Source organism: Malus domestica, chromosome 09, assembly GCF_042453785.1.
Source record: "Malus domestica chromosome 09, GDT2T_hap1".
Classification (NCBI taxonomy): domain Eukaryota; kingdom Viridiplantae; phylum Streptophyta; class Magnoliopsida; order Rosales; family Rosaceae; genus Malus; species Malus domestica.
In genome coordinates, this window is record NC_091669.1 from 10,881,029 (window position 1) to 10,946,526 (window position 65,498).

A 65,498-nucleotide genomic window follows, 5' to 3' on the forward strand; every position below is an offset into this window, starting at 1 on the left:
ATTTTATTTTATTTTTTACAGTTTTATTATTATTTTTTATTTACAAAAGTTTTCATATAACTTCTATTTTTTCCTATAACGTTTATTTTACAAATTTGTTTCATATTTTTTTTAAATTCCATTTTTTCCTAAAACTTCTATTTCACAAAATTTGTTTCATTTTATTTTAAGTTGTAGTTTTTAAATAATAACTTATGTTTGGCCTTATGGCCCTCTAGCTCACGGTTGGAGACGATTTTTTGTGACAGGGCTAAAACGAGCCCTCTGGTCCTCGGTTGAAGACGGAGGCAAATATGGCAATGTACTGTTCATTAAAATATTAAGGTCATCTCCAACCGATGGCTCGCCAGAGGGCTCATTTTAGCCCTCTGGCCCTCGAAGATTTTCCAAGATATTAATATTTTAATGAACAGTACATAGCCATATTTACCTCCGTCTCCAACCAAGGGCCAGAGGGCTCGTTTTAGCCCTGTCACAAAAAACCGTCTCCAACCGAGGGCCATAGGGCCAAACATAATGATGTCTTGCATCATATTACACGATATGATAGTGGAGGATGAGCGAGATGGGTATATTGATGGAGAGTCCGATGACGATCAGGAAGATCCAAATAGGTTAAGAAGGGCTCGTGCAAAAATATATGATAAGCCTAATTTGCCTTTCAATCCAAGAACTGGTAGTATCTTTATAAATGAGTACATGAGGCGTTATAGAATGATATGTTCTCGTGCCACAAACAAGTACCTAGAACAAGATCTTGTTGCACATCTTTGGGCCCAAAGAAGCATGGAGTAGGCATTTACATTTTATGCTTTTAAATGTTTTTTAAAATGTTGTTTAAGTTTCTATTTGTATAATTTTTATGTTGGTTAATGTTATTTAATGTTGTTTCATATTGTTTAATGTTGTTTCATGTTACTTAATTTAATTTAATGTTGTATAATGACTTAGAAAGTTATAGGAAAAAAATATGAAACAAATTTTGTGAAATAGAAGTTATAGGAAAAAAAAAATGGAATTTAAAAAAAAATATGAAACAAATTTTGTGAAATAGAAGTTATAGGAAAAAAATGGAATATAAAATAAATATAAAATAAATTTTGTGAAATATAAGTTATAGGAAAAACATGGAATTTAAAAAATATGAAATAAATTTTGTGAAATAGAAGTTATAGGAGAAAAAATGGAATATAAAACAAATATTGTGAAATAGAAGTTATAGGAAAAAAATGGAATTTAAAAAAAAATATATGAAACAAATTTTGTGAAATAGAAGTTATAGGAAAAAAATGGAATTTTAAAAAAATATGAACCAAATTTTGTAAAATATAAGTTATAGAAAAAAAGTTATAGGAAGTTATAGAAAGAAAAAAAAGGTTTAAATTCATAAAAAAAAAAAAAAAATTTGAATACAACGGCTAGTGACTGGCTAGCCGTTTGAATTCAAATTAGAATTCAAATTAGTGTCGGTTTTAATCGACACTGTTAAAACTGATATTATATTAACATTGCTATTAGTGTCGGTTATAACCGACACTAATAATATAGTATATATTATTTCTGTCGGCTATAACCGACAGAAATAACAAAGCATTAAAAAAAAATAGCCAGCCCTCCAGCCCTTTAGCCCTCTCTGATCCCGTGTGGCCCTCCTTGATTCCAAAGCCCTTTGGCCTAACCCTCGATTGGAGACGATTTTCGGGCTATTTTCGGCCCTCTGGCCCTCTGGACCCTTCGGATGGTTGGCCAGTGGCTCGTTTTAGCCCTCTGGCCCTCCAAGATTCTCCAAGATATTAATATTTTAATGAACAGTACAGGGCCATATTTGCCTCTGTCTCCAACCAAGGGCCAGAGGGTTCGTTTTAGCATTTTCACAAAAAACCATCTCCAACCGAGGGCCAAAGGGTCATAGGGCCAAACATAATTTATTATTTAAAAACTACAACTTAAATTCAAATCCAACGGCTAAGTGACGTCAGCTAGCCGTTGGTAGCTGACATCATGCTGATGTCAGCTAGCCATTGGATTTGAATTTTTTTTTGCTATAAATAGGGTGGAGATTGGGATATAATTCACACAACTTTGAATTCAATCTATTTAAATTCAATCTTTTTCAATTCAAGTTTGCAATGAATTCCAACTTTGGATCCTCTTCATATTCCAATTGGGGGTCCTCATCCAATTCCAAAATAGAAGCAAAATGGGCGCAAATGAGATGAGAAGATGAGGAATCTGATGAAGAAGTTCAAGTAAGGAGCAACAAACAAAACATAGCAGCAGCCATGGCTGTGGCCATGATGTGTCAGCTAACTGAGGAACAACCTCAATGGGGTGGCTCTATTGCTGGTCACTCTTACGAACCATGAAACAAAGCAATGACGCATGCCAATCTGATGAATAACTACTTTGACCCCAACTCGGTGTACACAGAAGATGATTTCAGACGTCGCTTCCGGATGAGGCGTCATGTCTTCGAGCGTTTAGTTTGTGATGTCCAGCAAGTCAATCCGCACTTTCGATAGAAGCGGGACCGAACAGGCCGCCCTAGTTTCTCACCTCATCAGAAGGTTACTGTTGCACTCCGAATGATGGCCTTGACTCCCCAGCTGATTTGATTGATGAAACCCATGTTATGTATGAGTTTACATGCCTTGATACTCTTCAAGAATTTTGTGACACAATTGTTCAGCTTTACAAAGACGAGTACCTCCGCGAGCCAAATCAAGAAGATCTGAATCGGCTCCTTCGCAAAGCTGAAGACCGTGGGTTTCCGGGCATGATAGGGTTATTAGACTGCATGCATTGGGATTGGAAGAACTGTCCCACCGGATGGCAATGAGGCTTTAGCGGAAGGTCGAGAAAGCCAACTGTTGTGTTAGAGGCGGTTGCCTCATATGACACATGGATCTAACATGCTTTCTTTGGAGTCCCTGGATCCCAAAATGACATTACAGTTCTTGGGCGTTCACCCCTCTTCAATAACTTGACGGAAGGTAAAGCACCTCAACTTGACTACTACATCAACGGTCGTCAATACAATATGGGGTATTACTTGGCAGATGACATCTACCCAAAGTGGGCGACACTTGTCCAAGCAATTCCAAACCCTAGGAATGACGCGGAAAAGTTGTTTACCTTACACCAAGAGACATATTGGAAAGATGTTGAGAGAGCTTTTGGTATTCTACAAGCATGGTGGAAGATTATCAGCGAACCGGCAAGAGGGTGGAGTCGAGAAAATTTGGACTCCATCATAATGTCTTGCATCAAATTACATAATATGATAATGGAGGATAAGCGAGATGGGTATATTGATGGAGAGTCCGATGACGACCAAGAAGATCCAAATAGGTCAAGAAGGGCTCGTGCAAAAATATATGATGAGCCTAATTTGCCTTTCAATCCAAGAACTGGTAGTATCTCTATAGATGAGTACATGAGGCGCTATAGAATGATACGTTCTCGTGCCACAAACAAGTACCTACAACAAGATCTTGTTGCACCTCTTTGGGCCCAAAGAAGCATGGAGTAGGCATTTACGTTTTATGTTTTTAAATGTTTTTTAAAATGTTGTTTAAGTTTCATGTTGTATAATTTTTATGTTGGTTAATGTTATTTAATGTTGTTTCATATTGTTTAATGTTGTTTCATGTTACTTAATTTAATTTAATGTTGTATAATGGCTTAGGAAGTTATAGGAAAAAAAATAGAATTTAAAAAAAAATATGAAACAAATTTTGTGAAATAGAAGTTATAGAAAAAAATGGAATTTAGAAAAAATATGAAACAAATTTTGTGAAATAGAAGTTTGTGAAATAGAAGTTATAGGAAAAAAATGGAATTTAAAAAAAATATGAAACAAATTTTGTGAAATATAAGTTATAGGAAAAAAATGAAGGAAATTATTGAAAAAATATTGAAGGAAATTATTGAAAAATTGAAACAAATATTATAGATGAAGGATATATTGGAAAATATATTGAAGGAAATATTGAAGGAAATATTGAGAAATATATTGAAGGAAATATTGAAAAATATTGAAGAATGAAATATTGCAAATGAAGTGAAGAATTAAAAGAACTTCACCATATTTATAGAAGAAAGGAAATGTTTAAATTAAAAAAAAAAAACCCCAACGACTAGCTGACTCAGCTAGCCGTTATATTAAAAAAAAATTCAAACTATTAGTGTCGTTTATCACCGACACTAATAGTAAATAAATAAAAAAATTTGCCTATAAATACCTATTATAGTCGGTTATAACCAACAATATTAAAAAAATCCTTCTTTAATGTTATCGGTTATAACCGACAACAATAGGAAAACTATAAAAAAAAATAAAAATAGCCAGCCCGGGGCTGGCTGGCTGGCCGAAAGCAGCTAGCCCTTTGGCCCTTTGAAATTCCGTGGGGCCCTCCCAGATTCCCAAGCCCTCTGGCCTAGCCCTCGGTTGGAGACGGTTTTAGGGCTATTTTCAGCCCTCTGGCCCTTTGGACCCTTCGGTTGGAGATGGCCTAATATCTTGAAGGATTTTGGAGGGTCAGAGGGCTAAAACGAGCTCTCTGGCCAACTATCGGTTGGAGATGACCTAAGGCTTCAAGCTTTGAGAGGGTTGGAAAAGAAATATATATCGTACGCAACCTTATTTTTGTTTTGCAAATAAGCTATTTTCACAACTCAAACACATAAATCAAATAATATTTCCATGTCTCGCCAGCTCGCCAGGCCATGAGATATATCTCTGCTGGGGAAAAACCAGCTTTTAACGAACTTAGCGTTGAAGCCAAGGAAAATGATGTCCCTCTCTCTGTCTGTCATGAAAATTATAAAACAACCATGGCAAGTGAAAAGCCTCAATCAACATCAGCAGACGAAAGCAAAGCCAAGTAAATGTACGATGATGTTCAGAAAATGTTGGGTCCATTTTACCCAAATAATTTATTTTAAAAATAAAATTTGGCAAGTAACTGTTTTCAAATTTTCATGGAAAAAGCCAGGAAAGCAGTGAAAATCACGGTACAACAACCAAACTAGGACTTACACATAATAGGTTCACTCCTATTGTAACATCCTAATTCAATATTGTAATGTCATGTGAAAATTTGTATCCGTACATCATTACATTATTGAATTGGGACACTACGTGACAATGAAGCTGTTTCATGTATGTTCTCTCCAAGAACAGGGTTACTTGACATGTCAGTCTTAGAGATACCAATTGACACCATTAATGTCACCCATGTTGTCACCGGTATAAATCTCCTTGTGTATTTCACACAACTCTTCAGCCAAAATAGTTCCTGAGAATCTGAGATTAGCATAACTCCTCACTTTGGTCATTGAGATTTAAAATCAATAGAAATTGTCCCTAAGTTTGTCTATATTCAATCATTTTGGTCATTCTGTGAAAAATGTTCATTAAATACAGACCAAAATGAAAAAACCACCCCCAAAATTTATCAAATCATTTGGCCCGTTATTTATTAAATTAAGAGTATTTTTGTCATTCTGATACTTATTTAACAGAGATGTCACAGAATAACCAAAACGGTTGACGATGGACAAACTCATGGATTACTTATATCGATTTCAAATTTCAATGACCAAAGTGAGAAGTTATGCTAGTCTTAGAAATTATTTTGGCTAAATTGCCTTCACATAATCATGACCTATTCACATGGAGAGAAATATACAGCGGTGATAAAGACGGAATCTCTCCTCAAGCAAACATTGAAGAAGTAAATACAATAAGCAAGAGAAACTCGAAAGCTATTGGTGAAGAAATCATGGGGAAAAAATGTACTTTCAAATTACTTTGGAAACGAAATCATGAAAATAATTGCCGGACAATCACAGCCAAAGAAAATTTGTAGTAAAGTTTGGGCCAGTCTAGCAACTGGTACAACAAAGAACCACCATACGTTACAAGAATGTAAAAGAAGATATCCACCACCTCTGCCAATAATTTAAAGAGACTGAGAAGCTCTAATGTGTTTTCAATGACTGAGTTCTGTCAATGTCGCCATATCCTTGCAACAGGACTCTGATCTGTTGCATTTGGAAGCAGGTTCCTTGAGTAAGTTTAAGCAAGTTGAGTTGGAACACACGGTCGAATAGCACTTACGCCAGAGCAAGGAAGGGCAGCAACTTATTGCACTCAAGCGTTCACATTTTATTTCGTGTGTCGTATTTCTTGTATATCTTGACTAGACGTCATCTTTCTCGCATGCGATAATCTTTATAATCTCAAATCAGCTTACTTCAGAACCATAGATTTTCATTTTTCTCCTAGCTCAGTTGGACAATTCATCCCTGTTGCGAATCTATATATGTTAGAGAGAAGGAAAACGTTAGTAATTATCACCGTGAAATTTTTGACAAACGGACCTTGAAACCAAGCACATGGCATGGGAAGCACCAACTGCAACAGACAGCACATTGTGGGCTCCCAGTCCATCATCCTCCATTAAAAACTTGACTTCAACAGGAGATGGTTGGATCTCCGGCAGCCCAGGTACTCCTAACTGAGAGTCTTTGGTGTATCCCCACATATACAACTTTCCTTTATCTGTTACGAAACAAAAGATGGACACTCAGCAGGAATGTATGAAAGTTTCACCCTTACTGGTTTGAACCAAAAGCCAAAACATCTGCCTATCCATGTTCTGATTTATGCAACTAAAATTTGTAATGCTCTCTAAGACCATCTTTAAGTCTGGAATTGTTTCCTAAATACAAATATCTATGGATGACTAAACCTTCAACGAAAAACCAACCTGTTTTGCTACAATAGCACGTTTATGACTCATGATAAATGCTCTGGTAGAATGTAAAATTAGAGGATGCAAGGAATTTACGCATTTGAGTGCCAGAATAAAGTATTTCTAAGGCCTAATTGATTACAGTACCAATAAGGCACGAGTCATTACCTGTTATAGCTGCTGAAGATGAACCCCCGCAAGCAATATAGATAACACGCTCATCAGGTAAAGCCTCAACAACTGTAGGTGTTTTCTGACTTTGTAAAGAAGAGTTGCCCAACTGACCATGACCACCATGGCCCCAAGAAAGTACTTTACCTTCATCTGAAAATTAAACACCAAGAAAGAAGGACCATTAATAAGACTTAACCTTTCCAGAACTAAAGACAATAATAGTTGCTGCTGCAGTCAATTTACCATTTAACGCAAGAGAATGATATCCACCACTTTCTATCTGAATAATACGAATGCCTGCAAGACTAGGAACTGGTTTTGGTGTCCAACCACCAACCTTATCACCCCTTCCAAGCTCATAGTTAGAGTTTGCTGAGAAAATAACAAGAAAACGCAATAAGTTAGTTTCATTAAAGTGGAGCATTTAAAGTCAGTCATAAGTCTCAAAGATGGCAACAATATCAAGAGCCAATTAGCTAAGCTCCTTAATTTAACAGTCACAACAACGCTTCCCTCACAGATGTTCCAATGGCCTCGGGATTGCTAAAATAAACTAAATCTAGCCTTTTATTATCCCCTTATGGCTATCTCCATTTGTCAAATTTACAGGTTGATATGAACTTCCATTGACTCATTGACTAATGAATCAAATATTTTGGAGAACATTTGAAAACAATAACACCATTTCCTACAACAATTATACAAAACTTACTCAGCATTGGCAGTATGTGGTTAAGTTACAGTAAATAAATTTAATTCACTTGTATAAGAAAGAAGCAAACACTTTCCACATAAGAGGCTGCAACCTTACCTCCCCAATTCCAAAGTTCCCCATCTTCTGTCAGTGCCATTGTGAAAAAACCTCCGCAAGAAACAGCAGTCACAGGCATAGGTAATGCTTTTACTTTGGAGGGTATGCTGAGTCCACCACCCTCGTTTGGGCCTCGATTAGGACCAAGTCCCAATCTACCATCCCCTTCATCTCGACCCCAAGTATAAAGTTCTCCTACAAGCTACATCCAATTAGTAATACTAATAGCCTATTATATGTAACGACAAATCAAACATATAAACATAATCTTCATACTGGAATACGAATGCAGAAAGCCAGAAAGGAGTGAGAAACGGAAAAGCATGCCATCTGCAACATACTAGTTTAAATTCTTCCTATCCTAGCGGTTGGAGTCCATTAATTTGTTGCATCCACACGGTACCACATTTACTCCAGTAAAATATAACAGCAACAAACCTGATTCCGTGATGGCACCAGTATGCGTCCCACTAGTCGAAATATGACGTATTTTCCCACTCCACGATCCTTCTACCAATCTAGGGAACAACTCTCTAGTATAAACAGAATGCCCAAGTGCACCAAAACCACCATAACCCCTGCAAGCTTCATGTTTAAGGACAACCATGAGTCGATAGAGCAATATGGTCAATGAACATAAAGATTTGTAGCACACACGAAAACAATATAATTATATCAAACTTATGGAGCAAGTGTTAGAATTTGATAAAATTCATGCGGGCTGGATAAGTAAATAGTAAATTGGTCTTTCAACTTGTAACAAGCAAATGTTTTGGGCAATTTTACTCATAAAAAAAAAAAAAAATTTAACTGCATATAGTTGAGATTAGAAACGATTACTCTTGCGAAGAAACGAACTTTACAAGTTATGGGCTTACAATGCCACAATATGTTCTATACAGGTAAACCGTGAATTCAATACAATACTTCCTCTTTCAATAAGATCAAAGCAGTAAATATTTGTGCAAATTGAAAACAACAAAGAAAACCGAAGCAATCAACAAAATGCAGGGCAACACATCCTGTGATAAACTGCTAGAAATGTGTAATCTTTACTATTGTACTGACCAAGTATAGACCTCCCCGGTGGCGGTGAGCGCCACCGAATGCAACCCGCCAAGCGCCACAAAGCGAACCGAATCCAAATTCGGGTTCAAAGTGGGGAGAAACAGAGAATTCTCATGCCCAAAACCAAGTCGACCGCCGTCGCCTTTACCCCAAATCCAAACCTTACCGTCTACCAACAGCGATGAGTGGAACAAGCCACAAGAAATACCCACCTCCACAACACCGCTGTCGGCATTGTTCTTTTGATTTGAGCAATTGGGTGCTTGAATTCGGCCCTGGGTTGGTGAAAGAGTGAAGGATGAGGTGGGAACGACGAGGTTGGCGACTGGAGTTGGGTAGAGCCGGATTTCTTCGATGCCGCCGCCGAGCTGGCCGGAGGCGCCTCTGCCCCATGAGAGGAGTTGGAGGGTTGTGGTGGGGACGGCGTCGTTTTGGGTGGTGGTGGTGGGGGCGGCGGTGGGTTCGTAAAGGGTGGGGATTTTGGAGGTGGTGGTCGTGGAGAAGGGCGAGGAGGAAAGGCAGCGATTGAGGTATGCGAAAGAGCGGTGGCGGAGAGACAGACGGACACTCATGTTTACTGCTTTGTTCTCCTAAATGAAAATGGAGGGTTTTAGAAAAGGGTTTAACAACCATGGATTTGACACAAGTTCTTTTTTAGGGTAAAAGTATTTACTACCCTTCCTCATGTTTCGTGGTTTTTAAGATTTAGTACATCAAGTTTTTTTCGTCCCAGAGTCATACTTAAAGTGTAAATTTTGGGACAGTCTCATACATCCGTTAGTCAAACTGTTAAGTTTTTCGTTAACTGATATATTTCGTTAATTGATAATGTGGCACCCACGTGGACAATGATTAGGTGCCACGTGGATTAAAATTTTTAAAATAAATAATAAAATAATATTAATTTTTTTTAAAGGGTCTTCTTCTACCTCCCCTACCTCATCCCCGACACCCCATCCATTCTCCCTCCTTCATCCATCCCTCCCTTCTCTTCTCTGCACCCACCCAACCCTCATCTCCTATCTGACAGCCTCGTGAGCTCGAACCTTCGAGCCCCACCTTGGCAAAAGACACTGGCTTTTCCTAATTTTTCAACCCATCTTCATCTGTACCGTCTTCTTCTCCGGCACCTGCCTCGCTGTTCTCAATTGGGTTCATCCTCCTGGCGAACAACTCGTCAGTTTCCAAGTCCGCCATGAACTTGATCGCAGCCACTTCGCAGAGAACCAGCGACGGGATGACCGAGGCGGAGGAGAAATCGACGTCGCCGCCGGAGGCATGCCACAGCTTCGATCTCGCCGCAAATCTGAAGGCGCACGGCTGAAGATGGAGGGGGAATGGTGGATTCGCAGGGACCAGGATCCTCGCGCGGATCTTTCTCTGCGGATCCAGTGGGGATCAATCCATCTGAACCGTTCAGCTCATATCCTACGGCCCAAGATTATTTTGAATTTTTTTTTCAGCTTCTCCGTTTCTTTCTATCCCTTCATCCCTAAACCCCTCGACATTCGTTTTTCTTTTCCCATTCCAAAAGGCAAAAAGGAAGGATTAATCAAAGAATTAACCTATCAAACAACCCAAAAAAGCAAAAGACTTCTCATATACCCAAGAATTAATCCATCCATTTCCCAGAAAACACAAATAAAATCTTTAGCGTCTGCAGTGGTTTCAAGCAAGAATAGGGAAAAATTAACGGAAATGGATTTGGGAAAAATTTCAAAGGCAAACTCTATAGATGAAGAATTCGAATTCTACAAATCGGTATGATAGGCATATCATTTGGCCCGCTTCATTTTCCCCTTCGATCCCTCTGCCGGTGACCGATCTGGTCTTCGTACACCATCATCGCCGGTGGCAGCGAGAGGAAGATGGGTCTACTGGTAGTGACGGTGAAGGTAACAAGGTCTGCGCTGAGCTTTTCCCTCCGTCCCCTAAACCTCTGTTGAGGATTACTTGGTCGTGAGGGCAACCTTGCAAGGGTTGTTGGGTAGTTTTGGGGTGAGAGAGCAGGAGAAAAACCAGCAGGAAAGGAAAAAGAAGGAAGAGGCATCGCCAGCGCCTTCCTTCCTTATGACATAAATTGAAATTTTTATTTTTAAATTTTTGTAATTTTTTAATTTTTAATTTTTAATTTTTAATATCCACGTGGGACCCTTATTGACACGTGGCATCCAATCATTGTCCACGTGGGTGCCATGTCATCAGTTAACGGAAGACTTAACAGTTTGTCTAACGGATGTATGAGACTGTCCCAAAATTTACACTTTAGGTATGACTTTGGGACGAAAAAACTTTATGTACTAAATCTTGAAAACCACGAAACATGAGGGTAGTAAACAGTCTTTTGCCCTTCTTTTTATTATTTGAGTTATTTTTCAAAGCTAAATAGCTAAAATGGTCATTAAGATTTGCATAATCAATAGAAATGATTCTTTAGATTGAAAATCAATAGAAATGATCCCTAAGATTTGATAACCATTTCGTTTTCGAAATTTTCAGTTTAAGAAAAAAAATGAAATGGTTATCATATAGCCCGTAAATGCTGATCAATACAATGCACTACACGAAGTAAAAGGCGGATAAAAGTACTGATTCTAAATGTAGAGACTCGGGATCCAATAAATTGATCATGACTCAACTCAGTTTAGAAATACCTTCCCAAGTATATAGCTTCTCCTAAAATAAACAATCCCATAATAGCCGCAACAATCGTAGCCAGGGGTCTAAATGCTGTCATGAAAACTGGACCTCTTGTTTTTGCTACCAAAGTTTGCAGATAAATCACAAGTCCCAAAATCACTACTCCCTGTAAAAAAGGTTTCACCTCCTCAGATTTCCATGATCCGAGCAGTAAAAATATTAGACATTTAAAAGACCAGTCTTCGGAGTTTGGATTCTTACACTATACATAGGAGCAAGAAGTGTAATGTTCCATGATAACTTCCAAGAGGATGCTTTGTGATCGAGAATCGTTGCCATGATCCCCGTGAGTAAAGTCCCCGATAAGTAAATGAGTAAGGTAAGCGTGATTGGTGCTGGAAACATTTCAATTGTTACCGTCTGCATCAATAATATTACGTGGCTATGAGAATTGTGACAAAACTTGTATAAGATGTAGGTTTTTTTAGCACCTGTAAGATGTAGAATGCAGATAATGCAAAATACGAAACAAGAAGGACAAGAGAGCCCTTTATCCAGTCTCTGTCTATGGATGGTTTTGAGGTAGCTGCAGTTCGATGGGAGCCTTCAATGTGCATTGAAATCACAGCAATGCCCTTGTATAGGGTCATCAGTGTCGCGCCAGCAAACCTAACAAGAGTTCCCCCAGTCTTTGTTTACGTGCCAAGCTTCCCAATATCGAATTTCTTCATCCTGAGTACATCATGATGTAAATCCTTAAAATCCTAATGCAATAATCATATGACTTCTACGTGTGACCAAATGGATTGCATTACCTGCACAAAACTGCTATGATAAAGGTAATACATGGAATAAGGTTGCTCATGGCTGTTCCAAAAGTCGCTGAAGTGTACTCAAGTCCCATGTAATTCAATGTTCTTCCTAACACTCCTCTAAGATAGACACGAAAATTTAGAGGATTAATCAGAATTAGATTACTTGTTCTGAGTTTAGCAAGCTTCTCACCCAAGGAAGCCCAAGAAGAAGACATTTCGCAAGACTGGAACACTGATTTTGCTCTTGTTTTGTCTGCCATGAGATAGGTTACGCTTAATGAGAGGAGAAATTCATATCGGATACAACATAAACAAAAATACAAGAAGAATGAAAACTATATTGACCTTTCGAAAATTAGGGCAAGAAGAGCAGTTGCTAGAGTTCCGAAAACATGTGCATAAACCACAAGCACATAACAGCTCATGCCTTTGTCTAAAGAGACCTTGGAGACAACATTGAACCCTGCAAAGCATATGTTTTGATTGGAAACGCCCATATTCGCAATCTTCCTGAAGACATGCATCCTTTTGATGCAGAGGAAAGAGGAAGCCAATCATCGAATATCGTCAATGATTGGTTTAAGTCTCCAGGGGATGCTACATAATTAAATCCTAAACGGCATCGATAACAAGTTTGGTGTAATAATTTGCCTACGGAAGCTTTGTATGCCTGACAATTTGATTCATTTACTAGAAGTTGCTATTGTGAATTTTCGTTGAATTGTTTTTCTATAAAAAAAAAAAGAGACTGACCTGCCTCCCCCCCCTTTTTCATTGAATTGCTTTTCAATTGTGCACTTTTCAAACAAAAGTGCTACCGAATCTTTTTTAGTAAATGATTTTATTGATGCGATTGAACTTTCTAACTTTTGATATGTGGTGATCGAGTGACAAGCCATATCTACGAGTAACATTGACTGTGTGATATAACTCACATATGAGATGAACAGAGATTCTGCTTAACGGTTGTCCTTCACTTATCAAATTGATGAAGAAATTACCAATACAAACTTTATGGCTATTCTTATGTACTGTGGTTTGAATTAATTGTTCGGACTGTTTCCTGAAAACTGGTTTAGGAATAGGTCTCGAATCATATTTCAAAATTATCAGAATCCAGTTTGTACGTTTAGAGGCAAATGCCGGTTGCACCTAGAATAAGTTGTAACTTTCATGTTGTCTAGATCTGATTGTTGAAACCAATGGCTATATAAGCCCTTCCTTTTATTGGTTTTGCCTCTGAATTACATGTTTTCATGCAGTCATGTTCAATTTGCCGACTCTGACTTCTCGGATTGGTGACTCGGGTGGTCCTGAGACCACCTTGGTCCTATTTTCATCTGCCCCTGCTTGTATGAGCACTTGAGAGTGATGAATGCTAAGCTACCATAGTCATAGATAGATGTTCGAGGTGATGGATTGGAAACATAGTGGACAAGGAAGCGAATGAAGCAGCATCGTCTACTATAATTGAGAATGTTGTTGCAAATTCGTCTCAATGGATATGTTGATGCACAAAACTGGAGGGGTTTTGGAATAATGTAAATCCGACTGTGAATTTGCAAGAAAATAAATAACACAAAATGTATCGTGGTTCACCCCAATGTTTGGGCTACGTCCACACTGATATTGTATTTCTCTGTTTGTGAGAGGATTGTGAGAGCTTGGAATATGAGAGTGAGGCTTTGCTCTGAATCTCAGAGCTTGAGGATTATGAGGGTGAGGAGGCCATTTTATAGACTAAGGGCTCATCCCCTTTTTACATATTTGCCCCTTCATTTATTATATAATTATATTTGAGTCCCCCGAGTATTTATACGAGATCTAAATACAGAGGCCCTAAGTATGGTACAAATAGTAGTCCCCCAATTCTTCAGTCAGAGAGTATTTTGGCTGGAGACTTGCAATTCAGTCCATGTGTGGGCCGAAGTAACTAGATGTCGTTTAGAACTGATACTCGATATGAGGCGGTGCCCAATCTAAAATGATGCTCAACTAGAAGTAGCACATGTTGCGAGGCTGTTCTGCTTGTGGCTTATGTTGCCTTGGTTGGCTCGGCTTATGGCGTTGAAGGTGAGGGAGCCCTTTTTATAGAATAAGGACTCGCTCCTCAATACATAAGTGATGGGCTAAGAGTTGATGCTCGTGGCGAGGCGGTTGCTCAGCAGGCGGCGATGCTCTCTAATGATGGTGAGGGAGGCCCTTTTATAAAATAAGGGTTCGTTCCTCAATACATAAATAATGGGCTAAGTCCTCCAAATATTTTTTATGAAGCCCAGTTATGGAAGACCAATATATGGTACATAGTGTAGTTGAGGCCCAATTAAGGCCCAATATATGGTACAACGTAAATGGTAGGGAATCGACTAAAACTAGGAGCACCGCGTATTAAGCATGCTCGTCCAATGTGGAGATAACGGCTATAGCAACGAAGGTGGATATCGTGGTTCACGTGTTGTCTAAGAATGTGGAACCATAATTTGCTTAAGAATACCTAACTTAAAATATCCAATTCGACTCAAAATAGCCACCCATTTCGAAATAACACAACAAACGCAGAATCATTTTCGCTTGCAATCTTCCCTTCCCTGTTCCTCCCTGCACAACGCACAAACCTCTTGTCTCTTCATCTTCTTCCCTTCACCTGTCCCAATGATAATCACAGGTATGGATTTTTTTTCTTAACACATAGTTTGCTAATTTGATTCTTTTTTTTTCTACTTCTTTCAAGATTGTTTCGTCAACTTTACACCCATATATTTTAGGGTTTTATATTGGGATGATTCTGATTTTTTTTTTTTTTTGGCGTCGCTAGAACTCTATCATTCAGATGATTATTTGTCTGATTATGCTTTCCTCGTCCCAATATCATAGCAAAATTCTTAGGAATTTTTTAAATGGTAGTATATGAATTCCTAGCTCTTGCGGCATGTTGAACTTGGCCAGCAGACTGACCAGTACCTCCTTTCGTTTTATAAACCCTGTTGGAAATTATATATTATAGTATAAAATATTGTAATATATAATTTTAATAATTGAATGAAAAATAGTGTTAACCAATTTCTTAGAAAGGTTATGTTGTTTAGGTGTATTCTCTTGATAAGTGATGTATACTTATAGATGAAAAGTTACATCTCCTTAACCAGAAGTACTTGGGTTCTATATAAACTCATGAAACCATTATCATTAATATATAGAGAAATTAGAGTTAATTTTTACTCTTGAGAAATAGGGTTTCCCCACTTTGTTTCTCTCGTTCTTAGTCAAATTCTGAGTCTTGTCTTGAGAGTACGGAATATATAAAGTTTGCCAGAGTCCGAAGATTGAAGTGTTTTGACTTCGGATTATAGATTGTTGAATCCTAAGAGATGGACGCCTATTGAACTACAAGCACAAGAGTAGTGGCAAAATTCTGTCTTTAGGACATTGCATTTATACAAGCCTCAATCTCCAAGTTTGTCAGTTTTTCTAATTTTATCTCTAGTTGTTTATATTAATCTCATATATAATTGATGTTTGGAATTTCTTTATGATTATTATCATTGGAATTATATTGTTATTTTCATATTTTCTAAAATTGCTCCAACAATCTAAAGACATAAATTTTTTCTCTTGCAATATTAGAGAGTATGAGTCTGAGTACGTAATAGAAGAAGTTAAAATCAATAACATTGAACATAGCCCTAAACGCTAAGTAGAAGAAACTCTGATGTTGCTTTGGAAAATTTGTGGGGCTGGATTTTATTAGCATATTGATGTATATTAGTTTATTTGATGTGCTTGAATTCTTGATATATACAATAATATTTGTAAGTTGCCACACTAGTGGTAATTGCATTGTGTATATACTGATGTTTTTCGGTTTTCATCTGGCAATTATATGTGTGCTTTCATTGTTTGCATATGTATGTTACAACATATATGCCTTCTTGGCCTGGTTATTCTCACTAAAATGAATCTGCCATTCATATGAGACTAAAAGAAAATTAATAAATAGATATTTCTACATTTGACAGTGAGAGGGTATTGATGTCTCTGGCCATTTACCGCCATTTACCACCATGTTAAAATTTGAATTGTCATATGGGCTGATGCCCAGAGTGTTTCTTTCAAAGAACAAAATTAAATTATTTCATGAGTTACTGATAAGTGACCTGGATATCTCCATGAAAAGGTATTCGGTACTTTAACCAATCAGTTTAGTGTGGTTCGTGGTTGGGGGCTGAAATCAGATATGGCTATTCTAAATTTTTTTTTATTATCATGATTGGTTTTGAGATATTTTCAGAGAAAACATGGATATATTGATAATATATGTTACACTGCAATCATGAATCTTTTGTTTCACATATGCGATTCTTATGATTCAATTGCATCATTCATGAATATTTGGCAAGTATGTTTGGCATTGACTTTTCTATTAGAAAGGAGGTGACAGTTAAGGCTAAATGAAATGGCTTGATTCAAAAATTTGCATTATTTGCAAATCTAAAAGGGCAATAATGTGTACCAATTCGTGGACTGATGCAATGTTTCTTTCTTGGGACAAAGGAAATCAATATTTGATTGGGCACGAGGATGATTAATCAGGTTTTGTTGAGAAAACCCTTATATTCATAAAGATGTCAGCGAAAGCTCTCGATGAAGAATGACTACCCAAATAAAATGGGGTTGTTCTAAATCTGTATTGAAACAGTTTGGAAAACTCCAGTAGAAGATATGAACCCAACTTCCATGGTATCATAGAATATAAGTGAGTGCAGATTATTTATATTTATTCATGGATAGAATGGAATACATATGAAGGAAATTAAACAATTACTTAGGCATATGTGTGCATATGCAAAATTGGGTTTAGTCTTTAGTCATGGTCAGTCATGATAAGAACCCAGAAAGTGGATAAATTTGGCTTTGAGAAGCAACGAAAATAAAATGATAAACTGAACTCATTTTAGATGAGTTATCTGTCAACGTTGAAAGACGCTTATTTAATTATGGGGTCAAGGTCCAAGACTTATGTTGAATCAAATTAAAAGACACTAAAACTGTGGGGAATATTTTGCAATTTTAAGGGTTGCATGTACGATTCACAAATTACATTGTATAGGTTGAGGCCCATAATCAAAAGAAGATAATATTTCTCTAGGGGTTCTAGATCCTTGACAATTTTGAAATAAAAGCTAAGAAGTGCTTCTCATGGAAAGGCACGATCGTTTCCATCGTAGGGTCATGGATTTGGTTCATTCAAACTGTAACAATTCGGTTACTGGTTATGGAGATGATAGTTCTTTCTTAGACGGTAACCTTTGATAGTTGTGACGGTGCCCTTTGAATAGCATCATTTTGGCTTCGTTATTTGAGTAGCTGCACGTATCTTTGAGATATGAGATTTGCATAAGAAGAATGGAAAATGTAATTTGCTAATTGAGTGAGATAATCAAAATGTCATCTCTTGTCATGAGTTATTGTTTATGGTATGACAAGGTTAGAGACCTTCTTACAAATACCTTAAATGTGGGGGAAATCTATTTCCTAGTGTTAGCAAATTGTTGAAAAGTCTTAACCTATGTTTTGAGGACTTGACATTGTAAAACAATTATTCTCGTATGAAATATAATTTCATAAGATGGATTGTGCACACCATTAAAAATAGTCAACCTAGTAGTGGAAAGGTTAGACTAGAGAGTAAGTTGATCATCGAGGGGAATGAGGCTAAAGCCAACATAACTAATGAACCAGCCGAGCGGAATCCTAACTTAGTTGATTGGAGATCCCATAGTCTAAGTTCAATAGGCAAACTGGTTGGGTATGATTCAAAGAAGTTAACACACTATATATATGATTCAAAGAAGTTAACACACTATATACCTCATTCCTATGATGGAAGAAATGTGTTGTCTGCAGACGTTTTAGGTTGTATATTTATACTTAATGACAGTGATATCTTATAAATAAGAGGAATAAAGCAGACTATTCTTAATCAATGGTTACCTATGTGAGAGTAGAAGTGGGTCGCTTCTATGAGAATGAGATGGCTAAATTCTCTAAAGCTCTCATAAATCCGGGATTTGTTCAGGACCAAAATAAACACAACCATATGAACCGGAATATATTAGGATTAGTGATGTGTGTTGCTTATTGTCTCAGTTTAATATTGCGGTGAACAGTTCAAGATTTTATACTCACCGCGTCACCAAGTAAATCCGATAAGTATTCACTAGGGTAGGTTCAAGTCCAAAAAACACATCTCCCGATGCATCTCTTGTCCGCCTGTACTCTCAAATTCTTCCTGGTTTGTCATTCATGAGGGGGATTGTTGGAAATTATATATTATAGTATAAAATATTGTAATATATAATTTTAATAATTGAATGAAAAATAGTGTTAACAAATTTCTTAGAAAGGTTATGTTGTTTAGGTGTATTCTCTTGATAAGTGATGTATACTTATAGATGAAAAGTTACATCTCTTTAACAAGAAGTACTTGGGTTCTATAAAACTCATGAAACCATTATCATTAATATATAGAGAAATTAGAGTTAATTTTTACTCTTGAGAAATAGGGTTTCCCCACTTTGTTTCTCTCATTCTTAGTCAAATTCCGAGTCGTGTCTTGAGAGTACGAAATATATAAAGTTCGCCAGAATCCAAAGATTGAAGTGTTTTGACTTCGGATTATAGATTGTTGAAACCTAGGAGATGGACGCCTATTGAACTACAAGCACAAGAGTAGGGGCGAAATTCTGTCTTTAGGACATTGCATTTATGCAAGCCTCAATCTCTAAATTTGTCAGTTTTTCTAACTTTATCTTTAGTTGTTTATATTAATCTCATATATAATTGATGTTAGAAATTTCTTTATGATTATTATCATTGGAATTATATTGTTATTTTCATATTTTCTAATATTGCTCCAACAAACCCTACATACGTAAAAGCTTTAGGGTTTTTTTTTTTTCTACTTTTCTTCCCATTTTTATGGATCTTTTTGCAGTCAGATGAGATAGATTTGATAATCTTACTAACATGGCAGACAGCGGCCTCCTGGAACGAGAGACGCAACTGGTCCCCTCCGATGATGGCGCCTGTATTTTCAACGATGACATCATCCTTGAGATACTGTCATGGGTTCCAGGGAAGTCTTTACTACGATTTCGGCGGGTATGCAAGTCATGGTGTACCCTAATCTCTGACCCTAATTTTGTTAGAAAACAGCTCTGCCAAGCAGTTAGACACAACACCAACTGGAGGCTGCTAATGTTTACAAGCTGGAGGCATCTCAAGTCCATTGACTACGAATCATTATTGTCACTATTAGCGAAGAACAAGCACGAAAATATTAGTCGTATAGTTGTTCCACGCTGCAGAAAGCACAAATTACCAATAATGCAGCCTGAAAGAAGATTCGTGCAGATTATGGGTTCTAGCAATGGCCTGATCTGTCTTTATATAAACTGTGAGAACGTTTTCTTGTGGAACCCTTGTACTGGAAATTCCAACGAGATACCAAAACCTGCTCCAGCTGAAGTTTTCCTACCGACATTTTATGGATTCGGTTATGATTCTGCGACTGATGATTACAAAGTCATTTGCCAATGTCTAACTGAACATGGAACCTACGAAGTTTTTCTCTATACGCTGAAAATGGGTTCATGGAGGATTCTTGAAGGTCTCAATGATCGTGAACTGAGGAGGCGAGGTTTGTTGTTCAATGGTGCCCTACATTGGATAGACTATCAACATGGTGAAGATGGGCGAATACGTGCGAAATCAGTAATTGGGCGAGTAGGTGCGAAATCAGTAATCACCTCTTTCGATCTAGCAAAGGAAAAATTTCAGGAGCTAGTGCCGTTACCCAATGTTCTCGAAGATCAATCAATGGGGTATGATGTTGGGGATTATAAATGTTCTAACCTTTTGTGTTTACTTACCAATTTCAGCCTTTGGAATACGGAAATATGGGTGATGATGGAATATGGAGTTGAGGAATCTTGGACCAAACTGATTTTGCTGGAAGATCAAAACCTGTCACATACAGTGTACGTTTCACAGGATGATAAAATTTTCATACAGTCAACACAGGGTGGATTAAAACTATATGATATAAAGGAAAACAGATATAGAAGTGCTCTTAAACCTAAAGAGTCTCTGTCGCTTGACTTAGCTATGTATGTAGAGACTTTAATTTCACCGGCAACTGGGAAGTAGTGAAAACATCCAAACTCAGGTTGTAAGGCTTTCGTTCGCTCCTTTCTTAGGATGTAATGTAACTTTATTTTCATTCGAAACATCATATTGACATAGTAAGATTATGTAATACTCGTTCATATATTCAGTATTCTTTTTGAGAAATGAAAACGAAGCAGAAAGAAGTTGTAGATGATGCAAGCAAATCCACAATGGGCAACGTACGACATACATGTTACTGATGGATAAGCAACAACTATGGAGTCCTCGTTTAAACTGATAGCTAGGCAACGAAAAGAAGTCGATGATTATGGAATGTACAACAATTTGAGAGTCGTTCCCTAAAATAATCCACATTGAGAGCAAAAGTTGTTGCACATGTCTATCTGCAACAACTTGTCAAAGTTTTTGCATAAAACTATCCCCCTAGACTCCAAAGCTAACGACCCTGGCAACGACGTCTGTAACATTTAACGGGCTCACGTTTGCCTAGTTTTAGAGCTGTTGACATGACTCGAAGGTTTTTTTAACATCTTTGTAAATATATTTGGCTGCTGAAAGTTATGGGATCTAATTGTTTGTCCAGAAAGTCAATTTCCCCTTGTTTTCACACAAAAGTTAAGAATAAAAATAAAATAAAACGTGGGGTGCATGAAAAGAGTGTGGGATGAGACTATTACGGGAAAGTATCTAGCGTGTATTAGGATAAATTTTAATAGAAAAACAAAATATGGGGTGTTTTCAACTTAGGGTGTTAATACAACAACCAAAAAAATATCTACCTGGGTGTATTGAGTTGGAATTTTAATAGATTTTAAAGGATTTATAGAGATTCCATGTAAGACTTTTGATGAAGTTTAATTGATTTATAGAGATTCCATGTAAGGTTTTGATTCAATTCTCTCGAAATCTCAGGGGGAAGCGAGATTTGTGAATGCTTAAAATACACTATAAAATGAGTAATGCTAGGGAAACTAAATTTGTAAACTAAATTTTGGAAACTAAATGACATGAAAATTGATGATTGATTTATTACTTAAGCGTTGATAAACATGCTCATTCCTATTTGTGATACATCATTTAGTTTGTAAATTTTGTCTTCATAGCATTACCCTTATAAAATATCTTTAATTCACTCAAATTCCTCAACTTTTTAAAGTTCTTTAAAATCAATTCTTAATTGAATACACCGAGATTTCTAACCATTTTAATGGGAGCATTTTTGCTCACCACCATAAGCTATGGTGTATGGTCACCATACATCTAATCAATTGACACATGTCATTTCACTTAACTCTAGTTAACTTTCACATTAAATGTTAGTTTTTCAATTTTGAAAAAAAATTAACCAAGATTAAGTGAAATGACACGTGTCAATTGATTAGGTGTATGGTGAGTATACACCATAGTTTATGGTGGTGAGCAAAAATGCTCCCCATTTTAATAAACTATCATAAAAATCTTGATTGAAAACACCCTAAATTTAGAAAATCATTTAAAATCCTAACCTAGATTTTTGTTGTTGTCAAAAGATAGACTTTATGTATGAATGTTAAATAAAAACTCAAGGCCAATCTCGTCCCAAATAAACGAACCACCATGTTTGGCAGTAACGAAGCAACCATGTGAGAAACCAGGTTGCTATCCCGTGACACAAACTCGAACTTGACATCACCAACATGCTTCACCAAAGAATCAATATCAAACAAAAGACATTCCAAATCAGCATCCACTTCAATCTCATTGTCAATCATTTGCATCAGCACCTGGGCATCTTATTCAATCTCCAACTTCAAGAATCCTTCGTTTTTTGCATAACACAAGCGCCGCGCGACTTCTGCCAAGATTGCCGAATTAAAAGGCCTCTTCCCCACCCTTCTTACTCTTCGCAAACACCCTGCAAAATCCTGAATTACACACATATAACCTCCCAGCCCCGTTTTCGAGTTCCACGATCCATCACAATTTACTTTCAAAGTACCGAATCTCGGGTTCCTCCACACTTCAATCGCCCCACCTTCCTCCCGCACCTCATTCTTGTATGACTTAACCAAGGAATCTCGCACATCTTCTCAATTACCCTATGCTCACCCACATTGCCTCCTCCAGACCTCAATTGCCTCCATCAGATTCCATGCTTTCCCATTAAACACCATGTCATTTCTGCATTTCCAAATTCTCCAAAGCCCATAGACCATATCCTGAAGAGTCTCGTCATGCATTGCCATCTCTTTGATACGTAATTGCAGAGCCTCCCAACATCCTCTAAATTCTTCACACACCAGAGACAACGAATCAAATTTGTAAAGGGCAACAAAACCAAAAAAACTTTATTGAATTCACACTGGAAGAAAAGATGTTCCTCCGTTTCCTCCTCGGCACCACAAACAGCACACCTGCTATCCACATTCATGTGTCTCCGAAGTAAATTTCTTCTTACTGCTAGCGAACCATTGCAACATCTCCACATAAATTTTTTAAACTTATTCAAAACATGAAGTCCCCAAATTCCCTTCCACATCTAGTCTCCTTCAGCCTTCCCACTACTCATGCCCGTACCCCTTCTTCCAAACTCCCCATTCACTTGCAGCTCCATCTCAACCTTATACCCTGTCTGAACCGTATACCCTCTATGTTTCGTATGATGCCAAATAATCCTATCCTTACAACCCATCAAACTAAATGGTAATCCCATAATTAACTTTGATTCATTCTCATCAAAAAGCTCATGTACCAACTCCACATTCCACCTACCCAAATCAAAATCAATTAAATCTCTCACCATTCCGGCCTCAAAGCATTTTGAGTTTGAAGTTTGAAAGTATTGGGTATAGGAAGCCACAGATCACCCGTGACTCTAATATTCTTTCCCTCACCCACCCTCCAGCGTAACCCTCTTTCAATAATTTTTTTTTTCTCTGAAAGATACCTTTCCAACCCCATGACAATTTACACCCCAACTTTGCATCCAAAAAAGTAGTATTCGGGAAGTATTTATCTTTAAGTACCTGAGCCAACAACAAATTTGGAGCCATCACCAGTCACCACCCAATTTTGGCCAAGAATGCAAGGTTGAAGCATTGGAAGTCCCTGAACTCCAATCAGCCCCCTCCTTTTCAAATTTTCCCACGCGATCCAATGCATTTCAGAATTCTTTTTATTACCCCTCCACCAGAATCTCGTAATTTCCTGCTCCATCTCTTTGCACGTACTCACCAGAAGCTTGAAACATGACATCACATAATTTGGCATAGCCATTGTAACCGTCTTGATTAACACCTCCTTACCCGTTTGTGATAAATATTGCTCCACCCACCCGTTAAATCGTGCATCCATATCCTGATCTGCACTTCTTCGAACACCGCACACTTGGAATGCCCAAAATCCGCCAACAATCTCAAGTACTTCACAAACCCTTCCCTATCTCTTGAATATTGGTACACCGCCCAATTTTCTTCCTTTGCCATGTATTACAATTTGCCCCCAAGAATAAAGAACTTTTCTCCAAGTTGTCCGGAACCGTCCCCATAACAATCAAGCACCTCTAGAACTCCCCAAATCTCTTGTACTGTTGCTTGACAAAAAATAACCGAATCATCCGCAAAAAATAGATGTGAAATAGACACTCCCAGGGTAACCCGCATACCATGAAGCACCACAATTTCTTTGTTCCCTCTATTTATATTAAAGAATTAAAATCCTTTAAAATCCCAATTAAATACACCTCTTCTAAAATGGCCACCCATTCCGAAATAACGCATCAAACGCAGAATCATTTTCACTTAAAATCTTCCCCTCCCTGCACAACGCACAAAGCTCTTGTCTCTTCATCTTCTTCCCTTGACCTGTCCCTCTGATAATCACAGGTATGGATTTTCTTTAACACATTTCTACATATTTCCAGATTATTTCGTCAGCTTTACAACTATTTTAGGGTTTTTTATTTGGATGATTCTGATTTTTTTGGCGTGGATAGAACTCTATGATTCAGATGATTATTCCTTCCTCGTCCCAATATCATGGCAAAATTTTTATGAGATTTTTAAATGGTAGTATAGGATCGAATTCCTAGCTCTTGTGGCACGTCGAACTTGGCCAGCTCCTCTCATTTTATAAATCCTACATACGTCAAAGCCTTAGGTTTTTTCTACTTTTCTTTCAATTTTTGTTCTGACATTTTTATGGATCTTTTTGCAGTTATATGAGATGGATTTGATAATCTAATTAACATGGCGGACGGCGTCCTCCTGGAACGAGAGACGCAACTGGTGCCCTCTGATGATGGCGCCTGTATTTTCAACACTGACATCATCCTTGAGATACTGTCATGGGTTCCAGGGAAATCCTTACTACGATGTCGGCGTGTATGCAAGTCATGGTGTAGCTTAATCTCCGACCCTAATTTTGTTAGAAAACAGTGCAGCCAAGCAGTTAGACACAGCACCAACTTGAGGCTGCTAATGTTTACAAACAGGTGGCATTTTCTGATAAAGTCCATAGACTACGAATCATTACTGTCATTTTTAACGAAGAACAAGCACGAAAATATTAGTCGTGTAGTTGTTCCACGCTGCAGAAGGCACAAATTACCATTAACGCAGCCTGACAACAGAAATGTGTGGATCATGGGTTCTAGCAATGGCCTGGTTTGTCTTTTTCTAAATTGCCATTACACTTTGTTGTGGAATCCTTGTACTGGCAATTCCAAGAAGATACCAAAACCCAGTCCAGAAGCTTTCCTTCCGGCATTTTATGGATTTGGTTATGATTCTGCGACTGATGATTACAAAGTCATTTGCAACTGTCTAAGTGCAGATCGAACCAATGAAGTTTTTGTCTTTACACTGAAAACGGGTTCATGGAGGATTGTTGAAGGTATCGATCATATTGGGTCCGACCGGGGTTTGTTGTTGAACGGCGCCCTACATTGGCTAAACATTAAACGTCGTGCAGATGGGTCAATAGATCCGAAATCAACAACAATAACCTCTTTCGATTTAGCAAAGGAAAAATTTCAGGAGCTAGTGTCGTTACCCAATGTTCTCGGAGATATATTTCTGGGGGCAGATCTTGGGGTTTATAAAAGTTCTCACCTTTTGTGTTCATTTGACAATTTCAGATTTGGGAATACAGAAATATGGGTGATGATGGAATATGGAGTTGAACAATCTTGGACCAAACTGATTGTGCTGAAAGATCAAGACCTTTCACATCCCGTGTACGTTTCAGAGGATGATAAAGTTTTCATAGGCTTAAGACAGGGTGACTTAAAATTATATGATTTAAAGGCAAACAGATACAGAAGTGTTCTTAAACCTAAAAAGCAGTTGAGGCTTGCATTTGCTCTATATGTAGAGACCTTAGTTTCACCAGCAACTGGGAAGTAGTGAAAACATCCAAAACTCAGGTTGTGAGGCTTTCATTCCCTCCTTTCTTGCCTCAATTGACATGGTGACATAGTAAGATTATGTAATACTGTTTTATATATTCAGTATTCTTTTTGTTTAATTATCCTCAAGATTCTTGCCTCAATTGTTCCTGCCATTATGGATATAGTAACATTGTTTGCAGAACCAAGAGTTATTGGTTCTTGGACGACAAACCTTGATTCAACATTATACTTCAGGATATTTCTTTACAGGAGTAAGAAATCTATTCATTCACTCTTTATTTTCATGAAGACGATTATTTCTCGAACATGGTATTTGCACTGAAACCTAGTGGATTGCTGATCCGATGCAGTATACATTTTGCAATGATTTGAGTGATCCCTATGCAGTAGATCACAGCGAACCGCGGGATTCATATTAAAATTGGCTTAAAAATTCTAAGGATGGTACTCTTAAAAAATGGGAATGTTGTGTAGCTGGTGAAATGAAAACGAAGCAGAAAGGAGTTGTAGATGTAAACAAATCCACAATACGCAGCGTACGGCATACATGTTACTGATGGATATAAGCAACAACTATGGAGTCAAACTAGTAGGCAACAAATAGTAGAGGATTATGGATTTTACGACAATTTGAGAGTCGTTCCCTAAAATTGTCAGCAAGGTGAGCAAATTAAAGTTGTTGCACATGTCCATCTGCAACAACTTGTCAAAGCATGCGTAAAACAATCTCTTGGACCACAAAGCCAACGACTGTAACATGTAACGGGCTCACGATTGCCTAGTTTCAGAGCTGGTGACATGACTTGAAGTTCCAACTTGGTGCTGAATATTTGTATGGTCACCACTTAAGGATTGTTACCATCTTTTCACGCCTTGTACAAGGAAATGTTACTTTGTGGTTTACCAACATATTTTCTTCAAGAACAACTAGTCGTTGCTTATGACAAAGTTTCTTGTGGTGGCATGTAACGGGCTCACGATTGCCTATTTTCAAAGCTGGTGACATGACTTGAAATTCCGACTTGGTGCTTAATATATTTTCATGCTTTGTACAATGAAATTGACTCTTTGGTTTACCAACATATTTTGCTCTATCTGAGAAGCTTCATGAAATTTTTATACATCTTGTAATTATATTTGGCTGCCGAAGGCTATAGGATCTAATTGTTTGTCCTCAAAGTCAATTCCCCATTTCGCACCCTTGTGGTAATATATGCAATTCATTGTTAGCACCTTATACACTCCGGCAGTTTTAGTGATTCCAAGTCGATCGCCTTTGGGGATTTAGAGACGAGCTTGTTGTGCCTTGGCCCGTTCGTTAGTGCGGAAACGAGATTCAGATTACAACCTCACCAAATCACACTCAGTTGAACAGAATAAAATACAAGAAATAAAGACTTCGAGAAATTTACAAGGTTCGACAATCCTGCCTACGTCCCCGAAGAGATATTGCTCTTCACTATGAGAATAACAGTACAAGATACACATGAGTTAAATCGACATAACCCAATCCCAAATCCCTTGCACACTCACTCATAGAATTTTCCCAAGAGCCTCACTCTACCCCAAAAGTTCTTTCACTAGAATACTTTTCACTCTAGCTCTCTTGATTTTCTCTCAACCCATGTTCAACCTTTCCCATGGTAGAGCCAAATGCTCTCACCATCTCCTTGGATGCTTCCCTGATGCAAGCATTCTCCCTCGGCAAGCACACATAATGCAAGCATTTCCTTGCATTAAATAAAGGACAAGCCATCATCACATTTCTTCATAATCATTAAAGTAAAAGCAACCACATTTTTTCTATTTTCTTACAAGCATCATCATTGTGTCTTTACTCATGATGATGTCCACCAAACTTTTCTTTGTTTAGTTTACTAGCCGAAAGGCATTTGACTTGTTGTCCACTTTTGCTTTTACTTTGCAGCACTTGTCTGCAACTTTCATGCAGCCCATACCATGTGATATTTCCACCGAAAGCAAACACAGGTCACTTCATTGTTGCCAGCTCAAAATATGAGCAAATCACAACAATCTCTACCTTAGCGAATACACCATGCAAAAATCCTTGCACCCATCACCAAAGCTCATTGGCCTTACGTACCAGCATACACACACTGAATCAACCTCGTTGGTCATGTTCCGATTCAGTCACTGCCAATGCATGTGCAGCTGCTGCAAGCTAAAAATCACCATTTAGCTTCAGACATGATCTCGACACACCCTCGTCTCCTCCAACAGGTTTTCCTCCTCTTCATTGTCTGCAACCTAGAAACTCGTCAGTGCGCCTGTTTCCAGCAACAACCCATCGAGCCAGACAAAATTCCCACACTTCCTCCTACCTCAGGACCATCTCATCACCTGTGAATCTCATAGCTCCACCTGCTGCAAAACCCCTGCAACACTTGAGACTAAACATCACCAGGAGAAGTGTTGCTTTAAGTACCTAGAGGGCATACTCGAAGCCTTATGCCACAAACTTGCTACCACCCAGCCTTGCACCGTAGCACTGTGGACCTTGCCTCCGGAACCAGATATGAACTTGTTGTCTCTCTCATATCCTCTTTCCAATTTTCTTCCACGATTCCAACCTTGAATAGCTTAAGCAGTCTCGTGCCCACCATCATTCATGGTCTCCTTTGTGTATCATTCCACACTAAAGAAGCTTGCACCTGCTCCAAACTTACTGTATCTTTCCATGCAGTAAAGTTTCACAAGGTTCTCGTACGAATCTGAAAGTGAGGTAAGAAGAAAGAGGCATTTGTCTTCTTCCTCAACATCAACTTTCGCAGTTGATCCAAGCGTCCCTGAACATGTCTTTCATTTCTTCGGCCTTCCATTACTCTCCTTTACCAAGAGTAAAACTGTCTGTCCCATTAAACTGATCAACTGAAAATTCCATGGTGAACAACAAATCTGGACCTCCAACGAACCAAGCGTCCAACGATACTCTGATACCAATTGTTGTGCCTTTGCCCGTTCGTTAGTGCGGAAACGAGATTCAGATTACAACATCACCAAATCACACTCAGTTAAACAGAATAAAATACAAGAAATAAAGACACCGAGAAATTTACGAGGTTCGGCAAAAATTCTGCCTACGTCCCCGGAGAGATATTGCTCTTCACTATGATAATAATAGTACAAGATACACATGAGTTAAATCGACATAACACAATCCTAAATCCCTTGCACACCTACTCATAGAATTTTCCCAAGAGCCTCACTTTACCCCAAGAGTTCTTTCACTAGAACACTTTTCACTCTAACTCTCTTGATTTTCTCTCAACCCATGTTCAACATTTCCCATGGTAGAGCCAAATGCTCTCACCATCTCCTTGGATGCTTCCCTGATGCAAGCCTTCTCCCTCGGCAAGCACACATAATGCAAGCATTTTCTTGCATTAAATAAAGGACAAGCCATCATCACATTTCTTTATAATCATTAAAGTAAAAGCAACCACATTTTTTCTATTTTCTTACAAGCATCATCATTGTATCTTTACTCATAATGGTGTCCACCAAACTTTTTTTTGTTTAGTTTACTAGCCGAAATGCATTTGGCTTGTTGTCCACTTTTGCTTTTAATTTGCAGCACTTGTCTGCAACTTTCATGCAGCCCACACCATGTGATATTTCCACCGAAAGCAAACACAGGTCACTTCATTGTTGACAGCTCAATATAAGCCAATCACAACAGAGCTAACTAAGATCGAGTTTCTTCAGTTTCGGATAGGGAATTATTCTGCTTATGATAAGTTTAATGGATCTGGCATTTTGCAAGGGTTTGAACCTTAATTTGGCTTTAGGCTCAACATTTCTTTTTTTTCTTTGCTTGCAGCATTGATAAGTAGATAAGGATTTGAAACCTTATGCCCCGCATATCCTAACCTTACTAGAAACCTCATGCCTTGCTAGAAACTCTCTTCTGCATTTGAATCTCTCTGCATGTTTTAATCTGTCTGAATCAGTATCTGCATCTGAAGCGGTATTTGCTTAAGTGTATGGTTTTTGGTTTTGAACTTTTGATTGAGTTGGTTGTCACTATAGCTAGCAACTTCTCTGCTTCGAGTGAGATCTTAGGCTGTGTAACTAGACGGACGGTGTTCTTGGTGATCAAGCATTGCCCCTGTCAGCTGCATTCCATCTTCATCAATTCTCTCTCTCTCTCTCTCTCTCTCTCTCTTCCCATAAGTTTTTACTGTACCAAAGTTCGAACTGGAACTGGCATCGGCAACCAGCTTCAAAGTTTTTTCTTGGCAAACTCATGTCGTTTACTACCATGAGTTTGACACGACTTGAGTGCTAGGTTCGAAAAGTTAACAATTTGGTTTAGTTTGTATTTTTTATTTAACGTGTTGTCTTCGAGTTATGTAGCCATCGAGTTATGTAGCCATCTCGATCTTTTTTTTACTGCATTGTGCGGCAAAGCCCCTTCTACCCCCAAATACAGTTGTATGAAGTAGCTAATCAAGAAAAGAAATGGGATTTCTCCCCCACAAGCCTGATGTTAGACAACTTGGTCACCATTGGAAAAAAAACCCTATTCATGTCCGAGCCTTCTTCCATTGGAAAAACCGTACATCAACTTGTCCGTCTATCAGATTAGTTTTCGGGATATTAAGAAGTGCGAAAATGTTGTTCATCTCGAGATTTATTCAACAAGGGCTTCTAATCTTACAAAAGATGACAATTTTTTCAGGATTCACAGCTTACATCGCCTTGTACATATACTACACTTGATCAAGATACCGACTGCTAACCTCTAACTCTCAAACTAAAGAAAAAAATCGAACGGAAGATGATATAAGAAAAACGAGGAGTGGGGGCAGAAGTAAAAATCAAGGTCATACAGTTAAAGATAATCTTCAAAACCTTAAACCCATTCCTTTGGGTTGATGCAAGCATCTAATAGTTTCCATTCTTCGCTTCCCTCTTCTGGTTTCTGCACAGCAAACAATAAGATCACTCCCTCAATTACGAGTTCAAAAGTTCAAACCGTTCCATTTTCAGTAGTGTCAATAAAATATCGCTTACATGGTCATATTCCCATCGAGCAGTCAGTGGAAGAGAGACGAGAATACTCTCAATTCGACCTCCCGTCTTTAGTCCAAAAGTAGTTCCACGATCATAAACCTTTTGTATAAAAGAACAAGATGAATTAGACCTCATTTACTTAAGTCTTGATGATATGAAAGTCTTTAAATGCCTTAAGGACTTATTTTCATACCAAATTGAACTCGACATAGCGCCCTCTTCGCAATTGCTGCCATTCCTTCTGCTGATCTGTAAATGGTAGGTCCTTTCTTTTCTCTATAATCGGCAGGTAAGCAGGGACCACAGAATTTGCACATTCTTCATGTCAACAGAAGTCCATGCAGGAAGAGGATTTAGTCGCTCAACAAGAATGAAACAATTAACGGAAAATACACAAAGAAAGCATTCTATTTTTCTAAGCAATACCTGTGGCAAAAGAAAGAAGCATCTCCTGATCGTAGTCATTTAGATCATCAAAAAATATTCCTCCAAGTCCTCGCCTCTCATCTCGATGCTGCATACGAAGATGATTGTCAAATATAAAGCAAAATAATATCAGGCAAACATAGTAATTTGACATCTGCATTGAGTCCGAACTCATTAATAGTTTTACTTTTACCCATTTAGTCAGCATTGTAATTAAAAATAAACAAGTATTTTAAGAGTGAATGATTGGGAAGTGGCGAAAGGGTTTTACCCTTCATTGACTACAATCCACAAACATGAGAAAGTACAGACATTACATGCCTAGTGGATGTAGTATTGAATGTTATGCCTTTTATGTGTACATCAGGAACTTCTTGATGGGTAAACCTCAGTACATTTGTAATAATTCGTAATTTGACACAACAACAATAAAAATCCACAAATAACTGCATTACAATGAGAACGTCAACATACTCATTTCACAGAATAATATCACCAGTATAATATAAGCAAAAAGAAACAAGAACGCAGTTATTTGGCACAAAGGCACGTCTTTTGTTAGTTCCTGAGAAGTTGTCCAAATTGACTATTAGAGTTTAGAAAACATCAATGCATCATCAACGCCATATTATAGAATCATAGTACATAACAGTAAAAAAGGTTCGGTAAAATACCTTGATATAGAAATAATCATCACACCATTTCTTGAACCGAGGATAGAAGGCAGGATCAAATTTGTCGCAAGCACTTTTCTGAACCTACAGATTTAGGCTAACATTAGTATGCAGTTAGTTAAAGTCACCCAGCGTTTTTCAAAAGAAAAGAATGTTAAAACACCACAAGGAAAGTTGTCTGTTGTGAGTACATACTGAATGAAAATGCTTAACATCCTCCTCAAAAATATAAGCAGGTGTCAAGTCAGTACCACCCCCAAACCACCATTGCCTCGGTGCTCCAGGAGCATCTGCACAAATATGACAAATCAACAGAGTCCCAGCAGCTCTCTTTTTTCATAAAATTATATATACACGAGTGATACAAGGAACAGGCAAATTTTCCAGATGCTGACGAGAAGAAATATCTTACCTCGGTCACTAATCTTAATATTGTTCTGCTAATGTAACTGATAGTTTTATCAACATTGCAATTCTTATCATTATTCACTGTTAATTAACCCACAAAGGCATTACTCAGAATCTCAACATATCATTCATAGCATGTGAGTGAGCATAATCCGAGTTCCCAGCTGACTATGTTTTAAGGGTTTCACATTTTTCTATGTAAAAACAACCTCTGCATTATTCAACATAAGCATGAACGAAAATGATATACTCAATTTGAGATCATCTACTTCTTCAGCACTTCGATAAACGACGGATTCATGCCTGCCTACCTACAAACACCACCTAGCTAAGCAATGTACAATCAACAACAAAGTTACTAACCTTGGGGAGCATCGGTTTCGAAATAACGATAATTGAAATGCAAAGTAGGCGCAAATGGGTTCTTCGGATGCAAAACCTGAAAGCAATCAATCAAACCCCACATATTACACACACAAAAATAAGACAACCCAACATTTCTTTGTTCACAAACACAGCACAACTCACGAATTTACCGAGCTAACTCCGGCCGCGAAGAAGGGAACCGGGCCAGGCTTATGATCAGCTGCGGCGGCGCCCTTGGCAGCTCGGTAAGCCTCAGGAGGCATAACACCGTACACAACAGAGACATTGACACCAGCCTTCTCCCAAACGGCGCCGTCCTGGAGGACCCTGCTAATGCCTCCGCCACCACCGGGTCTCGACCACACGTCCTCTTTAAATGTGGCGCCACCGTCCGCGGCCTCAATGGCGGCGCAGACAGTGTCCTGGGCATCTCTTATCATTTTCTCAAAGCGGTAGCGGACGGAGGACGAGGAGGAGTTCTCGCGGAGGAAGGTATCGGGGCGGTGGGCCTCGGGGGTTTCTTTTTCGATGACGGCGCATCGGACGGCGGAGGAGGGGGCGGAGTGGAGGAGGTGGCGACGTGGGGTGATGGCAAAGGAGCGTTTTCTGGGGGAGAAAGGCGGGAGCTTTGGTTTTGGGGAGGGAGGTGGGGAGAGGAGAGTGAAGGAGGAGGAAGCTGAGAGCGCCGCCGGCGGTGGCATTGTGGGTGTTTGGAAACGATTTTTGAATCGGATTTTCTAAAGGATGGGTCTTTCTGGCATTGGAAATCGAGAGGGAGGGATTTGGAATTGGGATAAGGCGGTCAGTCAAAACCAAATCGAGATGTAAGCAGATACTTCTGTTCAGTGCCCATTGGATTGGATTGGATTGGATTATCCAGTTTTACTGTGGGAGCTTGGTCTTTTACTGTTGGCTATTTAAGGCCACTGGCGGTCATGTGAAAGAGGGTGGAAATGACTTCGACCAAAAAAAAAAAGAGGGTGGAAGTAAAATAGGGAGGGATATGAAAATAAAGAAGCACGATTAAACACTTTCATGGAACATAGAACATGAACAGTGGAAATTGGGTTCGATTTTTGACGTTAGTGGCCTTTAAAAGGGTGAGTTGTTGTAGCGAAGCTACCAGGTAGTCAATTTTCAAAAAAAGAGATGGAACCGATTAAACACTTTCATGGAACATGGAACATAGAACATGAAACGCGGAAATTTAGTTCGATTTCTGACGCTAGTGGCCTCTAAAAGGGTGAACTGTTGTAACGAAGTTACCAACTAGTAATTTTTCAAAAAAAGAGATGGAACATACAATGGCATAGTCAAAAATTATTTGGTGGGTAGGTTAAGCTAAAATTATTACTACGAAATTAAATTTGTAATTTTTTGTTGCCTACATAAAGTTATATAATAGTAAAAACTTGAATGTAATAATTTGAAGCAAGAATTTTATTCTATGTTTTCTAGGTTTCTAGCCTTCAAAGCTTTCAAGTGAATAAAATAAGGAACCATTTGTGGTATGAAATATTTAATTTATTACCATTAAAATATAATATTGGTTAAAGTGATGAGTTTATTTAACATGTGTTAGCTCTTATTACTCTTAAAAACGGTCTTAATCATCAAATTTTCATTTGCCAAGTGGAATATAACAATTAAAAATCATAAACTAGCCTAAAAGATTAATATTTTTAAGCTTGAGAACCAAAACTCTCCCCATGCTATAGCCTGGGGGAGTCTTGTGCTTGGCCCTGTGGAACATGGAAAATAGAAGGAAAGTGAAACTTTGTGCAAAAGACTCGAATGCCCAAAAAAGGCTAATAATCCCATCAAATATGAGGGGGTAAAAAATGGAAGTACATGATCACTTTATAATGTAATTCAATTGTTTTGAATAAATACTGAGAGTGTGAGAGTGTATTTTTACAGGTACCTCAACTTCCCTCATTGATGACAAACAAAGATGGTGCTCAACTTCTCGACGTGATTACAAAATTACTTGTGGGAGGGTTTGGGGACTCAAAATTTTTCACTCCAACAATTAATGCCATCTATAATAATAAATGGTTTCGATTATAAACATAAATTTCATTGAATTAGACACAAATTAAATTGAGGAGGTACTCCTCTCAATCTTAAGGAGCCAAGCTCCTCTCCAAAAAAGTATGTCCTAAAAATGCACCAAGTACAACCAAATATTTAATTCACTAAGGATGCGTTTGTTGTATCGGACTATCTCGGACTGGACTAGCTTCAGAGACTAAGTTGGATTGGCTTAGACTATACTAAGCTGAACTGACTTGGTGAAGCGTTTGATGCAGTGTCGGACTAAAAAATAGGATAACAACAAATTCTAGTATTATATTTTCTCGTTCATATTTTATTAATATTTTATATTATTTAATACATATTTAGTAATATTTTATTACTACCATTGTCTATTTCTTTTATCTCCCATCTCCATTCCTAATTTTTTTTCCTCTGATCTTCCTTTTTCTTCCTAATTTTGCCATGACCCTCTCCTTCTCTTCGTCTTTTTCTTTTCCTTTCCATTCTCTCCTCCCTCAAAACATCATCATTCATCACCCCCTTTTGTTCCCTCTTTTTTTCCTTTTCTGTTTCTTTGATGTTGTGATTCCTCTAAATTATTTATGGCACCACATATTTTGATTTCCCAACTTCAAATCCCACGGAAAATTGAAATCATGCAGAGGCTCCTCTCTGCGGTGTCATGGATTTCACAACCACTCTGTTTCTCGCCCCTCCTCTGATTTTCTCATAAAATCTCTTAATTTTTTGGGAAAAATGAAGATTTTGTTGTTGTTATCGAATTGATTTTTTTTTTCTTTTCAAATTTTGGTGGTTGGATGTTGAGAATTAGGCAGTGGGTGTGGTGGGTTTCAGGTCTGGATACAGGTGGCCAGAGTTGCAGAGAAGCAGACTTTGTACGCAGCGTGCAGACTTGCAGCATTAAGAGGATGGGGCAACTGTCGCCGTGGCGGCCGAGTTTGAGTTGAGCTTGGATCTCGACAGAGCAGAAAGAGAAGAAAGCGAGGAGAGAGGAAGAGGGGAAGGGGGAATTGGCGAGGGGGAATGATGGTGGCTCTCGGCGTTTGTGAAAACATAGGAGCAGAGGAAGACGAGAGGGAGTTAGTCCCCGCTAATCTCATGGTTCTCGACGGGTTTGCTAGCGAGGGAGTTAGTCTCCACGAGTCTCTTCTAATCTCATTAAACTTAGTCCCAGACTATTAACAAATACAGGACTGGACTACTACATAGTCTAGTCCAAGCTAGCAAAAGCTAGCAAGCTCAAACAAACGCCCCCTAACATCGCTGGATTGAAATAAAATTCACATGAATTTTTTATGTAACCATATATTCTCATTAATTACTCAAATTATTTGGCTCAATTGCCTATTTTTTTTTAGGAGTTTTAACAAAACACTTCGGTACTATTCATTTTTAACGAAATACCATATTTTTACCTTTAACTAGCACTATTCACTATACTTTTAAAAATGACTTTTTGTTAAAAGAGAAGTTTTTTTTTAATTGTTCGTTAGTTTTTTTATTTTTTATTTTTTTGTCCTTTACCGTCAATTTTACTGGATATATTTATTTTTCCGAGATTAAAAAAAAAAAATTGCCGGGAAAATAGAAAAATAAAATCAGTGTTATTTATGAACAAAAACACTGAACCAATACCAAGTATTAGCTTCAGGCTATAAAATCGGTATCATCGTCCTCGCATCGCTCTGTGTACCTTTCCGGGAATCCCAATTCGATCAAAAATGGAAGCGGCGGCGGCGGAGCCCATCAGGGTTCAAAGCCTGGCCCAAGCCGGTCTGACCCAAGTTCCGCCCCAATACGTTCAACCTCCCCAGTACCGACCCAACCAACCATCATCCTCAACCAACATTCCCATCATCGACCTATTCGGACTCGACCCGACCCGCCGCAACTCGGTTCGGGCCTCAATCGGACAAGCCTGCAGAGACTGGGGCGCCTTCCACGTTACCAATCACGGCGTACCCGCCGCCTTACTCGATGCCATTAAGCGCGCCGGCCTCACCTTCTTCAACGATAGCTCGGTCGAAGACAAGCTGAACTACGCGTGCGATCCGAGCTCGTCGGCGTCGGAGGGGTACGGCAGCCGGATGTTGGAGAAGGACGACACCGTTTTGGACTGGAGAGACTACTTCGACCACCACACTCTCCCCCTCGCGCGCCGGGACCCTACGCGCTGGCCCGGTTTTCCCGCGGACTACCGACGGGTGGTATCCGAGTACAGCGATCGAATAGCTTCGCTGGCGCGGGAGCTGCTGGGACTGTTGTCGGAAAGCCTGGGGCTTGAAACGCGGCGTATGGAGGAGGCGGTGGGGGAGTTTTGGCAGAACATTACGATTAGCTACTACCCGCCGTGTCCTCAGCCGGAGCTGACTTTGGGCCTGCAGTCCCATTCGGATTTTGGGGCGATCACGCTGCTGGTCCAGGACGAGGTGGGCGGGCTTGAGGTGCTTAAGGACGGTGATTGGGTGCCGGTGAAGCCTTTGGGCGGCGACGCCGTTGTTGTGCTTTTAGCTGACCAAACTGAGGTAACCTCTACTGTCAAATAACAAACACACCTTTGTTCTTCTTTTTGCTGCCTATAACTATGAGAAAATTGCAGACTTTAGTTTTATAAGCATTACCCAATCGGTTGTTTTATGGTTGTTTTATTTAACAAATCGAAGCGACAAAGAGCTGACATTACCCAATTGATTATACAAGTTCTTAGTATAACAGAGTTGAAAACTTTTGCTATAAAGATTAAGGAAATGGGCTAAATATTGTTGGTGAGAAAGAAAGGAGGGGCATAGAATGCAGGGGGTTTAACATTTCTTAGAGTGGAAGTGGGGACTGGGAAGGGGAGGGTGTGTTCCAAGTATTTGAAGTTTCTGTTTTTATAATGCAGTGTCAAATTTTCTTGATCAACGCTTTTGTAGGAATAAATTTGGCGTCAAGAAGCGCCTTGTAGTGTGCCTTTGTTTTATTAATAACAGATGTCATCCGTTGTCAATTGATGCCTACGCCCATTGAATATATGCAGTCCAATCACCATGTCATTGCGGAATTATCATTAGCTGTGTGGCATTTTTAATAGATAAGAATATTGCTTGAATCCCAGGAAACTCAGTGAATGAATCATGATGAACGTATTGCAAAGTATTCTTTTTGCATTTAGATTTCTTAAATGACGCTGAATTTAATCAAGTGGTACCAGTAGCAATATGTTATATTATGTGTAGGAATATTAACGTTTTTGGCCCGGTAGTTGTGCTTTTCTGTTGGTCTTGGGCAGGCTTCTGATCATTTTGTTTTCTATTTGCTCAACGTATGGATTCAGTTACTAGTCACAATATGTTATATCATGTGTAGGAATATTAACTTTTTTGCCCGGGTAATTGTGCTTATCTGTCGGTCTTGGGCAGGCTTCTGATAATTTTGTATTCTATTTGCTCAATGTATTGATTTAGGGCATGTTTTTTTTAGTAGGGAATTATTAATTCGTCTGTAGGGACTTGAAGACAAACTGACCTAGGAACCTCATTTTGTTTTCTTTCGGTTAGTTTTTGTTAATTCTCGGTCGAGTAGGATAAGTGATTAGACAATAAATATTGGTTAATATGGTTCTAAGTTGATTGGATGCGTAGCCAACCAAGTTAAGATGTACTGCTTTGTACATGCACTTTTAGTTGCAGTTGGACATCACACACTAAAAAACTCACAAACTGCTTAATCTGTCAATGTATGAGAGGTCGCATTGGAGATCATACGCCTGCTTTTTCAGTTTCAGCAAGGGTTAAGCCATAATTTCCTAATCAACTTTATTTTGTCTTCGATCGAGCTGCTAGTTGTATGATGTTACTGGCAACCACTATTTTTGGACATTGGCATGACATCAATACTCCCGTCGTATTTATTTTTCTCTCTCTTTTTGTTTGTTTTTATGTGTTCTGGTTAGGAATATATTTTGGGTCCCAAGGAACACAATGAGGCTTGGTCAGTGTCCTTTCTGATTTGTCTTAATAATTGTCTTCAACTGAGATTACGAAGAACTGTGACATGAGGAGGAACCTGTAATATTTAATTCAAACATTAGGAAACTGGCTTTGATTATTGGGTTTGGCTTTAGATCAATACTCAAGGGACCGATTTAGGTTGGTTCGGTTTTGTGTTTGTACCAAGTGGACTTGAGCTGTGACGTCTGAAACTAAGAATGCCGTTCTTAGGGTTAGTTTTGATATATGTGTATTCCGTTTCTCCGTAAGCTGACAACTGAATCACCAGCGTGAGCTTTCGTATGATTCTTGTCGATTTAAAGATAAAGCGTGTTTCATGCATTAGGAATTGTTTTCTGGAATTGGATGAACAAGTAGAGCAATGGTATCAATTTCGTTTGTTCTCTAACAGTGGATTATCTTGCCTGCAGATAATAACCAACGGCAAGTACAGAAGTGCCGTGCATAGGGCTCTAACCAATTCCCGTCAGCCACGACTCTCAGTGGCGACATTTCACGATCCGGCCAAGACAGTGAAAGTATCCCCTGTTTCGGAGCTCATCAGCGAGTCGACTCCTGCCCTCTACCGGGAAGTTGTTTATGGAGATTATGTGTCGTCGTGGTACACAAAAGGCCCCGAAGGAAAACGAAATATTGATGCCCTCCTGCTCGAACCTTGATTATTAGTTCGAAAACCCTCGTTCCGCCAACTTGCCTCCACCTTTGCATTCTTGTGGTAGAATGCAAACAGAGGCCATTTTAGGAACCAAAATGATAGTAAATGCATGATTGTATACAATTGGTGATACGTAAGATTCTTCTCGTTTTATACATCTTTGGACGGCAATTGTTTCGATAATTTTCGAAACATTGTGTATGTGTTCTGGATTGCCATTAGTGAAAGCGTAAAAAAAATTAACAGCCACTAATTGTTATTAGGGATTTTTTAATATGAGTTCAAAGTAACTAAAAATTAGACGTATTTCAAAAGTCAAAAGTTACTAAAAATTGGATCTATTTCAAAAGTAGGCTTGTAAAATTGGATCTATTTCAAATTTTCTTTTTAATAATAATGATATTTAATCTAACAAAATTTATTTTTTGATAAAAAATAAAATAAAATTATGGCACTCCCGCTTGCCGTCCGAGAACCAAAACAAAAATTAAAAATTAAAAAATTAATTACAATTTTATGATTGAAGAGAGTCCAAAAACATCCGACTCCCCCAACCTCTCCTCCTTGTTCTCTTCCGTTTATCCCCATCTGTCTCTGACGGAGGGAGACCGAGCTTCCGTTGGCGCCTTTTATCCCCTCCGATTCCTCCAAACAAACGCCGAATTCCAATCCCATCCGATCCAATACGATTCAATTGGACCACCGTGAAAACCCAGATGAAGCCCTACAGGAATGGCGAAATCTGGGACTTTGAGCACCAAATGCCAGTGGCCGCCGGCGCCGGAGATGTTATATTGGGTGTGGACGGCGGAACCACCTCCACCGTCTGCATTTGCATGCCCATTTTGCCCTTCTCCGATCCCCTCCCCGACCCGGTTCCCGTTCTCGCTCGAGCTGTCGCTGGCTGCACCAACCACAACAGCGTTGGCGGTAATTGTTCTTCATTTCTTGGATTTTCAGTTGATTTTTACTGTTTTGAAGTTTTGATGGTAGTTTTTTACCCAATTGGGATCACTTTCTGGTGAAATCGTAGAGGCGGCTGCGAGGGAAACGTTGGAGCAGGTGATGGCGGAAGCGCTGGCCAAGTCGGGTTCGAACCGGTCGGCGGTTCGGGCTGTTTGTTTGGCGGTTTCCGGCGTCAACCACCCCACTGATCAGCAGAGGATATTGGATTGGATGAGGTAACACTTCCAAGTCTCTATCTTTTCCTACATTGTTCCCATTTGTGTGCCTCTCTTTGGTTTTATCATCGTACCCTTTTGGTTTTTTTTTTGGGTTTTCGACACATTAATGTCGAATTAATGTTGTTTAGTTCTACATGTTTGATTTTTTCTTGGTGTCAATAGGGATATATTTCCCAGCCATGTGAGGTTGTATGTTCAGAATGATGCTGTGGCGGCTCTAGCTTGTGGGACTCTGGGAAAGCTTCATGGGTGTGTTCTAATTGCCGGCACAGGGACCATTGCCTACGGGTTCACAGAAGACGGTAGAGAAGCTCGGGCAGCCGGTGCAGGTCCTACCTTAGGTGATTGGGGAAGGTATAGCCTTGTTGCATTGTTCTTATTTCTGCTCTATCTCATTCTCTGCCTCATGAATCCATGATGCTCCTAATTTATGAAAATTATAGGGGATGGTATGGCCAATGCTTTATCTACATTATGGAGGTGGTTGTCATTGAACCATCCTAACCATGAAGCATATAGAAAGATATGAGGGTTGTGAGAAGAAAGAACTTAATGGGAGATGTTAAACCCAGAACCTTTTGGTCCTTTTCTGTCTTCTTGATCATATTTTGAATTAAAACTTAGTTTGAAATCTCGTAGAGTTCTTTCTGTTTTTCACGTTTCATCTTACTCTTTCCTGCTCATCATTTATCATATCATTATGATCATCCTATAGTCAGAAGATGCTCCATGCCTGACGGTATATGTTGTGCTTAATTATAAGATTTCATTGCCATGTGTAAATGAATCGATATGCTAAATACACTTATTATCAATCTTAGAATTCAATAGTCGATACTCAATAGCATTTGGGATGTGATCAGTAAAGATGTAGGCTTCTTTTTCTTCGCACCCTTTCTCTTTCCAGCAGTTCTATTGAAGGTAGTATCTTGTTTACTTGTAGTGGATACGGTATAGCTGCACAGGCATTAACCGCGGTTGTAAGGGCCAATGATGGTCGTGGTCCAGATACAAAGCTTACAGCTAGTATTGTAGAGGAGCTTGGTCTTTCTTCTCCAGATGAACTCATTGGGTATCTATCTGAAACTTATAATTGCCATCATCACATATATGGGTGAAGTTACTAGTTGTCATTTACGCAGTTTTGGTGAAATAGATGACAAGGTTTGTTCCATCCCTTGAATAGTCCTGGTTACGTGATGCAAAAATGTGAGACGTTTCCACTTATTGTAGCTATGTTCTGGTATAGATGTATATTATAAAAGTTTTCCAGTTCCATTGAAGTACAATCATTTCATATTTTGAGACTAATCTTGTCAGATATCAATATTGACACACCCTATATGTGAGGACAGTTTCCACTTATTGTAGCCACATCACACGTTAACGGAGGTTTTGACGGAAAGCCTAACAAAAGTATGAAAGTGACCCACAATCCTCACTTTAGGCATGAGGCTGAGATGAAAAAAACTTGATGTATGAAAGTTTGAAAACCACAATACTTAAGGGTAGTAAAGTGAGAATTACCATAATTTTTTATTGGATTTTAGTCTCTTGAAAATCTATGCGTATTTTTCCCTTGCACTTGTCATGCATTCTTGATTGAAATACATTTTATGTAAAAGGAATTTTGGTGTTTTGTGTATGTCTCTGTGAACCATCTTGGGAAAATGAAGTGAGAACTCAATCATTTCGTACATCTGAACTGTAATTCATAAGATATGTTGATATAAATGAGTTCCAGGGGTTTGATTGTATGGGACATCAGATAACAACTGTAATTTTATATTGGATTTTAGGTGGACATATGCAGATCCATCCTGGGCTCGCATTGCAGCGCTTGTTCCAGTTGTTGTATCTTGTGCAGAGGCTGGTGATGAAGTTGCAAATAATATCTTGTTTGATTCAGTCCAGGAGTTGGGGCTCAGCGTGAAAGCTGTTGTTCAAAGACTTGGCTTGTGTGGTCCAGGTACTGAACCAATAATTCTTGGATTTGTATGATGCATAATAAGCCATGACACGTGTGGTTATGCATGACCTCATGGACATTAATCATTTAGCGGTAGGGTAGTGATACTATTTAAATACCCAGTTGTAAAAACAAAATGATTAATACAACGTGGTTGTGTAGGGCCTTGATTTGATTCACTTTATGAGTTTAACTATCATTATAGTTGATTGACACCTATAGGTGTTGTCTCCCCTCTGTCTTGTGCTCTCTCGCTTCCCACTAGCGGGGGTACGGCTTATTGAAAGTACACCTAGTTGACCTTCCATCTTAACATGCAATGTTTATTTGAAGTACGGTGGTGTGGCAGCTGTATGGTCATGCCTTGCTGACTTATTTAATTTTCAAGTTTTATGCCTTTGTTCTATGCCCATTCCTTGTACATATGGGGATGTATTATTGTAGTGTTCATGAGAGATATTCTTTATGGGTATCAGATTCAAGGAGTTTTATGTGTTGCGAGTAATAATTGATATGTAGGACGTCCCTAACGTGCATGCTAATTTTATTTTTTTGTACGAAAATAATTGCAGAGGGGAAAGATTCTTTTCCGCTCGTCATGGTTGGTGGTGTTCTTGAAGCAAATAAAAGGTGGGATATAGGTAAGGAAGTCATCAAATGCATCTCCAAGGACTACCCAGGGGCAGTTCCAATTAGGCCAAAGGTAAACACATCTTATGCCTCGCTTCAATCAACTTTTGACATTTCATGCAAATAAGATTTAAATGGTGAGCCAACTTCTTTCGCTAGATGGCTTCTTGAGCGCTCACAAGAGTCGGGCTTCCTTGTCTTTCAATTTCACACTTTCCTTTGAATAAAACGGAAAAGCGAGTTCATATCAAACTGATAGCTAGAGAGTACATGAAAAATAGGCAACACGCAAATAGTCTGCGAAAGGAACAAATAATAGTTATTAGCTATAATTAGGTAAAGGTCCGGCTAACCACTGTCCCATATGCTTGTATATGCACATTATCTTGTTGAATTTCTAACGTTTTACTTACAATACTGCTTCATTTGTTATCTTGAATCACCGTCAGGTAGAGCCTGCAGTTGGAGCAGCATTGCTAGCATGGAATTTCTTCATGAATGAATCTCTGAAGGAAGCCTTCAAGAGCTGACTGTTGTTGTTGTGTTACGTAGTCTACGAATTGTATAGTTGAAAGGATCATGACGAAGTGAAACAGAAACAAGCAGATCAAAATTGAAAAGGAAAGCATCATCAATATATAAGAAAGTGACTACCAATTTTTAATCTGCATAGAATTAGGTATCTGATGTAACCTAGTGTTGCATGTAAAAGTATCATTGTTAATAGTGAAGTAAAGAAAATGATTTCAAGTTCAATTATGTGCTTTTGCTAAAAGCGTTTTTAGTAGAAACACGTTGAAATGAATTTTTTACACAACACTTGGCAGGTGCTTCTTTAGAAAACGCTTCTTTGGTCTAGAAAAACTTTTATTCACTTTCTGCCAAACATAGTCATAAACGCTTTTGGTAGTAAGAAAATACTTTTGGCCCTTCCAGAAGCCTCGTACTTAACTTAACGATACGTTCAATATGATCAGCTAACAGGCAAGAAATAAACACTTGTCAGTAAACCAAATCTACTCAACTTTCTCTTTCGAAGAAAATTGTAACGCACATGGCATGCATGAAAAACCTAACCCAGAGAAGAGGTAGGGAGTAGGGAGCATGCAAAGGATGCTCAACCTTCCCATATCAGAACAAGAAAAAGCACAAGTTCATTCCACAACGGCTTCTCATCTTCACCCCAAAAATCCCCTCATCTCTTTGGATCATATCTTCCATTGTCAACTATAAATACCCCTCAAACCCTACATATCATAACCTACATAACAATTTAAGCTCACGATTAGGGTAACTAAACACTCTAGCACTTCATTAATTGATATTGAAAATCAAACGTACAAGAAAAATGAAGCGCGTTGTTGTAGCGGCAGTGGCAGTGGTGTTGGCCATGTTGGTCTTGGTTGAACCGGGGCATGCCACTGTCACTTGCCAACAAGCAGTGTCATCTCTGACTCCTTGCCTTCCATATCTCACCAGCGGCGCTGAAACCCCGCCTGCGGCGTGTTGCAGTGGGGTTTCGGGTCTGAAACTGCTCACTCAAACCACCGAAGATAGGCGTACAGCCTGCCAATGCCTTAAGGACGCGGCAAGTCAGAACCAAGGCATTAGGGAAGACGCTGCTGCTGGTCTCCCTGCGTCGTGTCAAGTTCAAATCAACGTTCCCATTTCTAGGAGCGTTGACTGCGACCAGTAAGTAAATTTACTATATATGTATTGTGTTGAGAAGTCTTCCCCTACAACTCTTGCATGCAATAATCCATCATGTGATTATGACGTGATGAGTCTAATTTGAGAAACAATTTATATACGGTGGTCTTAAGAAGATTTTTTTGTTTGTTTTGGCATTGATGGTTTATCCTGATACAAGTGATATTGGGCAAAAGAGGTTTGAACTTAGGATCTCGAGCATAAAGGAGAGAATATCTTTAACTAACTGACTAAGCTACAAGCATCTTGATGTTATTGTTATTTGTGGCTTTTTGATTGCTTATATTTCAAAGTGTTCTTGCCTGTTTCTAATGTTTTGTGCTTTTTTATGCACAGGATTGAGTAAAATGAAGTTTACAGATTGAGTTAAAATAAAGAGAGAGAAGCATGCATGCGTGGTTGAATATGGTCAAGATATGGTTCGCACTAGAGAGCCATTCTATACGTACTTGGTTTATTCAAACTACTACTTGTAATGTACGAGATAATATTGTATTTAATAAAATAAAGAAATCTTAGTTATCTGTTGCACATCTCTGTGTGTGTATATATTATATTTGAGGCCTTCTTGCAAAGTATAACCTATAAAAAACATCAAATGAAAATCAATGTGTTACTACTTCAATTACACTTTCGTTGGAACGTACTACTTGTAAGAAAGAAAATAGAGAAAAACTTAAGAAGACTTTAAAAGTGACTATAAAAAAAGAAAATAGAGAAAAACTTAAAAAGACTTTAAAAGTGACTATAAAAAAAATATAGAATACTTAAAACTAACAAAAGTCATGCAATGCATAAACCATAAACCAGTCGAATGACATCGAACACATGTCAAACAAAACTACCGAAAAGCAGGTAACGCCCTTGGCAGATAGTCATGCATGAAAAGCCTAACAGAGATAAATCAAGTAGCTACACAGCATGCAATGCATTTCATGGCCCGTTCACGGAATATTGCTATGGCGTGAAGGATTTTACATGGCTGACTCAAAACCACCGAAGACGGGCGTGAAACCTGCGAGTGCCTTAAGGAAATGGTAATTCGCTACTCAAGTCAAACATTAAGGAAGGCCTGTAATGTTCAACTAGGTCTTCGCATTTCCAAGAAATGCTAACTGCAATGAGTAAATAATCGTATTAACAACTCCCCCTCTCTCCCAATTGTTGTATATATAACCGTATGATCATGTGCTTAGAGTTAGAGCATACGTGATATACGTTTCATTATACGATTAACAGGTAATCTATTTGATGCGAAAAACGATTATACATGACGGTTACAAGGAAGATAATTGTATGTAAGTTTTTTATCGCTAACGGTTTTTGTTTTTGCAGAGAGTTAATCAAAAGCAAGGCTACAGATTTAGTTCAAATAACTCAAGAAGCATGGGGTTCAATGTTTCTATATTCTCAATGGCCACACATAGCTATGGTTGAATGTGGTCAAGATATGGCTCTCACGATAGGGCCATGCTATACTTAGTTTATTCAAGATAATTATTCAAGAACCCTGTAATTCTCGCAACCTACACAATTTCTTATCATGATAAGATGCTAAATATTATATATGTTGTGAAGTGGTGCTAGATATGACAATCTTTACTCATCTTTGCGATTGACAAATAATTTTCGTACAAACATGAGTTTAATCAAGACCATGTTAAAGCGCTATAAACCAAACCAAGAACATAAAATTTGATAGTAAAATACAAGAAGTATTTCAAACATTAATTTGTGGCCGCTCGGATTGAATTGACAATTTAGATTCTAATTGCTTGATAGATGACACATTGAATTATGACCGGCAACCATCACAACCTATTGATTATTTCAGCAAACCCTTTAAGGAAATTGCCTCTTGTGGGCACACATGGAGAAGTTCAACATAATTTAGAAGCATTTTTAACTCAAACCATACACAAATTAAGGCCCCCTAATCAATATTTAAGGAAGTTGGATCAATGCATTATGGAGAAAACAATAGGAGATAAGAGACCTCCCTATAAACGTAATTTGATTAATCCCATTTATTAAATTCATATGGACAACCAAATGATAACCTAATCATCTTTTCCCAAAATGAATTTTTTTATTCCGAAAAGCTAACATGAAAAAGATTGGCAATTTCCAAATGAGGAAAAAAGAGAAAAAAACTAATTGGTATGGGCAAGATGGGAATTGGATATGCTCCGGACCTTAATGTTCGAGCCTAAAGATCAATCCATCTAGATCGTTGGTTAGTGTAAAAAAAAAAAATTAGAGCTATTGGTTTGTGTGTGATGGCCAGCGAAATAAGTTAATGGAGACCGTCAAATTCAATTTGTGCTGCCCAAATATATTGATCCTAAGGTTTCAGACACTAAGGTTTAGAGCGAATCCAATTCCAGCAAGATGGATCTCTTTTTTGGTCAGTTAGTGTCGAAAACATGGACTAGTACACTAAGTGTCACAGCACAATTAGTTAAAAAAAAATTCAACCAATTATATTATGACACTTGATAAAAAATCATGTTGTAATATCAAAGATTTTATTTAAAAAAAAATTGTATTCTTCACAACTAATATCAAATTTAAAAGTGATATGGGCAAGATTGCAAAAAGGGGGAAAGTGCTAGGGTAAAATAGGGAACGTCTGGTTAGATTTTTGGTCCTTCTATTTTAATTTGCTTTTTCTGACAGCCATCCCTATGAACATTACATTACCCCACCAGCAATAATTACTACTGTATTAATTGATCGTAGACCAAACACGCCCTCAACGAAGACCAATAAAGCTTTCTCTCTCTCTGTCTCCGACTTTCTCTCTCATCAGCAGCTTCACAAGCAGAGCTCAAGCTCTCTCAAGCTCAAACTTCACCTCTTTCGGCAGTCAAATCGGAGTTTCTGAAAATGTCGCTCTCGGCTCAGTGAGAGTTCCCCAATTCTCTGTTTTACTTCACTGTCTAAGTTACTGTTCAAAGTCTGAGATCTGGGTTGTCTAGGGTTTCTCTGGAGCATGCAAGAGTTGATAAATTTCTGAGCTTTGGAGGTGACAGTTAGGGTTTAGGGTTGTAATTGGGGTTAATATGGAGGGTGTTTGTAGGGGGAAGAAGATCTGGGGCGTATATGGGTGAGAGGGGTTGTGTTTTATATTGGCACTGGCTTTGGATGAGATTTTCCTAAAAGGGTAGTTGATTTTTTCTGGTTTTTTGCTTGGGGGGGGGGGGTGGGGGGTGGGCATTTTTTTTACAGCATTTGGTGATATAAAGGTGAAGGTGCTCAGTATGGGTGCTACATATGTTTAAGAAATAAGGAGGGACTAGTATTTGAATCTTTTTTTAAGTTGGGTTTGAAGGGGGTTTCAGTAGGTGGTGAAAGGAGGTTGCTTTTTTGGATTTTCGAACAATGAGGCTTTTGTCTTCGTCCTCGTCTCCGGGGTTTAATCATCAGCCTCAGGAAGGTATGCATTTTTTGTTCCTTATTTGGTTCTTTCACTTTTTGTCATCCGAAATTTAATACTCATCGAAGCGTTTGTTATTTCACTCTGAGCATTGTCCCGCTTGCTTTGATGCTATTTTTGTTTGGGGTCTGAAGTTACTGAGCGTACGTGTTAGGCAATTCTTATATGTGCATGTCTTAATTAAAAGGTCATTGAACATGCCTACTCTATATTTGCTTTACTAGTGGCTGTGTCTATTTGTTTAGTTATTTCATGGTAAGGAAAGTGACACTTTATGCATAAATTACTTGTATGTTTGAGAAATTAAGTTTGGTGACTGAGCACACAACTTACCATTTTTCAATTATCTTAACTGCCCACAATGCTGGATGGAGTTCGAGGTGGAAACTTGTTATAAGATTGAATTGGTTTAGGATTATGAATCTATGGATGCTTATTTCATGCGTACTGACACAAGCATAGAAGCTATTGCAGAGGAGAAGAAATGTTTGAATTCTGAGCTATGGCATGCGTGTGCCGGGCCTCTGGTGTCTCTGCCTCTTCTTGGAAGTCGTGTAGTCTACTTTCCACAGGGCCACAGCGAGCAGGTAAGCAACCGCATCATTATCTCATTTATTGTTGAATGCAGATTTTTCTTTCTGATCGGTATTTGCAGAAAACAATTGTCTGGTTTGCAGTTTGTAGAATAGGGAAGTTTGTTGTTTGTTAATTTAAGGACTTATTCTTTTGGTACCATTGTCTTGTTTTTGTATCTCCTTGCATCTTGATTATTGAGAGCATATCTTAAAATGAATAATTATTCTTGTGATCTTGGAGTCTGGATACTAAAATTAGTATGTATTTTGATGTTGGCGTGCTGTGTAATCACAGGTGTATATTAATTTATAAAGGATGATTTGTTACTATAGAAAATAAATAAATAAATAAAGGATGAATTAGAGCTTATTTTTTCGTTACTTGTTTGTTTTGTTTTTGTTTGATATTGTGCATCATGTATATAGCTACAAATTTGTATATTAAGCATTTTATACAAATCATTACCTCAATTACTATAATGTAGTCCAGTACTTTTTAAGTACACTTGTTGCTCAAACAGCTGAATCTTCTAATAACCTTACAGGGTATCCTTTCCGCGTTGTTAATTCCTGGTATTTCTTATACAGGTTGCAGCATCAACCCACAAGGAAGTGGATGCCCATATTCCCAATTACCCCAACTTGCCTCCGCAACTAATTTGTCAGCTACACAATGTGACAATGCACGTAAGTGTCAGCCTGTTTATGTGTTCTCTGTACAATTTCGTGGGACGCTCATTAAAATTTTAATTCTATGGTACAGGCAGATGTAGAGACGGATGAAGTATATGCTCAAATGACCCTACAACCATTAAGTCCGGTACTGCATTAGGCTGGTTTTAAATTTTGATTTGTGAGTCAAGTAATTTTCATGTCCTGACATAAACTGTTTTGTAGCAAGAGCAAAAAGATGTATACCTACTGCCTGCAGAGTTGGGTGCTGCCAGCAAACAGCCAACCAACTATTTTTGTAAAACTTTGACTGCAAGTGATACTAGCACACATGGAGGATTCTCTGTTCCCCGCCGTGCAGCTGAAAAAGTTTTTCCCCCTCTTGTAGGTGTCCTTTTCTTTGACTCATTTGATCATTTGATCATCACTCTTCTATTCTTTATTTTTTCTTCATAAACTTGGTTTCATTCATTTTATTTTACCGTTCCTCAGGATTATTCGCAGCAGCCCCCTGCTCAGGAACTAATTGCAAGGGATCTTCATGATAATGAATGGAAATTCAGACACATATTTCGAGGTGAGTATCATTTTGTTCGGTATTCTGTTTTGTATCTGCTGTCGGTATCTTTTATCATTTTTTTCACATATCACTCTTCAAGTCTGTTGATCTATCTTAGATGCCAAAGTAACTGAGGGCAGTGGTACTTCACACACAATTCAGACACTTCGTGGTTCTAAATCTCAAAATGAAAATTTTGGGGAAATTTTTTATTTATTGGCATGAGTTATATCCAATATCCATGTCATGATTGTCTCATTAAAAACATATGAAATGTCTTATTTACTTGAACTTGACTTTCTATACCTAGGTTTTTCTTGTTTTATTTCTTATTTTTCAATTTATACTCTGGTTTGACAAGAGGTCGCACTTGGTGCGATGGCAAGTGCCTTCGCCCATAAGCGGTAGGTCTCGGGTTCGAGACTTGGGAGCAGCCTCTCCATAAATGGGGGTAAGGCTAGCCGACATTCACCTCTCCCAGACCCTGCGTAAAGTGGGAGCCTTGTGCACTGGGTACGACCTTTTTTATACTCTGGTTTGACAAAAAAAAAAATTTATACTGTCTGGAATTCTGAACATGTAATTCTAGGTTCTAATTGTGTTTTGCCATGTTGTTGTGCAGGCCAGCCCAAGAGGCATCTTCTCACGACAGGATGGAGTGTGTTCGTTAGTGCTAAACGACTTGTTGCTGGTGATTCGGTCCTCTTTATCTGGTAAGTTAAAACTGTTATTCTGTTATTGGAGGGTTGGTGGTAGTTGTATTTATTCCGTCAAGAATTGTTGTAATCATTTTTCTCTCACTAGCGTGTTGTCTTGAATCAGGAATGAAAAGAATCAGTTGCTCTTAGGTATTCGGCGAGCAAATCGTCCACAGACTGTCATGCCCTCGTCAGTTTTGTCAAGTGACAGCATGCACATTGGTCTTCTTGCTGCTGCAGCTCATGCAGCTGCAACAAATAGCCGCTTTACTATATTTTATAATCCGAGGTGAGCATCTGCTTCTGATTGTAAATACTACTATTTACCTCTTATTCCTCAATTTTCTATTTTTTTTTACAACGCAGGGCAAGTCCATCTGAATTTGTGATACCCCTGGCCAAATATGTTAAAGCTGTCTATCACACTCGGGTTTCTGTGGGCATGCGATTTAGGATGCTGTTTGAGACAGAAGAGTCTAGTGTCCGTCGGTGTGTTATTTCTCCTCGTAGTTCAGTTTCATTATACAGTTTATGATTCACATTTAATTAAGTGGTTATTCATACTTGTATTATACTATTAAGTGGGTTATTTACCTTTCTTATTTATTTTGTTTGTTCTTTTTCTTAAGATATATGGGTACAATAACTGGCATCAGTGACTTAGATTCTGTTCGCTGGCCAAATTCTCACTGGCGCTCTGTGAAGGTGTGTTGAGAGCATTTGGTGATTATGGTGCTCATTAGAATTCCAATATTTTGCTATTAAAAATTTTACAATCTTTTGATTGAGGTGTGGCCAGTTTTTTAACTTTTTGAAACTTTGTAAGGTTTGTAAACGTGTTTTCTGCTAATGCAGGTTGGCTGGGATGAATCCACTGCTGGGGAGAGGCAGCCAAGAGTATCATTGTGGGAGATTGAACCACTAACAACATTCCCAATGTATCCATCCCCATTCCCCCTCAGACTAAAGCGACCTTGGCCATCGGGTGTTCCCTCTTTCCACGGTATCTTTGGGTTTTTGCTTGAGGTATTGTCACAAATTCTACTGTTTCTTTTGCCCCTTAAAATATTCAGTGGTATATTCATTTCAGGTCTCAAAGATGGTGATATGGGAATTAATTCTCCACTGATGTGGCTTCAAGGAGGGCTCGGAGACCAGGGGATGCAATCTTTGAACTTCCAGGGATTTGGAGTTTCTCCTTGGATGCAACCAAGGCTTGATGCGTCTATGGCAGGTCTACAACCCGATGTATACCAAGCAATGGCAGCCGCTGCACTTCAAGAAATGAGGGTAGTTGATTCTTCAAAAGGTTCTTCACAGTCTCTTCTGCCCTTCCAGCAATCTTCAAGTGTTTCTAATGGAGCTGCTGCTGTGCTTCAAAGACAGGTCTTGCCTCAGTCTCAAAATGCTTATCTTCAGAACTTTCAAGAAAACCAAGCTCCTGCTCAGGCTCAGGCTTTGCAACAGCAGTCACAGCGTTATCATCCCTATAGTGATCAGAGGCAACAGCAGCAGCAGCAGCAACAGCAACAACAGCAGTTGAATCAGCAGCAGCAACAGCAACAACAGCAGTTGAATCAGCATCAGCAGCACCAACATCAGCTTCAACAATCCCATCATCTGCACCAATTGTCTGTTCCGCAGCAGATCCCGAATGCTATGTCTGCTCTACCTAATTTTGCCTCAATCACTCAATCCCAGTCTGCATCTATACAGTCCATCTCTTCACAATCTCAGCAGCAGAGCTTTCCTGATCCTGTTGGAATTCCTATACCTTCATCTGATGTCCCCCCTATACATAGCATCTTAGGTTCGCTATCACAGGATGGAGCATCCCACTTACTTAACTTAAGTGGATCCAACTCAGCAATTTCTTCTTCCTTGTTACCCAAGCAGATCACTGGTGAACCACAGCTATCATCTGGAGCTGCTCAATGTGTACTTCCCCCAGTGGAACAGTTGGGAACACCACGGTCAAGTTTTTCTGAGCTCACTGCTTTGCCTCCATTTCCTGGTAGAGAATATTTCGCATTCCAAGGTGGTACTGATCCCCAAAGCAATCTTTTGTTTGGGGTGAACATTGATTCATCATCTCTCATGCTGCATAATGGGATTCCACCAAACCTGAGAAATATTGGCAATGGAAATGATTCATTGTCCCTGCCGTTTGTTGCTTCATATACCAGTGGCACAGGCAATGACTTTCCACTTAATTCCGATATGACTACATCAAGTTGCGTAGATGAATCAGGATTCTTGCAGTCTTCAGAAAATGTGGACCAAGTAAATCCAAGTCGAACCTTTGTGAAGGTAAGATGAGATAATTGTGATAGTTTATTTACATGTGTATTTATTCTTAACATGATGGTCAGATGTATGGACCATTGTCAGAGATTGTATTGGGCAATGCAAATGCATTGTGATCAGTGTTTGCTTTTTCAAAACTAGCACTTGTCATTGGTATCTCTTGTTTTTTCTTTAATTTTTTTTTAAATTTGTATTTTATTAAAATGGTGCAATTTGACAGGTTCACAAGTCAGGGTCCTTTGGGAGGTCACTGGATATTTCTAAATTCAGCAGCTATGATGAGCTGCGCAGTGAGCTCGCACGTATGTTTGGCCTTGAAGGTCAACTGGAGGACCGTCAGAGATCAGGCTGGCAGCTTGTATTTGTTGACAGGGAGAATGATGTTCTTCTCCTTGGTGACGACCCTTGGCAGTAAGTCCCAAATTTTCATGATTTTGCTTATATTTGTCAATTAATGTACACTCTTGGCTGTTTGCATAAGCAGTTCAGAAGGTTGAGCTTCCCATGAGTTTCAATCATTACCGATAGTTTGTGAAATGATTCATGCTGAATCACTGTGCGTAATTTTAGCGTTAAGTGGCTAATATTATGATCTTATGCTGTATGCCAATTTGTAGAGAGCAACAGTGATAAATTTAGACAACGCTCTGAGGTTCAAAGTGTCCTAGGACTAGCATCATCTAGTCTTTTGACTGTTTTCTCACCTTTTCGAGATTTTAAGTTCCTATTGTGGATGTCTGTTTCTCTGAGCCAAAGACAATTGGCTTCTGGAGTTTTGAAACTATTCTTGTCATGATTCACTGGAGGTATAATGATTCTTTATTTATTTTCAGGGAATTTGTGAACAATGTGTGGTATATCAAGATACTCTCGCCTATGGAAGTGCAACAAATGGGAAAGGAAGGCCTCAACCGTGTGGCTTCTATCCCAAACAATAAGCTTTCCAATGGTAGCAACACCTGCGATGACTATGCGAGTCGACAGAACTTGAGAAACCCAAGCAATGGGATTGCATCTTTGGGATCACTTGACTACTAAAGGCCAATGCTTTGCTAAAGAAGGAAAATTAAGAAAAGTGGCGGCGAATGATATGAGTGTTTAACTATGCTTAGTAGTGTTTTCGTAAAAGGATTGGTAGCATTCTTTTAGCTTTTATGTGGTCAGTGAGATGTAATGCTTAGGCAAAGTCTATTTGAAGCTGGCATGTCAGCTTATAATTACATACTGTAAATTATAGTAGGAAGGAACCTTGTTTCTGAAACTACCGCAACAGCATGTCGAACAACACGTACCGTACGAGTTTGGTGTCCGATGGCACTTTCTATGCTCTCATGTCTTGTAATTTGTTATTAATTGGAGTCGAAAACATATCAAGAATCAGACCGATCAAGTTAATTTACTATATTGAAAATCTTGAGCCTTGAGGTAGGTTTCAGTAAGTTGTATATATATATATGTGTATGTGTGTGTGTGTGTGTGTGTATATATATATCCGAAAGTAGTTGTATTGGTTCAACTCTAGGTCATTGAATTTGTGCTCTTTTGCTGACTGCATGCATGTATTATCTAAAGATGTTGTTTGGCAGTTTATATGTGAGGATCCATCAATACTGCGTGTTCTGTTTTGATGTTACCAACCTAACCCTAACCCTAACCCTAACCCTAAATGGGTCTCCTCTCTTTGTCCTTTTCCCGTATTGAGACTGGCCTTACTTGTGGAAGCTGATGACAAATAAAACCTAGCTATCCTTCCATGCATTTAAACCCCTTCGTGGATGAAATAAATTGAATTTTTGTTTCTTCATTAATTAATTAGGGTTTTTTCATTTGTTTTTTTCATGTCTGTCGACTTGCATCTTTCACTACTTACCAACCCGGGCGCTATCAACAAGTAGAATCTACTAATAATACTTCTTTGGCCTATTTCTTTTGTTTTTAATTACCCTTAATACAGTATGCCGGACCCGTGATTAGTATCAATTTTAATTTTCCTTTAATATAATTATGTTGTTTACTTCCTTTCTTTTAATTATTTCTTTCAATTCTGTCATCGTATCAGACCAAAATATGAATATAGTGGAGCAATCTACTGTCATGGTTTCTCCGTTTGAACTTTCACAGATTTATTCGGAATTCATATTTTTGTCAATGCATGTGTTTTAATTCTATTTATTTATCATGCTGGAAATGGCCTTTGCCATATTAAATAAAAATATTTTGTGACCTCAAACAAATTACCCCCATTAATTAACTAGTCGATTGCACAATTTGAAACTCGCATAACCCTCGCATCCAGTGTAACACTTCTACAGATTTTTATCCCTACAGAAGCAATTGTACAAGAGAGAATTTGTAACTTAATTTCCGATGTTCGTGAATAGGCGTTTCCATCATATAAAAGACACAAGTAAGGGTTCAGAAGGAGGAGAGAATCCATCAAGAAAGGGCCAAAAGAACAACAAGAAGCTAAAAAACACACGCACGAAAAACAAGGCAGTGACCACAATCACAAGAAGCTAAAGAACAAACCCGCACATCAGGAGGCAACTAATTGACCAGTCCTATGTTAGAGGTTGCGAGACAACCTTAACTCTCAGCAAGAAAGTTCCACATATACTTCATACTTGGCAAAAATAAAAAACTAAGAGAAAGAAAATAAGATAGAAGACCCCGTTCATGAGTGCAATATGCATTTGCTTCTTCGTTTGATCATTTCGTTGTTATGGCGCATATGCATAGTGGCAGCATCATCATCAGATAAAGTTTCACCGATAGCAGGGTCCGGTTGCGAAACTCATTGCGGAGATGTTAGCATCCCATACCCTTTTGGGATTGGACCTAGCAGCAATTGTTACTTGTACGATTGGTTTGAAATAGACTGCAACAACTCTACCAGCGGGCCCAAGCTTTTATTGAAGAACACCAAGATAGAGGTGCTCGATATTTCAGTTGAAGGCACGCTTCGAGTTAAGTATCCTGTTATGTTCTTCAACAGAAAAATGGTTCCCCAATTGCCAAATTTTACAGGAAGCCCCTTCGTGTACTCTCATGAACGCAATAAATTCACTGCAGTCAGTTGTGGCTTCTTTGCCTTGGTAAGGTCATACTGGGACCAGCGTGTTGTTGGTGGATGTATGTCAAATAATTAACTAAGAATATGATAAACACAAATTATTTGAAACAATCCCGATGACAGCGCCAATTTCTTGATAGAGATTTTTATTACTTGCAAAAGTAGGGATAAAAACACTTAAAAATACTTGTAAGAGTACAAAGTTATTGTAGTATAGCAGCTCAAGTAAGATCGTTCTCCATTGAATGAATAATTTATGCAAAACCAAAATCTTAGTTAATTATTTAAAAACAAGGATTGGAAAAAGTTGATTTTGAATTTAAAAATAATAAAAACGAATTTAATTAAAATGATTAAAGAAATTAACAAACAGAAGAAAACAAAAGAAAATGTTTTGAAAACCAAATTGTACAAGCCTAGGGTTCAGCCATCCCCTTAATAATCTTATGTAGATTTACCAATTACTTATAAATTACACATGTAACTTTGAATGTTAGATTTTCCTAATGTATACTCTACTTGTGGCATTCAAGCTAGAACGTATATCAAACATGCAATTCGTCTGTGGCATTCAGATCAAATATAAACATACATGACTCATTACGCTTTGTGAAAACCCTTTGAAAAACCATGCAACCCCTAAGACGTGGCATTCGTCCTAGGTGAACTTACAACTATCAATCACAAGAAGCAATACTCAATCCTCTAGTGGCATTCCGACCAAATTGCATCCGATTACTTATCTAAACATCCTAATGATAGTTAAGCATTAAGATATAAATGGCTTAGACTTTGTGGTGGGATTGGTTGGAACTTTTGGAAAAATGTTCTGATTTTTAACGTTTTCTATGAATTACAACTTGAAGGTGAAAATTATCTTAGTAAAAAAGTCGGCCTTGTTTAACTAGGTTCAAGCCCTTAACCATTCGTGATACTCTTCCACTGGTTAGAGAATACACCCGAAGATGACGATCAACATAATGGTATCATAACATGCATGTTTCAATATGAATGTGATTTCATCATCAGTGTGTACTTTCACATATTTCTGTAGACTCCCAATGGAAATGTGTATCACCTGTTGGGAGTAACAATTCCACGTTGAGGAATGAGATATTGCATGTACTTACAAGTAATTGGGCAACTCTCTTCTTGCCAATTAGTATTATATGGTGGGACCTCAACTTCTACATGGTATCAGAGAGCAAGTTGTTATGTGTGTGAAGCCCAACAGCCACACTTCATCCGATTTATGTTGTTCATGTGCTAGGCTTGATAATTTGCCACATGTGAGGAGGCGTGTTGGAGTATCAATCCTACATCAGGAAAGGAAGGAACCTTGCATGTGGTAATTGTACTCTTGCCCTTTGTTTCCTGTTTACTCACATCTTTCACTACCTACCAAACCCTACAAGCGCAAGCCAGTACAAGATTTTTATGTGACGAACAACATTCCAAAAAGATTATGTATCCAGCGCAAGTTTGTATGTGACGCTTTCCTAAAATTCCTCACTTTTTATACCAAAATATGATGAATTTATATGTGTCACATAAAATGTCGTAAGCTAATCCATGTTTTCTTGTAGTGAGCGTTATCAACAAGAACAATGTCCTGGGACCATTTTCTGTGATACAAAGTCTTTGCTTTTTTTGTTTACCCTTAATGCAAGATATCTGAATTGTGACTAGTAAGATTAAATAATGTTTTCTCGTAAGTCCTATTCATGTTATAATTATATATAACCATGAAACTTTCTATATTGCGGTTAATTACATTTAAAAAAATGTATTCTTGTCATGATTCACTGGAGGTACAATGATTCTTTGTTTATTTTCAGGGAGTGTGTGAACAATGTGTGGTATATCAAGATACTCTCGCCTGTGGAAGTGCAACAAATGGGAAAGGAAGGCCTCAACCGTGTGGCTTCTGTCCCAAACAATAAGCTTTCCAATGGTAGCAACACCTGCGATGACTACGTGAGTCGACAGAACTTGAGAAATTCAAGCAACGGGATTGTGCATCTTTGGGATAATTCGACTACTGAAGGCCAATATGCTTTCCTGAAAATTGAGAATATATTAAGAAAATTGGCGGCGCCGGCTAATGATGAGTGTTGAACTGTGCTAGTAGTGTCTTCATAAAAGGATTTGTAGCATTCTTTACACTTTTATATGGCCAGTGAGATGTACTGCTTAGGCAAAGTCTATTTGAAGCTTGCATGCAGCTTATAATTATATACTGTAAATTATAGTTGGAAGAACCTTGTTTCTGAAACTTCCGCCACAGCATGTAGAACAACGCACGTACATTACGAGTTTGGTGTCCGAGTCCGTTGGCATTTTCTATGCTATCTTGTCTTGTCTTGTAATCTTGTCTTGTAATTTATTAACAATTGAAGTCGAAAACCATGAATTTGACCGATCATGTTAATTTACTATATTGAGAATATGGAGCCTTGAGATAGGTTTGAGTAAGTTGTATATATATTTTTATAGCCGAAAGTAGTTTATTGGTTTAACTCTAGGTCATTGAATTTTTGCTCTTTTACTGGCTGCATGCATGTATTATCTATGTGAGGATCCATTCTTCTTTATCTTATCTGCAAATCTTAGTCTGACACATGCAAAAGTAATTTATCAAAAGATGACAAATAGTAGAGTTTCAGTACACGTTATTACGTGCAAGGCATCGGTAATATACAATGAATAGCTCGGCAGCTCTGGTGGTACAGTTGTTTCAGTAAGAGCATCTCCAATCATGTTCTTGATTTTTAGTTAACCAACTTAACCCTAGCCTAGATGGATGAATAAATTAAATTTTTATTTCTTCATTAATTAATTAATTAATTAGGGTTCTTCATTTGTTTATTTCGTGTCTTCCCGTCGACTTACATCTTTCACTACTCTACCAATACCTGCAAACCCAGACGCTCTCAACAAGAAGAATCTCTAGAAACTTGTTTGCCCTATTTCTTTTGTTTTTTAATTACCCTCCCTAACTAAGCCGGACCCGTGATTAGTAGTAACATTAATTTAATTATGATGTTTACTTTCTTTCTTTCTTTCGATTCTTTCATCATCAGACCAAGATTCTTGTTTAATGATTCATGATTTGATTCTTCCTATTATCTTATGGAGTCATGTATATATTTTGGGGTGTGTTATTCACACATTTTTTTTTACTTCTCACACACCTCTTGTTAATTTATGTCTGTTGATATTTTTCAATTCACCAGATCCGACGGTTAAAAACAAAAAAAATACAGAAAAAGTAAAAAAGGATGTGTGGATATCACACCCCTACATTTTCCTCATGCTGTCTTCTCTTGGTGGTCGTTATGCGCAGCTACGTACTGCTGATCACCTAAGTTGCATTCACTTGCTGGCTACTAGGCTGCAAAAAATTCTAAAAACGACAAGACACTAATGTTAATTTTCAAAGTTTGTGAAGAGAATGAGAAATGGGTAATGCTAGAGAGATTAAATTTTTAGACAAAATTTGTAAACTAAATGATCTGTCACCAATAAGAATGAGCACGTTTATCAACGTATAAGTCATAATCTAATCATCAATTTTCATATCATTTAGTTTACAAAAGTACAATTTATTTTTTGTCACATTGTCTACAATTTTAATTCTCTAGCATTACCCACAAGAAATTATAAGGTAGTATTGCATTACCACGTTATCTGTGGTCCTTCCATTTAAAATTTGACATGTGTACTATTTTATCACAGCTGGATTAGAAATTTATTTTAAGAAATTAAAAAAAAATTAAATACCTGAAAGAAAAAAAACGCAAAGGCAGCGACCCTACCCCTCCTTTGCAGACAAGTCCCCATCCCAGTCCTCTGCCTCCACGGCTCCAACCCGACTTCAGGCCACTGGTGGCTATATCAGCTGCCTTCCTTATCTCTTCCCCTCTTTCCCTATACAAATTTCAACTAAGACTATTTCTTAAGAGAGTTTAGGATTCATCCAATATCATGAACACATGTTCTTCTCTCACCGATTCTTCATAAACTACATTAAGCCGGTAAATTCACCCAATTAATGTTAGTTGATTAAGGTCTAAACTGTATTTTCCTTACTTTAGCAAGTGTAAATAAATCAGTTAGTGATCAAGGGCTGAGATTAGATAATATTGTGCTAGGCTCAGATGTAAGCATGTGTCAAGATCTCATAGGGTCTTGTAATGAATGGTATGATGAGCTCATAGGCTCACGTAGCTTCTCTCTCCCTAGTAGTCATGTAACTGTTGAGGAAAGAATGAATATATGCAGTAGAGCATTTCTTTGGCTCTCACTGAGATATTTTGAGAACTCTCTCTGCCTCTTCACTTTCTCTCTAAACTTCTTCTTCCTATACACATTTCTAAACTACATCACTGCATAACAGGAAAGTCCAACATGGTATTCAGAGCCTAGGTTCGATTTCGGATTGGGCGTTGAATTCTGTGAAATTGTGTGAGAGAATCCAACGTGAAATCTCTCAATTTCATTCCGATTCAAGCTAAATGGCTGGATCTGGAAGCGGTGATTTACGAGCTCCCGTTTTTTATGGAACGGAGTTCGAGTTCTGGAAAGTGAGAATGGTCACCATTTTCAAATCGTATGGGATATGGAAATTGGTTGACAAAGGGATTGCTATTCCAGAATCGAAGAAGAAAGGAGAAAAGAAGAAAACAAAGAAGGAGAAAGACGAGGAAGATTCATCCTCATCGGATGATGATGAAGGAGATGATGACGAGTTGGATGCACACATGGAAGATCAGCTCATGAAAGATGCTAAGGCACTGGGCATTATTCAGAGTGCTGTCTCGAAGGAGATCTTCCCTCGGATTGTAAATCAAGAGACCTCAAAGGGTGCTTGGGATCTACTCCAGGAAGAGTTTCGCGGCGATGAACAGGCAAGATCTGTTAAACTTCAAAGTTTACGTCGTGAATTTGAGTATATGAGAATGAAGGAGAATGAATCTCTATCTGTCTATCTTACTAGACTATTTGAATTAATTAATCAAATGAAATCTTATGGTGAGAACCTCACTCATCAAAGAGAAGTGCAAAAGGTTTTGATTAGTTTGTCCAGTAAATATGATCCAATCTGTGTTGTGATTGAAAGAACTTCTGATTTGAATACTGTGACTGTGCAAGAAGTGGTAGGATCTCTTAAGAGTTATGAGCTTAGATTGAGTAGACATGTTGATGAAATTACAAGCACGGAGCATGCTTTCTCCACTATGGGTCTTGTACCTAAAGCACAGAATAGGCCACTCACACAGGGAAATCACAGTAAGGGAAAGAAGAATTGGAAGTCTATGTCTAGGAAGTGGGAAAACAACACTCGACAGCCTGAGAGACAAGGTGAGATCACTGAGGGTGTTAAACAAAAGTGCAAGATCTGTGATAAGGCTCATCATGGAGAGTGTTGGTTCAAAGGAAAACCTAAGTGTCATAACTGCAACAGATTTGGACATGTAGTGAGAGATTGTCACCAGCCAAAGAAAAATCATACTGCAAATTATTTGAATCATGTTCAAGATAATGCAATGATGTTCTATGCCTGTCATAAGGCCTCTGTGCAAGAAAATAGTGGTGTTTGGTATCTGGACAATGGTTGCAGTAACCACATGACCAGTACTGAATCATTGCTGATCAACATTGACAGAAGTATAAGGTGTAAGGTGAAAATGGGCACATGGGAATTGGTTGACTCAGTTGGCAAAGGCATACTGATTGTGGAGACCAAAAGAGGCACTCGGTTCATACCAGAAGTAATGATTGTACCTGGTTTGGATGAAAATCTTCTCAGTGTAGGACAAATGGTTGAACATGGCTATTGGTTGTTGTTTGGTGATTTCATGGCCTGCATATTTGGAGATCGTGAACTGCAAGATCATATAGTCACTGTGAAAATGAAGGGAAATAGATGCTTTCCACTAATGTTTAATCATGTGGATCATATTGTAGCAAATATTGTTACCACTGAAGGTAACACATGGAAATGGCACAGAAGATTTGGGCACCTAAACTATGACAGCCTGAGAATGCTACAAGAAAGGAGTATGGTGTATGGTCTGCCATATCTAAAGGAGTACAATCAGGTGTGAAGGGTGTGCTACTGGAAAAGCTCACAGAGAGGCTTTTAGCAAAGAACAGAAATGGAGAGCAAAGTTGCCCTTAGAACTTGTACACACAGATGTGTGTGGACCCATGAGTGAGACACTTGGAGGTAGTAGGTATTTTCTTACCTTTATAGATGACAAGTCCAGAATGTGTTGGGTCTATTTTCTGAAGTGCAAATATGAGGTATTCAGAATTTTTAAAATGTTCAAGGCCATGACTGAATTACAAACTGGTTACAAACTGAAGAAACTCAGAAGTGACAGAGGAGGAGAGTACACATCTCTAGAATTTGAAATTTTTTGTGAAGATGTTGGTATTGAAAAGCAACTCACTGTTGCTTATTCTCCCCAGCAAAATGGTATTGCTGAGAGGAAGAATCGTACCATAGTAGAGATGGCAAGAACCATGCTCTATGAAAAAAAATTACCACTCAAGTTCTGGGGTGAAGCAGTTCACACTGCTGTCTACTTGCTTAACAGGTGTCCTACCAAAGCACTAGAGAACAAGACTCATTTTGAAGAATTCTGTGGTAGAAAACCAGGAGTAAAACACTTGAGAATCTTTGGTTCTGTTTGCTACACTCATGTGCCAACCCAGTTAAGACAGAAACTGGATGAAACTGGACAGAAATGTGTATTTGTTGGATATGGGACAAGAGAAAAGGGTTACAGGGTGTATGATTTGAAACACAACAAGATCATTGTCTCAAGGAGTGTTATTTTTGATGAAGATGCTGCTCTTAATTGGGAGAATATGGAAACTGTGCATTTCTCAGTACCTTTCTTAGAAGCTAATAAGGGTATAAGCATAACTGAGATAGAAAATGGTGTGTGTGAAGAAACGAATATTAGTTCCTCTGATTTATCTTGCCCAAATACAAGAAGTGAGTATGTTTCCAGTGTACACAATGATGCTCCTAACACTGTGAATATGGAGAGTGAAATTCCACTCACAGAAACTTATGACAACACACCAAAGAAGTGGAGAGATCTGAATGAAGTGTTTGCTCAGTGTAGACTCAGTGTCATTGAACCTGAGAACTACATTGAAGCTTCTCAAGATGAAGCTTGGAAGAAAGCAATGGATGAGGAGATTACTATGATTGAGAAGAATGACACTTGGAGATTGGTTGATAGGCCAAGTGACAAACCAATTGTTGGGGTAAAATGGATCTTCAAAACCAAATTGAATTTGGATGGCACTGTACAAAAACACAAGGCAAGATTAGTTGCCAAGGGTACACTCAAAAGCCCGGAATTGATTTTAATGAGACGTTTGCACCTGTGGCTAGATTGGACACTATAAGAACACTAATTGCTTTGGCAGCACAGAAAGGGTGGAAACTGTACCAGTTAGATGTAAAGTCTGCTTTCCTGAATGGGATCCTTGAAGAGGAAGTGTATACAGATCAGCCAGATGGGTATATTGTCAAGGGAGAAGAACACAAAGTATATAAGTTAAAAAAGGCCTTGTACGGTCTAAAACAAGCTCCCAGAGCTTGGTACAGCAATATTGATACTCATTTGCTGCAGAGTGGATTTAAAAAAAGTCCAAGTGAGGCCACCTTATATGTGAAACATGTGGATGGACAGGGAACTCTGATTGTCTCTATATATGTGGATGACATAGTTTATACTGGAAGCTGTTTAGAAATGATTGAAGATTTCAAATGTGATATGATGAACAAGTATGAGATGTCCGACTTAGGCTTGTTGCATCATTTTTCTTGGAATTGGAGTAATCCAACAAGAATGGAGTATCTTTATTCACCAGAAAAAGTATGCACTGAGTTTACTAGACAAGTTTGGTTTGAAGAGCTGCAAATCTGTCTCAATACCCTTACCTCCCACGGATAAGCTAAGGAAAGGTGATGGGAGTGAAGCTGCAGATGAAGAATTGTATAGGAAAATTGTCGGCAGCCTTCTATACTTAACTGCAACAAGGCCTGATATCTTGTACTCAGCGTGTGTACTTGCCAGGTACATGCACTGTCCTTCCATCAAACATCTTGGCACTGCAAGGAGGATCCTCAGATATGTGCAAGGAACTGTTGACTATGGAATTAAGTATGAAAAGGGAAATGCAGCTCTACTCATAGGATTTTGTGACAGTGATTGGAGTGGAGATGAAGATGACATGAAGTCCACATCAGGGTATGCTTTCAGCTTTGGCAGTGGTGCATTTTCTTGGGCTTCTGTAAAGCAACAGAGTGTTGCACTCTCAACTGCTGAAGACGAGTATATGAATGCCTCAGAAGCCACCACTCAAGCTACATGGCTGAGATTTGTGCTGCATGATTTTGGTGAAGAATTGATCGAACCAACTCCTTTGATGTGTGATAACACATCAGCAATTGCAATGTCAAAGAATCCGGTATTCCATCAGAGGTCTAAACATATCAAGAGGAAGTTTCATTTCATCAGAGATGCAATTCAGGAAGGAACAATTGACCTGCAATACTGCAAAAGTGAGGAGCAACTAGCTGACATTTTCACCAAAGCGCTTGCTAAAGACAGATTCTGTGCTTTGAGGGATAAGCTTGGGGTAATCTCAGTTAAGACCTTAGAAGGGAGTGTTACTTGATTAAGGTCTAAACTGTATTTTCCTTACTTTAGCAAGTGTAAATAAATCAGTTAGTGATCAAGGGCTGAGATTAGATAATATTGTGCTAGGCTCAGATGTAAGCATGTGTCAAGATCTCATAGGGTCTTGTAATGAATGGTATGATGAGCTCATAGGCTCACGTAGCTTCTCTCTCCCTAGTAGTCATGTAAATGTTGAGGAAAGAATGAATATATGCAGTAGAGCATTTCTTTGGCTCTCACTGATATATTTTGAGAACTCTCTCTGCCTCTTCACTTTCTCTCTAAACTTCTTCTTCCTATACACATTTCTAAAACACATCACTGCATAACAGGAAAGTCCAACAATTAAGTGTTTTCCTTATCAAAACGCACAAAAAGGTACTCACAAATCTGTAAGAGACGTTGTTTTACTAACATCGCTGCCACCAAAGGTACTCAGAAATTGTAGAAACGACACCACCAAGATGATTAATGGATTGGGATTTCGAATTCGTTGTTATATTC

The 65,498-nt window shown here is 38.5% G+C and overlaps 8 protein-coding genes across 10 annotated transcripts; 6 read left to right on the plus strand and 2 right to left on the minus strand.

The window, feature by feature from the left end:
* Positions 1–5,787: 5,787 nt before the first annotated feature.
* Positions 5,788–9,514, minus strand: LOC103443284 (RCC1 domain-containing protein RUG3, mitochondrial). Its single transcript, XM_008382104.4, has 7 exons — positions 8,815–9,514; positions 8,185–8,324; positions 7,747–7,941; positions 7,179–7,307; positions 6,930–7,085; positions 6,388–6,568; positions 5,788–6,312 (listed from the first exon to the last, which is right to left on the minus strand). Exons 1-7 carry the CDS (start codon positions 9,384–9,386, stop codon positions 6,294–6,296), a joined length of 1,392 nt encoding a protein of 463 aa, XP_008380326.1. The 5' UTR covers positions 9,387–9,514; the 3' UTR covers positions 5,788–6,293.
* Positions 9,515–14,790: 5,276 nt separating this feature from the next.
* On the plus strand, positions 14,791–20,621 carry LOC103443283 (F-box/kelch-repeat protein At3g06240-like). 2 transcript variants are annotated; one of them, XM_008382103.4, is made up of 2 exons: positions 14,791–14,934; positions 19,303–20,621. In XM_008382103.4, the coding sequence occupies exons 1-2, from the start codon at positions 14,922–14,924 to the stop codon at positions 20,475–20,477; spliced, it is 1,188 nt and encodes a 395-aa protein (XP_008380325.2). In that variant the 5' UTR covers positions 14,791–14,921; the 3' UTR covers positions 20,478–20,621. The 2 variants fall into 2 exon arrangements, with proteins under 2 accessions (XP_008380325.2, XP_028963977.1); XM_029108144.2 differs by having other exon boundaries at positions 14,816–14,934; positions 19,264–20,621.
* Positions 20,622–24,166: 3,545 nt separating this feature from the next.
* LOC103443142 (F-box/kelch-repeat protein At3g06240-like) lies at positions 24,167–26,982 on the plus strand. 2 transcript variants are annotated; one of them, XR_011571347.1, is made up of 3 exons: positions 24,167–24,322; positions 24,654–26,099; positions 26,199–26,982. XR_011571347.1 is itself a non-coding variant. In XM_008381926.3 (2 exons), the coding sequence occupies exon 2, from the start codon at positions 24,686–24,688 to the stop codon at positions 25,841–25,843; it is 1,158 nt and encodes a 385-aa protein (XP_008380148.1). In that variant the 5' UTR covers positions 24,167–24,322; positions 24,654–24,685; the 3' UTR covers positions 25,844–26,982. The 2 variants fall into 2 exon arrangements, 1 of the variants encoding a protein (XP_008380148.1); XM_008381926.3 differs by having other exon boundaries at positions 24,654–26,982.
* A 3,496-nt stretch (positions 26,983–30,478) lies between these two features.
* On the minus strand, positions 30,479–33,720 carry LOC103411494 (oxygen-dependent coproporphyrinogen-III oxidase, chloroplastic-like). Its single transcript, XM_029108146.2, has 8 exons — positions 32,930–33,720; positions 32,757–32,832; positions 32,181–32,275; positions 31,986–32,069; positions 31,312–31,399; positions 31,079–31,203; positions 30,886–30,984; positions 30,479–30,793 (listed from the first exon to the last, which is right to left on the minus strand). The coding sequence occupies exons 1-8, from the start codon at positions 33,458–33,460 to the stop codon at positions 30,725–30,727; spliced, it is 1,167 nt and encodes a 388-aa protein (XP_028963979.2). The 5' UTR covers positions 33,461–33,720; the 3' UTR covers positions 30,479–30,724.
* Positions 33,721–36,435: 2,715 nt separating this feature from the next.
* Positions 36,436–39,716, plus strand: LOC114826976 (jasmonate-induced oxygenase 1). Its single transcript, XM_029108148.2, has 2 exons — positions 36,436–37,345; positions 39,223–39,716. The coding sequence occupies exons 1-2, from the start codon at positions 36,542–36,544 to the stop codon at positions 39,469–39,471; spliced, it is 1,053 nt and encodes a 350-aa protein (XP_028963981.2). The 5' UTR covers positions 36,436–36,541; the 3' UTR covers positions 39,472–39,716.
* Positions 39,717–39,949: 233 nt separating this feature from the next.
* On the plus strand, positions 39,950–44,006 carry LOC114826975 (uncharacterized). The gene is made up of 7 exons (XM_029108147.2): positions 39,950–40,397; positions 40,501–40,648; positions 40,814–41,005; positions 41,595–41,723; positions 42,451–42,620; positions 43,193–43,323; positions 43,700–44,006. Exons 1-7 carry the CDS (start codon positions 40,184–40,186, stop codon positions 43,778–43,780), a joined length of 1,065 nt encoding a protein of 354 aa, XP_028963980.2. The 5' UTR covers positions 39,950–40,183; the 3' UTR covers positions 43,781–44,006.
* Positions 44,007–44,500: 494 nt separating this feature from the next.
* Positions 44,501–45,491, plus strand: LOC114826977 (non-specific lipid-transfer protein A-like). Its single transcript, XM_029108149.2, has 2 exons — positions 44,501–44,942; positions 45,297–45,491. Exons 1-2 carry the CDS (start codon positions 44,599–44,601, stop codon positions 45,304–45,306), a joined length of 354 nt encoding a protein of 117 aa, XP_028963982.1. The 5' UTR covers positions 44,501–44,598; the 3' UTR covers positions 45,307–45,491.
* A 2,226-nt stretch (positions 45,492–47,717) lies between these two features.
* On the plus strand, positions 47,718–54,621 carry LOC114826978 (auxin response factor 6-like). The gene is made up of 14 exons (XM_029108150.2): positions 47,718–48,399; positions 48,874–48,986; positions 49,563–49,661; positions 49,738–49,794; positions 49,872–50,030; positions 50,139–50,223; positions 50,828–50,918; positions 51,028–51,192; positions 51,270–51,392; positions 51,533–51,608; positions 51,759–51,906; positions 51,994–53,213; positions 53,431–53,621; positions 54,044–54,621. Exons 1-14 carry the CDS (start codon positions 48,345–48,347, stop codon positions 54,246–54,248), a joined length of 2,787 nt encoding a protein of 928 aa, XP_028963983.2. The 5' UTR covers positions 47,718–48,344; the 3' UTR covers positions 54,249–54,621.
* Positions 54,622–65,498: the final 10,877 nt, after the last annotated feature.

Bases quoted from the DNA above. Each gene is read 5' to 3' on its own strand.
- LOC103443284 (XM_008382104.4), bottom strand. From the start codon at position 9,386: ATGAGTGTCCGTCTGTCTCTCCGCCACCGCTCTTTCGCATACCTCAAT. The intron at 7,942-8,184 runs GTTTGTTGCTGT...TGTAGCTTGTAG, and splicing joins TGGTGCCATCACGGAATCAG to GAGAACTTTATACTTGGGGT. The intron at 7,308-7,746 runs GTAAGGTTGCAG...TTATTTTCTCAG, and splicing joins GGAACTTTGGAATTGGGGAG to CAAACTCTAACTATGAGCTT.
- LOC103443142 (XM_008381926.3), top strand. From the start codon at position 24,686: ATGGCGGACGGCGTCCTCCTGGAACGAGAGACGCAACTGGTGCCCTCT.
- LOC103411494 (XM_029108146.2), bottom strand. From the start codon at position 33,460: ATGCCACCGCCGGCGGCGCTCTCAGCTTCCTCCTCCTTCACTCTCCTC. The intron at 31,400-31,985 runs GTATTTTACCGA...CTTCGTATGCAG, and splicing joins ATGATTATTTCTATATCAAG to CATCGAGATGAGAGGCGAGG. The intron at 31,204-31,311 runs GTATTGCTTAGA...GTTGACATGAAG, and splicing joins GCTTCTTTCTTTTGCCACAG to AATGTGCAAATTCTGTGGTC.
- LOC114826976 (XM_029108148.2), top strand. From the start codon at position 36,542: ATGGAAGCGGCGGCGGCGGAGCCCATCAGGGTTCAAAGCCTGGCCCAA. The intron at 37,346-39,222 runs GTAACCTCTACT...TCTTGCCTGCAG, and splicing joins TTTTAGCTGACCAAACTGAG to ATAATAACCAACGGCAAGTA.
- LOC114826975 (XM_029108147.2), top strand. From the start codon at position 40,184: ATGAAGCCCTACAGGAATGGCGAAATCTGGGACTTTGAGCACCAAATG. The intron at 41,006-41,594 runs GTATAGCCTTGT...GTTTACTTGTAG, and splicing joins ACCTTAGGTGATTGGGGAAG to TGGATACGGTATAGCTGCAC. The intron at 42,621-43,192 runs GTACTGAACCAA...AAATAATTGCAG, and splicing joins ACTTGGCTTGTGTGGTCCAG to AGGGGAAAGATTCTTTTCCG.
- LOC114826977 (XM_029108149.2), top strand. From the start codon at position 44,599: ATGAAGCGCGTTGTTGTAGCGGCAGTGGCAGTGGTGTTGGCCATGTTG.
- LOC114826978 (XM_029108150.2), top strand. From the start codon at position 48,345: ATGAGGCTTTTGTCTTCGTCCTCGTCTCCGGGGTTTAATCATCAGCCT. The intron at 48,400-48,873 runs GTATGCATTTTT...AAGCTATTGCAG, and splicing joins TAATCATCAGCCTCAGGAAG to AGGAGAAGAAATGTTTGAAT. The intron at 50,031-50,138 runs GTAGGTGTCCTT...ACCGTTCCTCAG, and splicing joins AAAAAGTTTTTCCCCCTCTT to GATTATTCGCAGCAGCCCCC.